This window comes from Marmota flaviventris, chromosome 8 (genome assembly GCF_047511675.1).
Source record: "Marmota flaviventris isolate mMarFla1 chromosome 8, mMarFla1.hap1, whole genome shotgun sequence".
Taxonomy (NCBI): domain Eukaryota; kingdom Metazoa; phylum Chordata; class Mammalia; order Rodentia; family Sciuridae; genus Marmota; species Marmota flaviventris.
The window spans coordinates 74043000-74115088 of record NC_092505.1 but is presented as its reverse complement, the minus strand read 5'-3'; positions in this window follow the sequence as shown (position 1 = coordinate 74115088).

Below are 72089 nucleotides of genomic sequence, written 5' to 3'. Positions count from 1 at the left end.
GTAGTTTGCTAACTTTAAGTCCTTTGGTTATAAATCGAGGAGTGGGATAGCTGGGTCAAATGGGTGATTTCATTCCACTTTTTCTAAGGAATCTACAAATTGCTTTCCATAATGGTTGCACCAATTTGCAATCCCACCAGCAATGTGAGTAAACCTTTTCCCCTTCATCTCTGGATATGTGAATGCTAATTCACAATAAGGTGTGTGGGTAGCTAGGAAAGAATCAAGGTACTTTGAATTAGGCAAAGGGGAGTGGAGGGAGCGGTAATTGGACATTATTACCCTATATGCATATATGAATACACGACCAATGTAATTCCACATCATGTACAACCAGAAGAATGAGAAAGTATACTCCATTTATGTATGGTGTGTCAAAATGCATTCTTCTGTCATGTATAATTAACTAGAACGAATTAAAATAAGAAAATTAAAAGGACCATATAAAAAAATATTACATTGAGTAAATCATGATCTGGGCAACTAATGATATTTCTCTTTGCAAGTTCAGCTATTTTTAGATCATTAGATGAGCACCGGAGAAGAATTCTCAGAATTACTCTTTCCCAATAAACAACACATTTGGCAATTTAAATTAAGATTAAATATGTGAAACACTCATTTTCAGACATTGGAAAACAAGCATCACAAGGCTGTAATGCCAAGTGAAGGACAAAAAAAAAGGAGCTAGGCTTCCCAATGCCCCAGTTTATTGCCTATAGATCATTTTCAGGTTTAGTCCTGGTGGCTGAGTTGAGGATGAGACAGAGTACAGAAAAGGGAGGATGTGCACATACAATGAACACTGAAGAACTAAAGGGGGATACCTTTAAATCCTTGATCAATATTGGTATAGAGGAGATTCTCAATGACTGGAGAAAGAGCCAGTAAGAAGCAACAGGCTGATCACTACTCAGAGTTAATGTGGACTGGAAAAACTTTGTAATTGTACTGGCCACTAGAGACAGACCTTGTAATGTAAGTTCATTGATAGAGTCTTTTATTCAGTGTCTTCTTCCTTGTATCACACTTTGGTACTTGGATATAATTAGTATTAAATTTGTCCAAACCTTAATGCTTGGTTTGAATGGATGAGACTTACCCAAAAGTACTTATCTATGCACCAGAACAAATCTTAGAACTTTTAGAGGAATTCTATAAAATAGGAAGAAATGAAAATTCTAAAATTCACAATAGTCTAACATTTGAACATAAATCAGGAGGTATGTAAAGAACCAGGAAAATATGAACTATATCAGAAAAGAAAAAAAAAGCCAAGCAATGAAAACACACCCAAAATCACATTGATGAAGGAATTTATATATCAAAAAAATGTTAAAACAACTGTTATAAACATGGAAAACATGATGGAAGATATAAATGTAAATAAGAACCTAAAAGGACTAGGAAGGGAAAGCACTTCATAAAAGAACCAAATTGATCCTGGAGAGGTTAAAATGCAATTTAAGGACAGCATTAAAAACAAATTGGACATTGAATAAGGAATCAGGTGAACTTGATATAGTAACAGAAACTATCCCAAATGAAGTACAGAGAGATATGAAACTGAAAAGCAAATGTGATCATAACCCTAGTGCTGTTGAAAAATGTCAAGTTATTGATGTTTATAATAGGAGTCCTAGAAGGAGCAAGGGCAGCAGAAACCAAATATTTAAACGAACAATGGGTCAGCAGAGTATGTGCTTAGAATGTACATATCCCTGGGTACAATACCCGGTCCAAAAAAAAAGGAAAAAGGAGAAAGAAAAGAAAAGGGGAAGATTTAGGGAGAGAGAAAGGAATCAATAGCCAGATTTCTCCAAACTTGATGAAAATAAACAATCCACGGATATAAGTTTCACAGTTTTTTTTTTTTTTTTGGGGGGGTGCAGAAACAAAGCAAACAACCAAACAAACCAGATTTTAGGGCTGGGATTGTGGCTCAGTGGTAGAGCATTTGCCCAGCATGTGGGAGGCCCTGGGTTCTATCCTCAGCACCACAAAAAAAAATAAAATAAAATAAAGATATTGTGTTCAATTACAACCAAAAAACAAATATTAAAAAAAAATTTAAAAGACCATATTTTGACCTATGAAATGTTAAAAACTATTAACAAAGAGAAACACTTGACTGCAAAGATAAGAGAAAGGCACATTATTTTAAGGAAATAAGAATAACTGCAGGAAGTTTGTGTCAGAGACTTTACAAACCATAGTGAATAAACAATAACTATATAGAATGAAAAAAAAGAAATATATACCAACCTAGAATTTTATCAGAAATATTTTACAAAGATGAAAATATCTTACAAAGATGAAAGCAAAATGATGTCCTTCTCATACCAAGAAGAGAGAGAAAACGTAAAACTCAGAAAGAGTTCTTCAGAATGAAGAAAAATGACACCAGAGAGAAATATGGACCTTATACAAAGGAATAGTTTCAGAGATGAACAATATGAGGTAAATATAAAAGAACCTTTGCTCATTTTTAATCTAAAGGATAGTTGACTCTTCAAATAAAAACTGGCAAGTATTGAGGAAATTTGAGCAAAGTTTGAAGTAAATTTTGGGACAATAATAGCACAAAAGAAGGGAATGAGAAAATTCACAAATAGTATCTTACCTACATCACATGTGAAGTAATATTATTTGAACATAGACTATGATATTTTAAAGTTATAGGGTCTAAATTCTCAATCATCAAAAATTAATAAAATAAAGAAGGATAGTTAATAAGCCAAAAATGAACATTAAATGAAACCATGATAGACTCCATTAATCAAAAGGATTTAGAAAGTATTGAAAAAAAAGGACAAAATGGAGCAAAGAGAAAAAAAAATACAGCTAGGTAAGGTACCCTAATATGTTCTCTATAAGAAATCCACTTTAAAGCAAGTGTCTTGACTCACATCTCGACTAGAGTTGTGGAAGAGACACTCATGACATTTTTTTTCTCAAGCGATATTTAGGGGTTTATTTTGAGGTAGTATTATGTTCAATCTTTTTACAAATGAGTGAGTAAAGTCATAAAAAAATTTTTAAGTGGTGTGGTGACACAATGGCAAGCTTCTTAGCTAAGACCACACAAGATGGAATATAAATCAAAAACAGCACATAGAAACCTAGGGTGTAAACTAAAGAAGAACATTATAAAAATAAAAATAAAGGCCTGATTCTAGGTTGGGGACAGAAGAAAACTTGCTTGGCAGAATATTGTGATATGCATTAAAAAATTAATATGTAATCAAGATGTTAAGCTGTTCCAAAAATTTAGACCCTTGAACAGAAATATTATGTTAGTGGAAAATCGTGACATCAAAAAAAGTTTCCAGATTAGATAACAGAGTTTATAAAAGTGTGAATTTCTTAGTTTTGGTAAGTTGTCCATAGTTGCATTAGGTAAAAAGTAGTTTGGAACATGTGGAAACTCTCTACTACCATATTTAAAATTACTTTGTAAGTTTTAGATTATTGTAAAATAATTTGTTAAAATTAATGTTTGAATAAATTAAAATAGCATGTAAATCATTTTGATTAAGGTTTTCACAGTACAGAAACAAATTCTCCTTTGTGAAGAAAAAAGTAAATTGAGAGATAGTTATGATGATTGAGTACTTACCTATATGTATAAAGCCCATGGATTTTCATTAGTTGTTATATTTTCTTTTCATAATAACTACTATATTTGACAAATTCTACTCATAAATTAAATCAATTTATCAGAGCTAATAAGTTAGAAATCTGGAATATAGAAAAGAGTTTTGTTTACTATAAAGACTAAGAAGACTTTCACAACATAGTAGAGTAGGCTCTAGTGTTATACTTTTACTATCTTCTTCACAAGTCTTACATTTTATTTTAATTTTTTTTGTAAATTTTAAGAAGATGTCAAAAATTAGGATTCAGAGGGAGAATAATCAGAATAATAAAGCAGTAAAGAAACAAATTTGGGGGGCTGGGGATGTGGCTTAAGCGGTAGCGCGCTCTCCTAGCATGCATGCTGCCCGGGTTCGATCTTCAGCACCACATACAAAGATGTTTTGTCCGCCGAAAACTTAAAAAAAAAAAAAATATATATATATATATATATATATATATATATATAAAAAATTCTCTCTCTCTAAAAAAAATAAATAAATAAATAGAAACAATTTTGGTTCAAAATTTAAAAAGACATGTTTAAAAGTTTTCTTAAGAAAGGTAAATATATTAATACATGATTACCATTATCAATAAGCAGTTTTACCATTATCACTGCCAAAGTTCTTAATTCTTTAGAGGGATCCATACAGATGCTATGTGAGAGGTCCTATTTCATTGTAAGAGAAAACATGCTTTGGCTTTAGCATTAGATTGTTTAATAATAAATTGAGCTATGTTTTGAAATCTTGCTAGTGCTATTATTCAATTAGATGCAGGATGGCTTTGTCATCGGAGGTAACTCATTCTACAAACAAACAATTCCTGTAAAGACCTGGTTGTATGAAATGCACTGAATATTCAAAAATTAGAAAATATTAATGGATACCCTGGTCATATATTCTGGTACCAATGGAAATTGCTTAGGGATTTTGTTGTCACAATGAAGGATTGAGAAATATAGTGATTCTAATTAAATCCTGGTATTGTGACCTGCTGTAGTACCAATATAAAGTTACTAAGTGGTCGTTTGAAATAATTCTAAGCAGTGACAAAATTTGGTAGTCAAACTTAAGGACTACTATCAGTTCACTTGACCACAATATAGAGAGAGAAAAAGAGAGAGAGAGAGAGAGAGAGAGAAGAAGAAGAAGAAGGAGGAGGAGGAGGAGGAGGAGGAGGAGGAGGAGGAGGAGGAGGAGGAAGAGGAGGAGGGGAGGAATAAAAAAGATGAATAAAATATACTATTAAAAAAATAAACACTTATTATATTCTAATTATTGTACTTGCTGCATTTTTATGTACTTATAGACCCATTTAAGAAAAGGTGAAAATCAAGTACTACATATCAAAGAAATATAGATAGACTGAAACAATCCTACCTTATTATTATACTTAAATTCTATTTCACTTCTGGCAGAAAGTAATACTATGCTTCATTGGTTGAGCCAAAATGGATACAAAATGCAACTATTTTCCTGGGAAAACCGCAAGAAAACCACAGGAAAGCAGCACCATTTAATTCTTTTAACACTGAGTTATTTTCAATGACTCATTCTGTTAGCTTGAGACTATGATCCCTCATATGATAGAGGGATGCAACCCTCTAAGCTTTTATCTGTAATTGACCTTATAGTATAAATAAGGGCTTGAGGACAAGTTTTCTTAAAGGGGAGAAAGACATTATTTCTGTATGGCTGCACCTGAGGATAAAAATGTGAATCCATGGGTGGAAATAATGGACACAAGAGAGGAGAAGACCAGAGGGCAAACTGCTTTAAATATTTGCTTTTACTATCTGTATTCATTATTCTTCAATTGTCTGTGTGACATCATATAAAATTAAGATCATGCATTTTGAGTTAACCTTATTCTTAAGGAATATATGAATACCATCTTCTCTAATTTTTATCTAGAGTGAATAGAATATGTGATTATAGAATGTGTATATAATATACACTGTACCTGTAAAAGGTAACCAAGTAACTAGAAGTTGTATTTTTTAAAATGTAATTCATTCATTTTTTATTTGTCCATCTATCTAATGACAGATATGATTGTGGGCATTTACTGTGTACAACATGTTATTTGAAGTACACATGCATTGTGTAATGACTAAAACTATTTAATTAACAAAAGCATTGCCTTACATAATTGGTTTTTTTGTTTGTTTGTTTTTAAGTCTAGAGACAGTGTCTCACCAAGTTGCTCAGTACCTAATTAAGTTGCTGAGGCTGGTGTTGAACCAGCAATCCTCCTGTCTCAGCTTCCCAGGCCACTGGGATCACAGGGTGCACCACCACACCCAGCTCATAGTTAGCATTTTTGTGGTGAGAACACTTTAGATCCATTCTCTCAGCAGTTTTCAGGAATAAAAAATATTATTAGCTCCAGTCACTATTTTATTGCAGTATTATTCACAACAGCCAAAATATGAAATCATCCAAAGTGTTCATCAGTGGATGATGCCTAAAAGAACGTGTTTTACACACACACACACACTAGAATACTACTCAACTTTAAGGAAATCCTGTAACAACATGGATGAACCTGGAGGACATTATGTTAAGTGAAATTCAGCAGACACAGAAAGACAGATGCCATATGGTATTACTCATATATGGAATTTAGAAAAGTTGATCTTGTCAAGCATGGTGGTACTCATATCTAATCTCAGCCACCCGGAGTCTGGGATAAGAGAATTACAAGAATGACAAGTTTAAGGCCAACCTGGCAGCTTAGTGACATCCTTTCTCAAAAAAAAAAAAAAAAAGAACCGAAGATATACCTCAGTGACAGAGTACTTGCCTATCATGCACAAACCTGTGGCTTCTGTCCCAAGTACCACAAAAAAAAATTAAGGTAAAAATGTTGATCTCACACAAGTAGAGAGGCAAATTGTGGTGACCCCATGCTGGGTGTTTGGAAGGACATTGGAAGAGATGTTAGTCAAAGAGAGGTGCCTTAACTTAGGGTGATTCTTGACTAGTTTTACTTTAATTCGACTAAATAGGGTCAGAATTTCTTTCTAAAACATCTTTCAATTCATTTTAAGTTGATATCTAGTGTTAGTTTTTATTATACTTTTGTTGTTTAGTTTTATGTCTCAAGTTGTCCAGTCTACAGTAGTCAGATTTCTGATCAAACACCAGCCTGGAAGTTCATATGAAAGTATATTTTTTTTAAGATATGACTATCATTTAAATCAGTGGACTCTGAGTAAAGCCAATTGTCATTCATAATGTGAATGGATCTCATTCAGTTGAAGGCCTTATGAAAAATGACTGAAGTCCCAGAGAAACTAGGCATTCTGCCTCTAGGCTGTCTTTGGACTTGAGACTTCAGTCTTAATTTTTCCCTGAGTTTCCAATCAACTGACCTGCCCACTTCAGACTTGCCAACCTCCACCCCATTATACAAATTGGTTTCTCTTTCTCTTGCTGTCATTATGTTTGTGTGAGGGGGAGAGAGAGAAAGAGGGGTGTGTGTGTGTGTGTGTGTGTGTGTGTGTGTGGTGTTTGTCTGTGTGTGTGCGCGCGCGCCTGCGATGCTATTGGTTCTGTTTCTCTGGAGAACCCTAATACTAAAAAGACCTCTTTGGTTTCCTTGTTCCCATTGTATTGTCAGCTGCAAGTGTATTATCACTGGACATACAACAGAGACACAGTGAATCTGAAATATCTGCTGAATCATCATAGGACATCATCTCTGGGTAACTGATTCCTTTGTCCTTTTTAAGAAGAAACAATCACAGTCTTTTTTTACTTCCTTTGAAATACTTATTTCTGTTCTGTATAACATAGTTCCCTGTGAATTTTGTCTAATCCTTAATTTTCATCTCAAGTCACCACATCTTAAGGAAACAATTATTTCATGTTCATCCCTATTACCAGTCTTTGTAGAATATAAATAATTTGTAATTTTAGGTTTAATCTTTTAATCAATAGAAAAGGAAAAATTTTAAAAGATAAAATAAAAAACCTCAAGAGTTTTGGATTCTCAAATATAACTCCCACTACACATAAAATACACACATAGGGTTTTAGCATGATACAGATCTCAAGCTGAACACGATGCAAATAAAAATTTTGAACATGTACATTATTTTCAATCTACTTACTTATGTAAAAATAAAGTAAACATATAAGTAAAAATCAATCTGTACTAAAAGGCCTAAAAGCAAACTAAGCTGACATCACCATCCACACCATTTCCTCGGCACCATTTCCTACACATTTGCATTAGAAACTGTTAGTATATCATTCTAACAAAATTTATGTATGTATACTACCACATATGCATATTGTTTTTGGATTGATGGAAACATAATACTTCACATATCATTTTGCATCTTAATTTTAATTTACTACAAGGTACATAGTGTTTAGCATTGAGATGTTAAGTGACTTGACCAAGGTAACACAGGTCGTGTATGGCAGAAACAGGGTTCAAGAACTTCCATTCCTGGCTATAAAATCTGTGTTCTTAACTCTTCATTACAATGTGTCAAGGATCTTTCTCCCCAGAAAAGAAAATGTAACTTTAGAATATTGGTTTATAAGACCATATGGTTTCATAGATAATTTTAAAATTAATTATTTTTTCACAAGTTATTGAATAAGTAATTAGCATTGTTGTTAGCATCTGTACGGTTTCACAGTAGGAATGAGATGCCAGCTGAGAAGAAGCTTATCATGTTACTTTTTTAACTTTGTTAAATTCTTCTAACTTACTTAAATCTAACTTAGTTTAATCTAACCTAGTTTAATCTGACTTCCAACTTAGTTAAATCAATCATTGGTGTAAACTGTCTCCACATACTGTTAAAATAACTAAGTTGAACAAATTTGTAAAATAGTACTAAAATAACTTTTAAGTTTCTCAAGGAATATAATCAGGAGAGTGGATCAGGGAGCAAACATATGGTGGGTGTTGTTTTCTTCTTGTGATTTCCACAACCACATTTTCCACCAAATATAAAAAAAAAGCCGTTTTAAATCAATCCTGTATCTGAACTATCCTCTCCTTCCAGATGTGGGCTTTAGACCAAAATCAGCAAGAAATTGTGAAAAAAGTTCTCTTAATCATCAGTATTTTCCTCTAGTTGGAGGGTTTAAAAAGATAGCACATGCTATGCATGCCTATTTTTAAAAATATATTGTCAAAAACTTTTAAAATGAGCCCCAAACTTACTCCTGTCATCTCTAACAAAACCTACAATAATATTTATCTTTGTTCAGATAATAAGGATAACAAGACAAATGTTGCCTTAAAATTTACTTGCAGTAAACAAAATAAAACTTTAGTGGAAGTATCATGGGTATAGTCTAAATTTCCAATGCTGACACAGTACTCACAAAGCTAGGAGATTCCCTGGCCTGTCTCTTCCCACATGGAGGGGGCTTTGGGCTCTTTCCAGAGGAGCTTAGGAAACACAACATTTTGCCAATTATTCTTTTCCATGTTTCGCTTAATTCCTGACTACATGATTTAATAAATGAATGCAAGTTATTTTTCAAATTCAAATTTTAAAAGTAGTAATTATGCCTCATATTAAAATCCTCTATAAATTGAACATTCAATGTATTACTCTTTGTCTGCAGCCTCCAATTTTTCTTTCCCTGAACATATATTACTTTTCTAATTAAAAACATGCATCAACTCACAAATATTTCAAAGTGTTTTTTGAAGTGGGAAAATACCAAAGATTAATAAATAATCTTTAGTGGGTGTATTTGTGGAAAGTAAACAACCATTGAATCTCCAAGAAACACAGATGCTAAATTTGATATTAAATTTATTTTTATATATTCCATAGTATAGTTCAAAGATAGAGATAAACCATATTCTTTTATTTTATTTAATTCTTCAGATAATAAAGGCTACTACTCTGGAACATATACCACTTGTCCTTCTAATTCTGCTATAGCTGTGTATAAACATTTCTGCTGATGACAGATTCATATTCATTTTTTAATAGTAATGTTCAAATTTTTTCTTAATGGGTGAAGAAAATTTATTATCCAATTCTTATAGGTGTTCTTGAACTTTCTTAATGTTACACATTTCTTTGAACAGGTAAAATACATATTAATGAAATACTTTCTCTTTCAAAATACTTTATCTCTAAACAGGAAGTATAAGTCTTTCTTTTTTTTTTTTTTTTTTTATAAGTCTTTCAAAGAAATGACATTTTACTGTGACATGCCATGGGACTCTCATAGTGGGTGTAATTTACCAAATTGGTTTGAAGGCATTTCAGTAAAGTACAAGAGTCACCGTCTGCATTATTGATAGATTTATCCAGGTACTTGATAGTCCATTAGGAGAATGATTCATCTGAAAGGAAACAGACCAATACCCACACAAGACTCCAAACACACAACCCATTTGAGAAGCAACCAGATAGCTGTTGCCTACTTAGCATCCGCCTATGACCACATAAGCAACACCTCAGATTCCCACTTGTAACAAGATTATATTTGCCACTTTTAAAATTGCTATATTCTCTTGAAGTGATGAATGTCATCCTGTTATTACATGGCAGCTAGGGAATATGCAATTCAGTTATAGGGACATGGAGTGATGGGACAAAATAAGACTTTGGATAAAAAGAGGAATATTGGAACCAATAAATCAGAACTTTTTGTAATATATTACATGGTATTATTTTGTCTTAAATCACAATATTCTAAAATATTTATGTCTTCCTTTTATCCCATTCCCCCATATGCATTTTCCCAGGATTTTGTTTACATATTATCTCAAATTATCAATTTTATAATATCCCATCTTCACACTACATGATTGTGTGGTTCTACAAACTCACTGTAGGGTATGTGACAAAGTTTGCATTAATTTCCTGTGTTTGTTTATTTGTTGGTTGATTGTTTGGTACTGGAGATTGAGTCCAGGGGCACTTAACCACTGGGCCACATCTTCAGCCCTTTTTTTTTTTTTAAATTTTAAATAGGGTCTCACTAAGTTGTTTAGGGCCTAAGTTGCTGAGGGTGGCTTTGAATTTGTGATCCTCTTACCTCAGCTTCCTGAGTTGCTGAGATTACAAGTGTGTGCCACCATATATTCAGTTCAATGGAGAATGAAATATTTATTCAGTCCAATGGTGCCCCTTGAATTTGTGCAAGTCTCAGTCCTTCACATGATCTCCATGGCAACATGCTTCCTGGAAATGTACCCAGTAGTAACATGACTAGACTTATCAATCTTTCTTTTCATTATCTGCTACTTTGTGTCTATTATTCGTACAATGCAGTTTGCTCATTTCTACCCTCCAGGTTACCTAGTGAGATAAAACCCTATTTATAAGAGTTGAACCTTTACTGCCAATTTAAAGATTACCACATCTGTGAAACCTACTTAATGAGGTTGTTACATCCTCCTCTGTGCTCCCATAGTTATTTGTTCTTATAGGAGGTAAGCATTTCCTCTATATCTTTGTGTGTGTGTGTGTCTGTGTGTAAGTGTAAACTTCCCTGTATGAAAATGAGATAACAGATGTTCCCTGACTTATTGTAGGACTACATCCCAATAAATTTACCATAAGTTGGAAATAATTTGAAAATGCATATAGCCTACCTAGTTGACCAAACATCATAGCTTAGCCACACAGTACACTGTAGAGTATCTGTCAATTACTTTCATAATCAAGTGGCTATCTGGGAGCAGTAACTTGTACTTCTGTCCAGCATCATTAGAGAGCATCATGTCATCTATGGCTATACCAAGAAAAATCAAAATTCAAAATCCAAAGTAACTTTTCTATTGAATATTGATCACTTTTCACCATCATAAAGTTTAAAAATCCTTAAGTCACTGTCTGAAGACAGGTACCTCTATATTTAAAGACAATGATCATGACTTGTTGATTTTGGGACAACTACATTATACTGTTGGACTAGAAACTGCTTGGTGAATTGATTTCAATAAACTGTGAATTTTTATATGATACTTAAAAGTACTTCAAAAACCTCATTACTATTTAGAGTATAAAAGAAATACCCACAACCAACTATTGAAAATTTCAAGTCATTCTGACTTTAGGGAAAAAGTTCAAATACTGTTTCATATATTATTGACGTCACTCTGCCCAGTATCAAATGCAGAATTACCAGACTCATAAACAGGCTCCCTGGAGAAATGTCATCCTATTTTCTGGCTCTGTTACTTCCCCAGTGTTCACAGCAAGGCAAAACTAAACCCATAGCACTTCACTTACATGTTTCTCTTTTTCAGTATTTTTTCCAAAGATTAGTTCTGCCTCTTCTAATAAAAATTAAAACCTGCACACCGGAAATTTAGAGCAGCATCCTAATAACTAAAAAGACAAAAATCCATCTATGAAATACAGACATTGGCCCCCATTTTAAGCAATTTTTTTGCAAAACATATGAATTCCACTTTCTTATTGTACACAAGAATTTTATCATAGTAATGGAAAACAGATCAGGTAACTGACAATCTTAAAAAAAATTTCTTCTGATATGACCAAAATTAGGTCTGAGATAAAATATGATAATAAAAATAACTCAGTGTTCTTTAATTATGAGATATCAAGAAGACCTTAGAAAGTTATATGGGTCTCATTTAGGCAGCCAGTTCCATAAAGTTGACATATGGAGAAATATACACAAGGAAGGAAAAGCCAGTTCTAAGACCATCATATAAAGGTTAAATTTCACAGATATTTATGGGGAACCTGCTAGGCATTACTATAGAACTAGGATTGAAACTGCAGAAAACAGAAGAAATTCCTTCCTTCATGGAGATTTCTGTCAAGTAGAAAAAAAACATTAACCCTGGAGTAATGTGCTTTGGCTTAATTATAAAAGGAGATTTACATTACAGGTAATTTTGTTCCTTCAAAGACAACCACTGTTAAAATTTTTAAATAGAAATTGGCATTCACACATTTACCTCAGAATAAGGAATTGATAGGAATCATTAAGGTACCCATACTTGCTGCCATATCAGAGCTTTATCTGGCCACGTAGTTCAGGCTGCTGATTTAGTTTATGTCTCAACATGTGACAGCATATGATGGAAATGCCAATAGATCCCAATGGACTGTGTACATACTGAAAGCCAATTCCAACAGTTAGAAGATGAACTGGCACAGACCCCTCCCTGTAGACCCTTCAAACTTCTGAACATGGAGTTTTCTAGATGCCCACACCAATCACTCTGTAAACACTAGTTTTCTGTCAAACACTGGTTTTAAATAGTAGGATACTTCCCCAGCCAACACTTACTTGTATAGCAGAACATGCCAGAGTCTCTCAACACTGATTACCAGCCAAACCATATCCACAGAAAAGAGGAATGTTAACCCTTAGCATCTGTTCATTTTCTCCTACACTGAATAAATACTGAAAAGGATGAAAGAGATGGATGACCTTGAGCTTCAAATTTAAAGACACTAACATTAATGCACATAAACACTTGGGTTAAAATTTCACTTTTTTTTAACCAAAAACTTTCTGAAATAACAGCAATCATAGAAAACATTTATTCAAGATATGGTTCTGCATTGGTAAGATCAAAGTTATGAAAAGATTTGTTTTTCAAGACAATGTGACTTCAATTGATTTAACTTTTTTGAAAACGTTGAAAGATTTATTGATATAAGATATAGCAAACAAAAGTGATATTTACTTTTAATAATAATGTATTGTATATTTCAAAATAGCTAAAAGAGGTAATTAAATGTTCCTACCACAAAGAAATGACAGATATTTGAAGAGATGAATGTACTAATTACTGATTCTATCACTTCACAATGTATACATATATTCAATATAACTGCATGCAATTATTACCAGTTAATTAAAAATGAAATGAATTAAAATAAAATTAAATTAAACTGAATTATATTAAAATGTCATGAAAAAATTCTGAAGATCTGGGCACTGTCATGCAGTTTGCATAACTGGTAATCTTATATCTCAGAGTTCTTTATACCTATTTTTAGAACACAGTAAAAACTAGAAAAATAATTACCTTGATGGACCAAGAACTTTTTCTCTCTTTGTTTAAATTTCAAGCTCTTAAAATATTAATATCTATTAGAAATAAAACAAGTCAAAAATTGAAACCTTTAATGGTATAATGGTCATAATTAAAATTTAAGACAAAACAAGTAAACTTTATTTAAAAAGGCTCCTTTGCACAATTTATATAATATATTATTGTTTTAGTAAAAATTCATTATATAAAACTATTAATAAGATATTTTAGCTTGGCTAATTTGTTTCTTTGACCATATTTTCACATTATGGTGTCAATTCTATACTAACAGGACATCTAAACTATGACTAGTCCCTATTCAATAGTGTTCAATTGCTACATGTAATTGTAGCTACCATCTAGGACAGCACAATTTTTACAGGGGAGAGACTATGATCTCTGTCACTGGTTGGTACTTATGCACAGGACAAATTTTTGTGTGTATGGCAAGGCCTAACTATAGTATATTATAATGATGAAAGTCATTTACTGACTAATATATAATTTAGAAGCATGTCATATGATAATGTATCACATCATCCCACTGCATTTGAAAGTGTTGATTCATATCCCAACTGTAAGCAATTGATTCCCTGATTACTGTTAGAGAAGCCAAATATTCATCAACACTAAAAGCTGTTTAGGAAAAAGACATTTTAAAACATCAATACTTCTCAGTATCATTTCCCTTTCATGTAACTTAAAAATAATGGAGGTAACAAACATCAGAGTTTTAGAACTCCAGTTCTCAGGAAGAACTAAAAATGAAGCCAAATAACAAAGGACCAACTAACATTTCCAGAAGTATAGCTGCTTAAGACAGAAGTGTCAACATTTGGGACCCCACTTCTAAAATTCATGATTTTTATTTCTCAAAAATATACAAAATGCATGATTTCTTTGCTTTCTTATCCATGTTATCCAAATGCCCTCAGTCTCTTCCTATGGTTCTAAAGGGTTAGTCATAAATATTTCCTGGATTTTGCTCACATTTGCTTATGCTGGGTTTTGATTACAGCAATTTCTCCTTTAAATTTTCTCATGAGTCACAAAACATGTCTCTCTGGGCTCAAAAATTAGCAGGCAGCCTTTGCCACGCTCTTCCACAAAGTCAGCTTCCCTCTTGCTGTCTTTCTTTCTCAATGGATCTTTGGAAGGTGACTTACCCACATTATTTTTCTTTTCATCATCTACTTGGCAATGAAGTCCTCCATTCACAATGGCTCTGGTAGGTTATATGGTTGAGATGGTATTTTTAGCAATGAAGAGAAAATGGTCTTCCCCCCCTTGTTCTGTTATGCTTTTAACTGGATCCTAAGGTGTTTCTAAATGTGCCTGTTGTCTCATGTGGTTCTTATGAAAATGGACCCTTCAATTTCTGCTGGAATCTTCTCCTAAGTGGGAGATCAAGTGAAATTAGGTCCCCGTGGAGAAGTAGTAAGCACAGACCACCTTGTCTTCAAGCATAACACCTAGCTACACCCTGGCATGCATGGCTTGCTGTATCCTCAGAGACAAGGAACCTGAATTTATAGTAGAAACATAATATTTTGAATAAATTATTTTATATTTTTGTAATTCTGTTATTTTCCCTATAAAAACAATATTTGTTTAAAATCTGAGGATTATTTTAAAGTATTTTAAATATTGCTTTTGCATAGGTGGTTGTGAATGGATTTTTAAATAAAAGCTGCTTTATTATTTGTCTATAAAAGTTACAAGTTCACTGTAAAAGCAAAATTATGAAGAAGGTATAAATGTTCTTGCAATACTTTATGGCAAATTTTCTAATGTGATTTTCATATTCTATTTCTCATAAAGATATTCTAGTACATTTTATATAAAATTTCACTTATTTGTGTATTTTATTTAATGCATACTATCCCCTTGCTTATATGTACCATAAATAACTAATCAGTTCCTATTGTTGAATAATTTGCCCCCCACACACACTGGTTTTCATTAAATCAGAATGTTAGAAACAGATTTTTTTTGGAATTTATTGAAAATTATATTCTTTTTTAGAATTCCTTCAACATAAAACCCTTGTGTAAATTCTCACATATTTTATTAATTTGGTTGTCCTTTTTAAATATACTGTTTAACAAATGTTTAAATTAATAAAGTGATTTTATTGTTCAAATTTGATTTTATTATTCAAAATATCATATTTAGCATATTTTTTAATCTCTTGATATATTAAATAAAGTCTTTTAAAATAGCTATAAAAGAGGAATAGCACCTATGATAAATTAAAAATAATAGAATTGAAGCAATTTTATATATTGTATCCTTTCAAATATTAATACTATTGCTAGATCATCCCTTGATATGGACATAAATCAATATATCAATTTTTGATGACTTCATAGTATTTCATTCCACACATACACCACAATTCTTACTTTACATCCTAATAATTGACAGAAAATATTTACAATTTATAGTCTAACAAATACCATAATAAGCATATTGATTACATGTCTCTATTCTTTTGAGTGACTCTATCCATAGGATATAGATTTAACAATACAATTGTATCAAAGAGATTTTTTTTTTAATTCTAAAGAATATTGCAATTATATCTAAAATACTTATACACTTCCCCAAAACATGACTGTCTATTTTTCTACCTGTGACTATTGAGGAATATTCAAGCTTGTTTGGGTTTTGCCCAGTAATTATCTTTCAAATTGTATCTTATTCTCACTTTGTTTAGTATTTTTGTATACATTCCCTACTGTATTTAAATGGTAATTCTCTATCTTCATAAAAATAATTTCAATAAGCATATTATGAGCCAATATTTACGTTGTTTGCATCTTGCAAGTTTTTATATCACATGTCATACAAAACTAATTTTTTGTGATACGTTTTATACTATCTTTTTATTTTATTTTATTTTTTGTACATGTGAAGTCCAATCACATTGGCACACTTCACAGTTCATTCATTTCCATGGAACATTCTTTCCCGTCACTGAATATCACTGAGTATATGATATGGTAACACTTCAATCTACTCCCTGATGTTTTACACTTGGGTGGTTTCTAGTTTTGTTGTTAGAAGATAAGCTGCTATCAATATCCATCTATTTTCTGGTGCAAGTATATAAATTTTTTATCAAAGAAACATGTATTTAAGAGGAGAATGGCTAGTATGTATTGTTACATGAAGCATATTACCTGCATGTGCAGATGACTTTTCAAATTATCTTGAAAATTATTGTAAAAGAATACAAATTTGCTATAAAAAAATGGATGTGACTATTTCTTAGTATTCAATTTTTGACAATTAAATGTCTTAACTGGTAGGTCACTGTGGTTTTAATTTGCTTTTCTATGATTTCTGAAAAGGGAGATAATTTGTTTTTATTTGTATTAACCTATAACTGCTTCTAAGCACTGCCTGTGTTCATACCTTGTTCAATTGTTTTGGCCTTTTGTAAACTGACTTTTGAAAATTATAAATGCTTATTGTTGATTATATATAGCAAGTTTTATCTTTAATTTAGTTACTAGGTTTTCCACTTCCACAATTTGAGTTTGTAAAAAAAATAGACATTTTAATATGATTAGTTGATCAGTTTTCTTAATGTTTTTGCTTTTGTATATTCTCCTGGTTATTTTTTTTTCCTTATAGAAATTCTTCTGTATCTCAAAAGAAAAACTAGTTTCTCTTTCTTTTAGAAGCTTTGTAATATTACTTCTCACAAAGAACTGTTTATTTCACATGGAGTGTGTGCAATAGAAATCCTATTTCATTTTTCCATATGAGAAAAACAATTGCCTTAGTATGATTGCTGAGTAGATTATTTTCCCCATTGATCTCAGCTCTGTCTTATATTGAGTCTTCATATGTTTGTATGGATTTACTGATAAATTTCCATTCACTCCATTCTTTTGTTTTTTCTATTTGTTCTCTTGACAATATATTATATGGCATTTGCTACTAATATTCCCGTGACAATACCATTCTAGGTTAATTTAGCTTTGTTATAATTTTACATATATTAGGGCAATCCCATCCAACATTTTTCCTCAAAATGTTTTGGCTTTTTCATGACCTTTAATACTTTCATAATTATGTTAGAATCAGTATGCCAATACTCATAAATTTTATTTTGATTGGAATTTTATTTATACTATTGAATTACAAGTCAACTAAGGCAAAGTATGTTCTTTGGTGACATGTTATATTCCCCACATAGATATATATCTTCATTTCTTTTGCTTCTTTGTAACTAACTCATCATTATGTTAGTTGCTATATTTGGATTATTAATTTGTATTTTCATATATTCTGCAATTTTTACATTTTAAGGAAGTTTTTTACATTTTAAGAAAGTTTTTATAACTTTTAAAATGATGACAGCTTTTCCATTTCAATTAATGTATTCTAGATCTGATTAAGTTACTTAATTATTTAAATTGACTTAAAATAAGGTAAACTTAATTATAATGAAATTAAAATTGTGAAACAAAACATTGTCTACATAATTTTTTGTGTTTGAAGATTTTTGTTGCTTAAAATATGATAAATTATCATAAATAATACCTGGGAGCTTTAAGAGAATAACTATTCTTCAGTTGATAAATGTGTCTGCATAGATTCCTTATTTTGTATGTGATATTGTGTTATTCAAATTTTCTGCTTTTTTTTTTCCAATGCTAGGGATGGAACCCATGACCTCATGTATAATGTGCAATTGGTAAGTGCTCTATCGCTGATCAAAAGCCCCAACTCAAATTTTATGTAGTTTATCAGTATTTCCAGCTATAAACTATCACTACTAAAAGAATATGATGAAATCTCCAGCTATAAAATTTTTCCATTTTTTATAGTTCGAAGCAATTTATTTTCATAGATATTTTGAAACTGTTATTAAATTTTTGAATTTCTACATACTCTTGATGCATTGAACTTTTATTATTACAAAATGTTTATTATTCTCTAGTTTTGGCTACTATTTTCCTGATATGTACTTTTTGGCACCATTTATTTCCAAACTTTTCATTTCTTCTTTCTTTTAGTCAGTCTTTAATAATTTTAAAATGACTCTCAGATAATATCTGTCCTGTAACTGGAGGAAGTGTTTTTATGTCTATTTAATTTAACTGATATGTTTTGATTCATTTCTACCATTTACTTTATTATTTCTGTTTACCTAATTTGTTCTATGTTCACTTTGTTGTGACCTCCTCAATTTATTGAAAGTCTATATTTATATCTGCATATACACAAATACTCTATTTTCATTATATATTGTACATGTATAATAAAACACACAGAGACTACCAATAGCACAGTTTTGTGGATTTTGATGCATATTTCCATGATGCTACTGTTTTTTTTTTAGATATCTGAGTACATATTATCTTGTAATTATCATTTACTGATTTGACTTTTGTCACTATAACACTAGATTTTTATGTTTTTGGTCTTCATATAAATGGAATCATATGACATACATTCTTGTGCATTTAACCCTACCACTCAACATAACAATGGAATTAAGTCTTTTTAATTTTAATTATTTTTGTATGTGTAAAGCAGTATATTATTTGCTCTTTTAATTTGCATTTCTCTAATAAATAATGGTCTTGTAGTTAGTCTTTTTTGGTAAAATGTCTGTTCATATTTTTATTGGGGAATATACTATTTATATAATTATAATGAAGTTTTCTATCAAAACTAGTTACTGAGTTTGATAACATCGAATTTATTATTTTATTCATTCATTATTTATGTTTTTGTTGTTATGTGTAAGAAAAATGTTCCTCTGCCAAGGAAATTATGTTTCTCCCTTTTCTCTCATGGATTTGTAATCGTTTCAGGATACTTTGTTCAGAGGACACTATATATGAGATACTGTTTCTGTTCTGGAAATATATGTCCATCTTTTTGCCATTAACACATCGCCATCTCTAATGTAACTATACTTAATCTGAAATCAGGAGCTGTAACTCCTCTGAGTATGGGTTCTGTGGATTCTTTTGTTGTTGTTCTGTTTTCATTTTTGAAAGTGAGTACACTAATTTTTTTTTTTTCACTTTCAATGCAATTTTAGATAAATGTTGTAACCAGAGATATTGGAGATTAGTAGACAATAAATTGATATTTTTAAAGCACTGAAAAAAGGAAGGGGACAGGTGTCATCTCAGGATCCTTTATCCACTGAAAACATCTTTCATAAATTATAGTAAAACAAATATAATTTTGAAGACTTGAACGCTAAAAGAATTTGCTAATAACACATCTATATCACAAGTAATGCAGAGAGAAATCTACCGACAGGAATGGGGAGCACTACTGTTCCCCTGTAAGTGTGATTTTCTTTGGCTACTTTTAAGATTTTCTCATTGTCTTGTTTCCAACAGTTTTTGGTACTCTGCCTATCATTTGTGGTTTTGTTCTTTTTTTTTATCCCTCTATTTGGTTTGCTGAATATCACTCAGCAGGTTATATATCTTTCTTCAAACATATTTTTTCTCTCTCGTTAAATCATAGTGTTTCTATGGCTCCATTTTGAACTTCATTGAGTCTTCTGCATCTCTCCTCTGCTGGTAGGCCATTTCTGGGAAGTTTTCAATCATTATTCTGTTCTAAAATTTCACTTAGCATTATTGCATAAGCTTCCATTTTTATGTGAGGATTCTTTATAAAATTAAGAATATATATTCCTTTAAGTAGTATCTTTATAATAGCTTTAAGTTCTTTTCTGCTAATTCTCCTGATGATTGACAGACTTCTTTAACTCATGCTGAATAAAGTTCAAGCCACTTCACAGGATAACATGGTGTAGCTCAAGCTTCCTGGTGGGTGAATATATTAAAATAGGAACACGATTTAAATAAATTCCTTTACTCCTCATAGTCTTTGGTCTAAAATGCACAATTTTTGTGGTAAAGATTTAGACTGCTGGGGAGCCAGTTTAGGATGTATTGAATCATATCTTAGGAGACCATCCCAAGAAAGATAATTTCCGAAGAAGGGGCCTGGGAAAATGCTCCCAGACATCCAAGAGAATAAAGGAGAATTTTGAACAAATTTCTAAGTTGATAAAATTGCCTGTGTCAAAAAAAAAAAAAGAAAGTGAGATAACAGGGTAAGTTTTAACCATTCAAGAACATGTCCATAAGAAGAAATAGTTTTAAAGTTTGCTGATCGAGAGAAGAAATCAACACTGATAATAGAAATCAAGCAAACCTTTTCTGAACCCTCTCTCCTCTTCCTTTCTCCATTTGAACCGTGGAGAAATTTAAGGAAATGAAATAAGCAGGAAGAGAAATAAAACCCTGGAAAACAACATGGAAAAGACAACAACCAAGCCAGGCCCTTCCACAAAATTATTCTTACTGAAGGAGATTTGGGCTGGGATGGGACATCATGGGAAACAGGGAAGTAAGGGAAAAAAGCATTTTTTTTCTTTATGAGCTCCTCACTTTCTAATTTTAAAATTTTGGATTGTTTTGCTTTGTGTTTGTTTTATTTTAGAGTGTATGATTTTTCTTAATTGAGATTATCTCTGTGTCTAAAAATAAGAGAATATTTTAAATCATTATCAAATAAATAAGATGAACAACTCAAAGTCTTAAAGAGAGCATTCTGGAGCTAGAGAAGAACAAGCCACATAAATTAGGTATGAATAAGGTGAATTATATGTGAATACAATTATTTTCCAATTGCACCCTACATGTACCTCTTGTTTAAATTAATTGGGGTGTTTTGCTCAAAGGAAGGTCTACATTTGCCCTTGCCAGTAGCAATAACAGCCTAGAACCATTTTAAATTAAACTGTTTGGTTTTATTGTTGTATTGCTTATAAAAGCTGCTATGTACTTATGATTCCTCAGACAGTCTTTGTTCTCCCCTTCACAGGTCTATGTGCTATCATCTTGAAGATGGCATTTTCTAAGTTCAGTAATGAAAAATCTTGGCTTTACATAGGGCTGTTGAAACTGATCCCCTGTCTTCCTTAGGCTTCATTTTTACCAACTACATTTAAATTGCAGAGCTAATGTACTAGAAATAAGAAGCTCTATCAGGACAGCTGTTCACCTTAGAACTAGATTTATTTTTATTTTTTATTCTTTCACATATTTTGATATTGATTCTGAGGATTTTTAAAAAACTTTATTATACACTGAATGGTAGAGGGTGTCTTTCTAAAAAATGTTATTCAGTTTTTTTTGATGCTTTACTGTAGAATTAATTTTTGGTATACCTTGTCTCTTACGTTTTAAGTAAGAAGAGCCCTGTCAACTATTTGAGGATAGATATTCTATTTTAAACTCATTACCTACCTTGTCCACTACACTATGTTTGGATTTCTCTCTCTCTCTTTCTATAGTTCCTCAGATATCTGGTTGTACCTGTGAGCTCACTTTCCTTTGGTCTTACTTCAGGAGGGTGAGGCACATGCCCCATAGGTGGTATGTGCTCCTGAGAGTGGCTTGACTCTGTCTCCACTCACTTTCCACTTGCTAGGAGTCCTGTCATCTAGTGACTTTGGATTGGAGACCCAAACACTGTGCTAGTGTGGGTACCTAGTGAATAAAAGGTATTTGTAGATTGAAATGCTTAAGAACTAGCAAATCCACCTCTGTGGATTACAATTTGCCTGTCTCTCCCAAACCTGCTTTAGTCACATGATATCTGGCCACGTGCCCTGGTACAGAGGCAGTGATGTTCCCAGGGCAATGCATGTTCCCCAATCCTGTGGTACCAGATCTGTCTGTGCTGTGAGCTACAGCGCCTTCCTTACTGTGAGCTTTCAACCTCACTCTCTTCCCTAGGACTTTCTCACAATCTTCCCCTTGGTCTTTTAGATTTATCCACTTTTGTCTTAATTTCTGTGGTATTTGAGCTACCAGAAAAAGTGGTAGTGTATATTCTTTTCCATGATATACAAATTTTATGGTGTGTTTGTCATGAAGACTTTTTCAAATTAAATTCATAAATATTTTATTTATGTGGTCACTCATGATTTCAGTAATTTGCTAACACTTGGCTAATAATTATTCCAAATTAATGTTCTTTGTTATTTTAATGGATATAATCAAAAGCAATTTATAATCAAGTATTATGGGTATGTTTTACACAATAAACTAATTATATTACATACATGATCTTGATTCATCTTGGCTAAAATCCTGCAAATTAAGAGAAATTACTTACTTTTCAAATGGAATGAGAGGAGAGAACAGAGGCAAGATGAGTTCAATAACCATTAAATTTCAATTCCTAGTAGGTGGTAATGGTCAGACTACTAAATGCAGGTGAGTTTGCTTCCAAAATCTTGTCTCATATAACCAGTGCAGAAATGAAATCATAACACATACTACCAAAATTTCCTTTGGTACAGTGATATTGCACAGAATGATCTTGGGATTCCTTTAATTCTCTTAATTCTGTATTAATTTTGATATTTGCAACATAACACATACTTGTAATCATAAACAGTCTATCACTTTATCTGATTTCAGAAAAAATTTAGTGATTTATTTAAAATATTCTAAATGGAATTCTAAGCCATTTTATATAATAAAGAATTCTTGTTTGTAGGATGCCTTTGATTAAGATTAGAATTCAATTTTGGAAGTCTAAATTATTTATTATAGTTAAGGACGTCTGTGATCTTCTTTTTTAAAATAATGGAAACCATAAGTGGTAATAAATAATCTCAATGCAAAAATGAGAAAAGAAACCATATTCAATTAATCATAGATGATTTAAAAAAAAAAACTAGAACAAAATCTCTACTAAATTTAATTTAATCCCATTGATTAAGTGTAAATACACTTAAAAGTTTTTCTTCTTCATTTAGTAGCAACTCAAGGAAGCCATTGCAAAAGTTGTTTAATGCGCCTTTAGAGATACAGGATACACTGCAAAAGCAAATCAATGCTGTTACCAGAAATTTCACTGGGGAAGTTCTCGGTTTTAACTGATGTGATTTGTCTTCTGTAACAATGAAGTTACTTTTCCTTGCTAGAGACTTTGGTCAGACATTAAAAATTACTCAAGATATAAGTGGCTGATCAGATTTCTAATTTGGTAAACTCCAGAGTATGCAACTTACGCTAAGGAAAATGCTTGACAGATTTAAAAACAAAAAACACAAAGTTTCTCTGAGAGTTCACTAAAACCTGAGTACTATACAGTATTCATAGTGAACTCTTCCTACCAAGTGGCATACTACAAAAGACAGGGGTACTCCATTGACATCAGAATCTCTGAAATGAAATTATTCTATAAACCTTGATAATTTCTTAGCTCAGGGTGGCATTTCCTTGACATCTGTACAATAAATCAATACTATGCAAATCAGGCATCACAAATCCAAATGCTTATGGGTCCTGATCTGGAACATAAATGAGAAAGCAAACAGGGTCAGGAGAAAGAGGTGGTTGAGCCTATTGTAAATTTCAAAGTGCACTGATTTAAAGGGATTACCACTATTAAGCTCAGTTTGATTGTTATCACACAGAAACCCCAGTCCAGAGTCATCAGACCTTAGGAGTCTTTAAGAAAAGTTGCTAACCTGCAATTGAACATAAAAATTTCCAATCTTGAGAATATCTGTTTAAGAAAGGTCACCCATCTGTAGGTTGCAAAATTTCTATATGACATATGGACATATTTCCAATAACTCTATATCTGAAATATATATTACCATAGAAATTGCAAAAACATCTAAGAAGAGCACAGAGGAAAAAAAATATCTTTTCTAGTAGAGAAAGCATGTACCACTGGATAAGATTGTAATAAAGAAGGGTGAAAACTGACAAGAAATTTGAAACAAAATTTTTGGTAAAAGAATCAGGGTGGCAGATAAAGATGGAATTCTAGTAATTATATTTTGATGGATTTCAGCATTTAAAAAAATCCAAGTTTCTGCTACTTATTTATATAGATAGAGTCTTTTCTCTAGGGCATGTCAGTTCTATTTCTTGATTTTTCTCATTTGCAAAATTAGAAAAATTACTACAACTTCATGGAATTTACAATATTTTTAAAAAATGAAATTCTATTATTGCCCCAAAGAAATAGGTATACTACAAAAGACAGATGTTTTTGGCTCTTGGACTATCTCTTTTTTCCTTGCTTTTATTGGGTGTATGACCTGGATTAAGAAACATAGTTTCTAAGAAGAACTATGACTCTACAATTTTGATTGTGCCCCAAAGTAATAAAGTTTAGGAGAGATGGCAAATTAATATCCATACAGAATCCTAATATCCTATTCTCCTGAGCATCCATTCAAATAAGAAAGGAAGAAGCAAATGTACCACATGGTGGGGACTACTGGCAATTATCTGAGTATGGTATTGGAACTCCAGGAGGCCTCTAAGTAGACCTTTATCTAAAAACACAGACTCTGGGTGTCTCAAAGGAGGTAAATTTCAAACAAATCTCTGAAGGAAAAATGGGTAGTTAATGAGTAGAAGTAGTGGCAGTGATGGGAGAAGGAATATATAGCAATAGGGAAATCACACAATAAGAAAAAACATGGCACAAAGGGATTTGCACATAGTTCTTATATCCAGAACAGGATGTATGTGAGAGGATAGAAAATAATTTTTTTAAAAAAATGGGCAGGGTGCCTCATAAATAACACATTTCATTTTAAAGTATTTGGGCTTTGTCCTAGAGTAGTAAGAACCAACAAAGATTTTAAGAAAGTGTATTTATTTGATATTACATTAATACTTCCTGGTTGCAGGAAGAGTAATGCTGATTGCTTATTCTGTATATGAATGGCCTTCTATCCAGACTCCCAGACTTTAACAAAAGCTACTCGCAAGACTTTCCTATTCTACTTGAAATCTAGTTCAGGAAAATTACAGTGAATTCTAATTTAGAAGGATGAGAAATTTCTTCTGGTCAGGTTTTCAAAAACCTGGTTTGTTCACATATGGGCAGAAAAAAAGTGAGATACAATTCAGCTTTCTGAAAATTAAATCGCATTTATGGTGCCTGGGGATGGTATGGGGAGTGGTAGGTCAAAGAACAGGGTCTATTTACCTCATGTCCCCGATCATGTAGAGTTAGCTGAGTGTATATGTGATGATTATTTTGAGGTCATCAAGCAAGGTAGGAAAGGGTAACTTATTGATATCCAGTGTTACTTATTGTACTCAAGGATATCAAATGTATACAGAAATTCAGGGACTGGGTTTCCTCCAAGAAAAATAAGTAATTAATAAACTTCATCCCTCCTTAGAACATGCTATTAGAAAAATATTCTGTATGTTATTTAAGAGTTTCACATTTATTAAATTTAATTATCAAAATGACCCAAACATAATATGATTTATTTTTTAACTAGCATTTCACAAACAAGGATATGGGAACATTAATGTAAGTAACTTTTTCAAAGTCACAAAGGGACCAAGTAAATGTTCACAGAAGCTAGTCGGCCGCTGGAGGCCACACTCAACTTAGATGATAATGATCACATTAAAATTTCAGAAAAGATAGCTGTATTACAGTCAAGTTTATCAGTTACTTCACTTCTAAGGCTTAGAGTCTTTAAATTCTCCAGAGCAGAAAGAAAGAGAAAAATACTTCATTCAAAAGTGGGTTTTACGTAGGATCACACAGAAAATCCCCTTACTAACATATGTATGGTTTTAGGACTTTGTTTGGCTTGGGGAAGATTCCTCAGCTGAAGCATGGAAGAAGAATCAGTGGAGATGGGCAGTATTAGATACAAGGAGACTGGGTACTGTCAACACATAAAAATGAATGTGTGTTTAAAGAGTTAGTGGTATTGGAAACCAAAGAATAGATTAGAATTAGCATTTTGCAAGTAAAACCAGAAGACCCAGGGACTAACTAAAAAATCAAGTTATAAAGAGACTAAGGAGGACACTACCTAGACTAAGAAAATTATTTATAATTTTGAAGAGTTTATTAAAACATTAAGAACAGGCAATTATTAGGGATTTATGTTACCAGTCGGAGACCCAACTAGAAATATCTAGTGGGAAGTTGTTCAACAGGTCTGGAGTTTGGGAGTTGAATCTAGGGTAGATCTAAAATTCATAGCTAGAAGACTATTTTGAGCATTAGGCACCAAAATGCTGAAAGATTACACAGCAAGAGGAAGTAGCACAAAGAAAAAATAACCTGGGAGCCTTGGGAAATAACAAGACACCACAATAGATGGGAATAAACATTCATAGAGAAAGGAATTAAAGGATGTGTAAGTCTCACAGAGACCAGAGGAGTTTTTAAAACGAGATGTTCTCAACAAAATTTAACTCAGAAAAGAAGTAATTTTTATTTTTTTAACTAATTATGCAAAACAGAAGATTGTTGATGATTATAGCAAGAGCTTTTATAAAGGAGAAGGGAGAATGCATTCACTATATATAAATATGAATTAAGAAAGTGAGACATTAAACTTCTTTTTCAAGAAGTAAATCTACAAAGAAAAGAGTGCTTAAGAAGTCAGCATCTAAGGGCTGGGATTGTGGCTCAGTGGTAGAGCATTGGCCTAGCACCAGGTGAGAACCTGGGTTCAATCTTCAGCACCCCCATAAAAATAGATAGATAAATACAATAAAGATTAAATTTAATAAAAGAAATAAACATCTAGTACAACATGGTCAGGAAAAATTTTTTGGTTAGTTTTTTTGGAAAAAAAAAAATTAAAAGCTTTTTAGAGATAGGGTGCTATAGTTTGTTTTAAAGTGTTCCCTAGAGATTTTATGCATTAAAGGATGGTTACCAACCTGTATTACTGTTGAGATGTGGTTGGACCTTTACAAGGTGGGGCCTAGTGTAAGAAGGTTAGTTTATTGGGGAAATGCCCTTGAAGTTAATATTGGGACATTTTCCCTTTACCCCATCAGCATGAAGTATATAGTGTTGCTCCGACAACTGCTGCCACCAAGATGTGCTGTTTTGCCCTAGAACCAAAAACAATGGACCATGAGTTGAAAAAACTCATCTGAAACCATAAGCCAAAATAAACCTTTCCTCTTTTTAAGCCTATTTGCTCAGATATTTTGCATTACAATGTAAATTTATTAATACATAAGGAAAGAAATCTGCATAAAGTAGTAGTTTAAGGTTAAGAAAATATAATTTATGAAATAGAAAAACAAGGGGGTGAAATATTAATATTACATTTTTCAGAATATTTACAAATTGCTAAAGTTAAAAGGGGAAAACAAATATGAAATAGCAAGAACAACATAAAAAATAAATAGTTAAATAAAATAAAGGTTAATTTTTTTTTTTTAAAGGAAACATCTAGCAGCACATAGTCAAGGGAATTTTTTTGGTTAGTTTTATAGACAAAAATGTTTGTTTTTGTTTTTTGTCTTTATTTGTGAATTTTATTTGTACATTTTAGGAAGAAAAAAAAAACTCTAAGGAACATACATAAAAATGTTAGAAAAAGAAAAAAAAATGTATGAATTAAACTGGAGTTTTGTATTTCCATTTTTCAATGTGCTTTCAGTCAAAAGAATGTGTCAACCAAGATTTCTATTATGTCTTATTCACACATGCACACAAATCACACTAATATACAACTTCATTTCAGTGGGGGAGTATTTAGCTCACCTCAGACTTCAAGAGAAATCAATTCTCCTCCCTGTTCCTCCTCCCACTCTGAGGCCTATATCCTTTAAGTGTTTAAATTCTCAGTCAATAATATTTTTCAAATTGACTACTCTGATATTTAAATATACTGAAGTGAGTTTGCCTATATGCACAACTTTTAAAATGATGACTATTTATTTGCAGTTGAAATATTTGTATTGTATTATGGCTGTAAATCTAACAATAAAAATTGTAGATACATTTAAAAATGTAGGTGTGTATAACAGTAGTGGGTACAGGGCACATGAAGAATATAATACACCATCCACTTCTCAAATGGCTTGCAAACTGCTTTGCAAACATTATACTCAGCATTTGCAGGAAGTTCTTTTCATCCCATTTTGCTTGCAAACGAGTTTATCTGGATAACTCAACCAATGCCAGGTGTAAGTATGGCTGATGGATTTGCATTGATTATTTAAATTGATTTATTTAAAGTGCCTTTCCTAGTGATCAGATGCAGATATTTGCAAGAAGGCTAGCTAAAATGAAAAATCTATTTGAAGCTGTGGAACCAAATGAGGGACCTGCATCTATGACTTTGACCTTATTAGCATGGTGTTCTTGAAAATCACCACTAGCCAGCCTCAGAGGAGATATTGATAAATATGCACATAAATAAAGACTGAGTTACAATACAATGTGTCTTTCTTGTACATTCTGATTTTCTTATGAAGCAATTTACATTTCTTCCTAAAATGTACAAGTCTATTCATTTGTTCAGAATAGCCAAGGAGATACTTTAAAATATCTTATAATTTTCTATTTAATATATAATTGCAAATAAAGTAGCAAATTTAAAATAGAATAGTCTATGTTCTTTGTTTAGGTAAAGTTTTATCTTACTACACAACCACAAACACTGTTTGTAATCAATTATTTTAAGTCATGGATCCATATATTGGTCAGTTTCATATTCTTTCAAGCCCAAACACCATAGGAATAAATGATATCAAGCACTATCACAAGGCAAAACAAATTTCTTCCTTTTTAGTTTTCATATCTCTTTGTTTGTATATATGCTGTATTATAATTATCTGCATGATTTTCATATCATAAATGCATGAAACTCTGTATTATAGATTTATCTTCTTACAATTTCTATTATTAACCAATGTCCACCATACAGTAGGTTTTTAGTGAATACTTTTTTATAAGGCAATAGATGAATTTTCTTCTCTCTATCCTAATTATCCCCATCTTTAATGAGTATCTGCAAGTATTATAGTATATCTTAAATTAACAGAAATTGTTATAAAAATCTATATTCACCTATTAAAAATATTGATGTATGAGCTTTCAATTATACCAACCTTGCACGATTTAGAAACAAATAATTAATTTTAGATAATATTCTGGTGTATTACTTTTTATCATTACTTTGTGCTATACTATCTAGAAATAGATATTCTATCTAATTGTTGCACAAGTTTTGATAAAGTTTTTTTTATGGCTTCCTTTTGAATAAAACAATTTGAAAACTAATCTGAAATAAAAAAAACACTGATTCAGTTCTATATTTTTCCTGTCACTGAGGAATTAAGATGTCTTATTGTGGTTTTATGGGTAAGAATTTTTCTAATCTTCTCTCTCTCTTTCTCTCCATCTATCCATCTCTCTGTTTCTTGCCTTAATATTGTTTTATTAACATCAATTATACAGAAAAATACATAAGTGTTGATATTTCCCAAGCAAATCAGAGTAGGGAAAACAAATGCTCTTGTCTTTCCTTATGGATCAGAGACACTGAAAAGAGAGTGAAAGTTATTTCATATTGGTTAAGAAATTTAAACTACCTTATCCTAAAACCTTCACATCTCCTAAAAAACGTTCACAATAGGGTTCTCTAATTGACCAAGACAAACTGAAATGATTCAACTGTACTCCACAAATGTCAGTAGATCTGATATATCTTTGTTATTTTGGGTGCATATTATCCCTTTGCCTTTGGAAATTAGAAACAGAAATATAAAGTTAAATACACAGTTATGCCCAACTTCTTGCAATACCAATGTTGCCTGGTCTTATGGGGTCCCAGTGATGACCAGGTGAATTCAGGCAATTTTCTAAATGGAAAAATTTGTTGAAGAAGTCAATTTCCTTCACCCCAACCCAGTTAGCTAGGGATGGCTTTTGAGATCAGATTGTGATTGGCTAATTAAATTGCCTTTGAAAGAACAATAAATACACTGCTTTGGCCACATGAATTCACCTGTTTTTGTAGTGAGAGGAATGCTTTTCAATTTAATTTTCAATGTCATTGACCTAGTGAAAAGATCAGAGAAAATTCCTAGAAAGGTTTTCTCTCATCTCTCATTACTAGAGGACAGATTTCCTGAAGCAATGGTAACAGTCATCTGCTCAGGCACACAAGCTGAATCTAGGGCCACAGCAGAAGGCTTAGATAAGAAAGAAGATATGCTATTTTGAAACCCAATTTTGCCTTATGAGGCATGAAATAACAAAACACTCCTCACATTTCTTGGTTAGAGGATATTAAATGTGAAGATGGAAATAGAATAGTTGTTATTTTTGTTGTTATTTACCTTTTTACCTGGATAATGACTAATTGTGATTTGAGTCCTCTACTTAGAATCAAGACAAGGGACCTAGAGTCTGTGATTCTTCACTCTGTAATCCTTTATGTTTGCTTACGTTATTTATGCTCTTTTAAAAATAGATTTTATCATCATGATTATAACCATCAATAAAAATATAGTATATTAAGTATTTATTATGTGCCAAGCTCTGCTACACTGATTCAAATGTACTATCTGACTTAATTCTTCATTTACCATTTTTTTTCCATCTGAAATCTGAGGAAGTTATAGAATATGGAGAAATAGTCATGAATCTAAAATATGATCTTGAATTCAGAACTGTCCGAGATCCTACTCTTTATTTCTGTATAAAATAGTGTGCATGTGTAGACTATATCACAAAAGGAGAAAGGAAATAGTGATTATTTAGCTAGAGCATAATGTCTTCCTAGATAAGAGCTTACCGGCAAGGAAAGAAAGGCACAATAACCAAATCTGTTGCGTTTGTCTTAGTTTTTGTCTGTTTAATGTTCTAGCATCTGTCACTTGCTGGCCAATTCTAAAGAGAAGTTAAAATGATCTGCAATAGTAAGTTTCTTATTACAGAGTTAGATTTCTTTCAACTACAGAAAATAGGACCTTCTAATACTTTACACTATTATAATGTGTATCCATATGTTATTCTAAAGAGCTTTAAAGGATAAAAAGTAATCTGCAAGGGGAAAGTATATAAAGATTGCCAAACAGAACACACGTGCCTTGACTATAGAAGACAGGCTTTCCCAGGATAAGCTTATATTATAGCTAAGTGTTAAATATTCTTGTATATTCCTCCCACTAAGGGAGATTTAAGGCAGTAATTAATTCCTAATTAATTCCTATTCCAGATCACAAAATGTGGTCTATAGCTCCCAGGTAATGACTAGAAAATGCAAAATTTATTTTAGCAGACCAAAAACACTTTGAAAATACACTGTCAACTGCAGGTGAAATTAGGGGGTAGATGCCACTAGTTGTTCAGAGGAGAGTAGGGGTGGGACATGGAGGGAAACCTAGATGACCATCAGTAGGAAATTGTGGGGTTTTTTTAGAGTACAACAAGGACAATTCTTAATAATAATGAAGATGACACTGTTTCTGTGTTTATTTCACAGAGGCAGTAAAAATACCCTTTCTGAAGGGACCATTTGACTGGTGGGGTAGGGAGGTGGGGTGTAATATTCAGAGCTTTATTTCATATTGTCAGAAGATACTAACTCAGAAGTGCCCAAATTTAAAATATGTGCATCAAAATAATTTTTTAAAAATAGTAATAATGAAGAAATCTTTTGGAAACTTTTAAATTTAAAAGAATACTGTGATGCACAAAAGTTAACTCAAAATGGATCAAAGAGCTTGATATCAAATCAGAGACTCTGCGCCAGATAGAAGAAAAAGTTGGCTCTGATCTACATATTGTGGGGTCGGGATCCAAATTCCTTAATAGGATGCCCATAGCCCAAGAGTTAATAACAAGAATAAACAAATGGGACTTACTTAAACTAAAAAGGTTTTTCTCGGCAAGAGAAACAATAAGAGAGGTAAATAGGGAGCCTACATCCTGGGAACAAATTTTTACCCCTCACACTTCATATAGAGCCCTAATATCCAGAGTATACAAAGAACTCAAAAAATTAAACAATAAGATAAGAAATAACCCAATCAACAAATGGGCCAAGGACCTGAACAGACACTTCTCAGAGGAGGACATACAATCAATCAACAAGTACATGAAAAAATGCTCACCATCTCTAGCAGTCAGAGACATGCAAATCAAAACCACCCTAAGATACCATCTCACTCCAGTAAGATTGGCAGCCATTATGAAGTCAAACAACAATAAGTGCTGGCGAAGATGTAGGGAAAAGGGTACACTTGTACATTGCTGGTGGGACTGCAAATTGGTGCAGCCAATTTGGAAAGCAGTATGGAGATTTCTTGGAAAGCTGGGAATGGAACCACCATTTGACCCAGCTATTCCCCTTCTCGGTCTATTCCCTGAGGATCTTAAAAGAGCGTACTATAGGGATACTGCCACATCAATGATCATAGCAGCATAATTCACAATAGCTAGACTGTGGAACCAACCTATATGCCCTTCAATAGATGAATTAATAAAAAAAAAATGTGGCATTTATACACAATGGAGTATTATGCAGCACTAAAAATGACAAAATCATGGAATTTGCAGGGAAATGGATGGCATTAGAGCAGATTATGCTAAGTGAAGCTAGCCAATCCTTAAAAAACAAATGCCAAATGTCTTCTTTGATATAAGGAGAGCAACTAAGAACAGAGCAGGGAGGAAGAGCATGAGGAAAAGATTAACATTAAACAGAGACGAGTGGTGGGAGGGAAAGGGAGAGAGAAGGGAAATTGTATGGAAATGGAAGGAGACCCTCAATGTTACACAAAATTATATATAAGAGGTTGTGTGGGGAAGGGGGGGGGCAAGGGAGAGAATTGAACAACAGCAGATGAGGTAGAGAGGGAAGATGGGAGGGGAGGGGAGGGAGGATAGTAGGGGTTAGGGAAGGTAGCAGAATACAACAGTCACTAATATGGCATTATGTAAAAATGTGAATGTGTAACCGATGTAATTCTGCAATTTGTATTTGGGGTAAAAATGGGAGTTCATAACCCACTTGAATCAAATGTATGAAAGATGATATGTCATGAGCTTTGTAATGTTTTGAACAACCAATAAAAAAATAAATAAAAGAAATAAAAGAATACTGTGCATGTCAATGGGCATATGTATTGATAGTCAAAATTAATTTTAATTATTTTTGAAGTTCTTTTCAAAATAAAGAAAGATAAGTTCAACACAGTATTATATGAATTGAATCAACCCTCAGAAACTGGAGTACCTTGCTTAAAAACGGTATCTGGAATTGAGAAGTCATTTGCTAGTCAAAAGACAAAGCACCTTTCATGTCTTATTATTCAACTGCCTCTACATTTGTGTACACACATATACACACACACTCAAACTCACTCAAACCAGGCACATGTACATACCCACACATGAAGGGATGCAAATGCAATTCCCATTTTTCAGATAAACATCTAAAAATAAAGTCATTATTATGACAAGGTCTACTCTGTTCTATGACCTACATGATTAAGCTAAATATTTTTCTTTGATTAGTTTCAACTATCCCTGTTCCTAAAAGGCAAAATACATAATTGTTTAAATAGAAGTTAGTGCTTCTTTGTTTAGAAGAGTGGAAGAAGACAGATTTTATAACACAATGTACTATTTTTTAGAGTCAAACCTGAAACCCAAGAGGCAGTTAGTAAAGAACTGTTTTAGATAAACTGATGGATTTATAGAAAATGATGCAAAATATTTATCTTTAGTGTTGGATATTTTCATCATTTCTGTTCAATCTTTAACAACACTTTATGTTTCTAAAATCCCAAATGTAGCAAGTAAGGCAACTTTTATTAGTTATGTAAGCCTCAAGAAAAAATATATCATTTTTATAAAAAGAAAGATGACAAAGAAAGTGTAATAGTAAATAAAAAGTAACAAACTAAGAATTTCTTAACTTAGAAGCAGTCCTACATGAATAATGCTTACTAAATTTCCACTTTTCCAATTATGAGCTATACAAAAAAGCAATTTTACTTACTTAAGAATAATTTCAGAAAATAGATCTTAAAAAATTACACTTAGCAAATTCTCATTTTTTTATATAATCATTAAGACAAAAAGAAAAAAAAACTTAAGGTAAAGAAAGAATATTCTCTTAAATCTCTGTGAAACCCTATCTTTCACTGGAAGAAACATTGAGGAAAGTCCAACTATCTTTTAAGAGACTTGAATTTTTAGTTCAGGGAACATGAAGGAACATGAGTTGAATGTGCAGTCTATCAGAAAGGGAGTGTGACTGAGACAATATACAAATACACAATTACATCCATAAATGCTAAAGAACTCCCCATGAAAACCTTGGTTCTGAGTAGATTTCTCTGGGATTATTTGACCCACAAGGAATATCGGAGAGAATTGAGCTTTTCGTATTAATGAAAAGTTCAGACCAAAACCCTACACATCAAATTACAATCACACACACACACACACACACTTACACACACATTGAGAAACGTGACAAATTGTGCCATTAATTAGGTTATTCTTTTTTATTCATTATTCAGAATTATAGAATCTCTTACTCAGAAAAATTATAAAAAAAACTCTCATTTTTTAACTTACTGTGAATTTTCTCTTCCCTCTAAAAAGTGAATTTCTGAACATCCTTCTTTAATCTCTTCAGTTCTTATTGATTTATTTTTAAAAATTTATTTGTTTTGATTAGTTATACATGACAGTAGAATGCATTTATGCACTTTGACATATTATACCTAGATATAATATAATTTCTCATTTTTCTGATTGCACAAGTTGTAGGATCACATTGGTCATGCAGTCATATATAACATAAGGTAACGATGTCTGTTTCATTCTACTATCCTTCCTATCTCCATATTCCATCCACTTCCTTCCCTTTACTTCTCTCTACGTAATCTAAGGTAACTCTTTTTATTTTCCTAATCTGCCACACCCACACCACTTTATTGTGAATTAGCATCCACATATCAGAGAAAACATTTGGTCTTCAGTTTGGGGGGATTAACTTATTTCGCTTAGCATGATATTCTTCAACTTCATCCATTTGCCAGCAAATGCCATAATTGCATTCTTCTTTAAAGCTGAGTAATATTCCATTGAATATATATACCACATTTTCTTTATCCATTCATCTATTGAAGGACACCTAGTTTGGTTCATTGTTTAGCTGTTGTGAATTGATCTGCTATAAACATTAAAGTGGCTGCATCACTGAAGTATGCTCATTTTAAGTCCTTTGGGCATAGATGGAGGAGTAGGATACCTTGGTCAAATGGTGGTTTTATACTGAGTTTTCCAAGGAATCTCCATACTGACTTCCATATTCTTTGCACCAATTTGTAGTCCCACAACCAATGTAGGAGTGTACCTTTTCCCCCACATCTTCACCAACATTTATTGTTGCCTGTATTCTTGATGATTGTAAATCTGACAGGAGTGAGATGAAATCTTAGAGTAGTTTTGATTTTCATTTCTCTTATTGCTAGAGATGTTGAACATTTTGTCATATATTTGTTGATGGATTATATTTCTTCTTTGGAGAAGTGTCTGTTAAGTTTCTTAGTCCATTATTGATTGGGTTATTTACTTATTTATTCATTTTTTTTTTGGTGTTAAGTTCTTTATATATCCTGGAGATTAATGCTTTATCTGAGGTATATGTGGTAAAGATTTTCTCCCAATCTGTAGGCTCTCTAGTCACATTATTATTTTGTTTGTTTGTTGCTGAGAAGAAGCTTTTTAGTTTGAATCCATCCCATTTATTGATTCTTGATTTTACTTTTTGTTCCTTAGGGGTCTTGATAAGGAAGTCAGATCCTAAGCCAACAAGGTGAAGATTTGGGCCAACTCTTTCTTCTAGTATGTGCAGGGTCTCTGTTCTAGTTCCTAAGTCTTTGATCCACTTTGAGTTGAGTTTTGAGCAGGGTGAGAGACGGAGGTTTAATATAATTTTTTTTTTTTTTTTTTTACATATGGATTTCTACTTTTCCCAGCACCACTTGTTGCATTGGCTATATTTTCTCCAGTGAATGTTTTGGGTGCCTTTGTCTGAGATAACTGTATTTGTGTGGGTTTTTATCTGTGTCTTCTATTCTGTATCATTATTGATTTATTTCAAATTATTCTTCATTCGAGTTGTTTTTTTATTAAATTGTCTTAAAAAATAAAATCCACAGGGACAACATGTTACTCTCCTCTCCTTAGAAGAGGAAGCTTCTCCCCTGTGCACCTCTGTCCATGGAACTGAGTTTGGGCAGTAAGAGCTAGAGCTGATAATTTAGTTGTTATTCAAAACCATCCCTGGGCCTAATCTGAGATTCCACTTTCCAACTTTCCTCAAGAAAAATCAGTTTCTCAAAATATTACTTTATACTTTACCATATGTGATAATTGTTAGATGAACAAAAAAAAAGGGTGAAACATTTTGATTATAACCTGTGTTCAAAACTTTTAATAAGAATCCTGTGTTTGTTTATTTGCCACTGTGATCCAAAGACCTGACAAGAACAAGTCAGAGGAAAAGTTTATTTAGGGCTCACAGTTTCAGAGGTCTCAGTCCATAGGCAGCCAACTCCTTTGCTCTGGGCCCAAGATGAGATGGGATATCCCAGTGTAGGAAAGTAGCTCATGACATGGCAACAGAAAGCAGAGAGAGCTCTGCTCACCAGCGACAAAACATACACTCCAAAGACATCCCTAGTAACGCCATGTTCTTGGGACACACCATACCTACCTACAGTAAACACCCAGTTAATCTTTTCAAATAGATTAATTCACTGATTAGGTTAAGACTCTCAAACCTCAATCATTTCACCTCAAATTTCTTGCATTGTTTCACACATGAGCTTTTGGGGGGATATCTCATATCTAAATCACAGTTTATATTTACCTTAAAGACTCCACATCAAATAAAATGAATTTAAAAAATGTAATTATCACAATCTTTTTAGGTTATTTCAAATACTAAACAGATTATGCCTATCATTGAACAATCATGTACGTAATGATTATAAGAACTTTCTGCTTAATAAAGTTTATTTTAACTTATATTTTATAACATATTTTCTATGATATTTTATCTTTTCTAAACACTAGCAAGTGTTCTGTAGCTAATATTCTCATTTTCTGATTATGTAAAATCCACTTACTTAAGTGGATAAATAGATAAAAATGGGTTCTGTGAGGGTTTATTTTATTTTTGTGTGTATGTGTTCTTGTGTTTAGTTTATAATTTTTTATTTAAATTATAATAAAAATGGAAATAAATTAGTTTTTTCCCAATAAAATGTCCATATCCCATCTATATATATGTAACAACATGCTTAAATGCAATCCACTGTCATGAATAACTAATCAAAACAAATTAAAAAATTTAAAAAAGAAAATGACATCCATTTATGATCTTAAGTATAATTATAATAAACTTGTAAAATCCGTTCTGTCTAAAATCTACTGGATTCATCGTGCATAGCTCTAAGCTATTTAACTAATAAAGCAATAACTATACTACTATTAAATTACTTTTATCCATCTATAACAAAGCAATCGGTAAACAAAAATGTTTCCATTTTATAAAATATATATAAATAAATGAATGTCTTAACTTAATGGAGAATGTGGCACTGCCTCTGATGGAAACAAAGATCACTAGAATGGATTATTCATTGACTGAATATTCAAGACTACTCTTTCACTGCTCCATTGACCTGCTGTCTCTAAGGCAACAAGAGCTGCAGCACAGTGTCATGAGCAAGTATCCATTAAGGAAAAAAAATAAAAATTCTTACACAAGAAAGCACATCTGACTCTTACACATGTCCTGAGAGAAGAGATCTCAAATGCTCTTAGAAAATTGCCTTGTTTCCAGTAAATGAAACCACCCTTAAAGTATGTTTACCGAATGCAATAAGGGCACTTGTGCCCACATATGGAAAGTTTCCACCTTTTGAAAAGTGTGTCTAGGGCCTGGTAAAGTACAGATCCAGATGAAGATGTCTCACTTTGATTCTTTCGGAAAGCTGAGATGGAACTTTAATGAAGGTTGCAAGGAAAACCAGTGAAAGCTTTTATTGACAGTTTCTGCTAGCCTGAAGAATATTCATTCTTTCAGTAAATGAATAAAATGACTACAATAAGAATGAATACATATATTTAGTTCTCTTAGCATCATTAAAAGTACATATTCTCAAAATTTCAATTAAGAGAAAAATTTAACGAGCAAACGTTTCACATCTATAAATAAGAAAAGCACAGATAAATGTGTTGCCTACAGAGTAAGCTGCCCCTTACCATAGATATTCTCATTATGGTTTAGTCTTTGAAGGCTTATTATGTTTAATTATAAAGACTCCAAAAAAAGACTGCTACAAATTATGAATTTTACAAAATTTCAGCCACGAAAAAAATTTAATATTATATAAATCAACAATAATATATTTATATAAATCAAGAATAATATATTTTAGCATTATTATGAACCATTCAAGAGTGAGACTAGCTCATGTATCTTCAGACTGTTTTCTTCTTTTTAATAAATATTACATTTTATTTAAGTAAAAATTTTAAATGTAAGCACATCCACAGAATTTCAGCATGTTATCAATTTTTTTTTTTTTTTAAATATGGTGCCGAGAGCGGTGAAGCGCACCTGTAATTCTAGCTACTAAGGAGGCTGAGGCAGGAGTATTGCAAGTTCAAAGCCAGCCTCAGCAAAAGGGAGGCACTAAGAAACTCAGTGAGACCCTGTCTCTAAATAGGGTCAAGGATGTAGCTCAGTGGTTGAGTGCCCCTGAGTTCAATCCCAGAAACCACCCCATCAAAAAAGAGTGAAATAAAGTGGTTATTAAAGAAAGTACTCTCTTTTCAAAAATGTTTACTGAAGTAAAATGCATCAAGGATGTTTTAAAGTTATAGGTAGTAATGAAATACCTAAATGGGACATAAATTGTACATATAGACCTCTTCAAATGTGGGTTTATATATATATATATATATATATATATATATATATATATATATATATATAAACTGCTATACTTCATTGATAAATAGGTAGCCCTCTTAAAGTCTACAAGAGAGATTAACTCATAAGAACATGTTAGAAAAGGTCACATGCAGATGATCTTTCAGAGATTAAAATTCTTGACCCATATAAAAACTAAATCTTTGTGCTTAGTTTTTTTTTTTTAAATACAGCTCTTAATTCTAATCTATTGCACATGATTCCTTTATCAATAACCAAACTAGAATTTGCTGCTGAAATATTTTAGAGGCAGGAAGATTCATGATAATAAACTAATGCAAAATAAACTATTCTATGGCACTTAACTTTGAAGTAGGCTTCTGTATTCCCCATTATTGCTGGAAGAAAACATTTTAATATTGTAATAAAATGATTTTCTTTTTTAATTTAAATGTTTAAGCTTTACAGGGTTGCAAGGTAAACAATGGAGTCTATATGAAAAGGTGATATATACTACCACATGAATAAGATTTTCTAAAAATCTAGATTTGGTGGGGAGTAGAGGTGAGGAATGGAGAGCTCTATACCCTGTACCCACCCCAATCTTTCTGCAGACCTCAAATACTAGAGAAGGGATCTTGAAACTGGTAAATGAGTATGTGACCCTAAAGAGGTGTGCCTTTCCTTAAAGGTATCTGTGGATTAAAAGGATTTAGAATCACATTCCCAAAGAAACTTGGCCAATGACCTAGTGTGATGATATAGAAGGGACAGAGGTACTTGCAGATACAATGTACTATGTAGATCAAAAGGAGTCTCCAGCTTGGGAGGGTGAGGCAGGAAGATTGTGAGTTCAAAGCTAGCTTCAGCAAAGGTGAGGCGCTAACCAACTCAGTGAGACCCTGTCTCTAAATAAAATACAAAATAGGGCCGGGGATGTGGCTCAGTGGTCAAGTGTCCCTGAGTTCAATTCCCAGTAACAAAAAAAGAAAGAAAGAAAGAAAAGAAAAAAGGAGTCTGATAGATTTTTAAAGTCCCAGAGCAAGATAAACCAGAATCTAAATTATTACACCCTCAACAATAGATGGAAAGTTTAAGATGCAAATGAATCTTTGATAGGGTAAAAACAATAAAAGCTGTAGTTCTGAACTCTTCTATTTGTGACCTGAGGCGAGTGCATGTTTGTGTGTTTATATTACTTCAAACCTAGAAAGCTACCAAAAGACAAAAGCTAAAATATTTATTAATAGTAGTATTTTCTTGGTAGGTAATTATGTATTGTTTTTATTTTATACTTGTTTTTGCATTTTCATATATTTCTTTGGTAATAAATATAAGTTTAAAAAAAGCTGAAGAGGTAGCTGCAAAGATTATCTGCTTTTGCTCCTTATTATTATGTATTTATTTAAAATAAATTAACAACTAAAATTAAGAGGAAGGCTGTAATAGTGACTTCAAGACTTATAGGAGAATGAAGCAACTAAGCTTATTTTCTTGTAATAATTTACCAGAGTTTCAATGAGATATCTTTTTATCTGGTTGGAAAAAAGAAGAAAAAAGAAAAAAAAAGATTGGAATAAATTTCTACAGTGTATGTAGGATTTTCTTGATTATAGCCATCAGGAAATGTTTATCAAGTTAATCAGGAAGAAAACATCCAGTTCACCCAATGAAACAATCTGATTTTTGGAGCAATCATTAGAAATTGCCTTTGAATAGAAAGTGACTAATATGCATGGTAATAAAACAACACATATATATATTAATGACAATACTTAAACAAGTTTATAAATTAATACCAGTAAAAAAATACCATTTAGACAAATTTTACCTTCTTCCCCAACTCGATAAATTATTATGTTGTTAGAATTTTTTTTGTGTGTGGTATTATACAAATTTCTCTATCAGTAATGGCCAGGCAGCAAAAAGTCAGTGAATCCATATGCATGTAGTATCAATGAAGCCTGACATAGTTTTTAAAGATAAGGCATCCTTTGTTCCTAACCCTCTTTGATATCAGATTGTGTCTTACATTTCCTACGCATAGAAAACAAATCATTCTTTCTGCCTAAACATTTCATATAAAAATATTTAATATCTGCTATTGGCATTTATTTTCTCTTTTAGATCTATTGTCCTCTTTTAAACTCTACTATATTTTTCAATTATTCCTAAAAATGTCTATGCTCTCTCTGAATAAAGTAGTGAGTATTCCTCTACATTTAAAAGGGAAACATAGAGAATTAAGAAGCACAGAAGTAAAGAGTGGAATGGTAGCTCCAGGGGTCAAGGGAATGGAGTATTTGGGGAGACTGAAATCCAATGACACAAACTCAAGGTTTTATGTGAATAAGTTCTGGAGGATTTAATGTATGGTGTGGTGACTATAATTAATAATAACTTATTTAATACTTGAAATTTTCTAATAGAGTACATCTTAAGTATTCCACCACACACAGTCAAAAAGTACTGATAGACCTGTTAAAAAACTTAATTGTGGCAAACATCTCACAATGTATACATTTATTAGTACATTACATTAGACATCTTGAATATGCACAATTTTTACTTGTCCATTTTACTTCAGTAATACTGAAAAACTAAAAATATTTAAAAATAAATTATAAATATATTTCATTCAGAAAAATAAAGAGGGGAAGTAGACCATGAACATCAGGGAATTGCATCACTATGATTAGGAATGAAATGTTAAAAATGTTAGAAACATCAAAAAATCATACAGAACAAATGTTTACATATGGTCACCACTGAACAATGAGAGCAAAAATCCCGGAACAACTAGAAATCCTTTATCTCAAGTCACATGATTATATATTACCTCTGTATGTAGTCAGGATATAAACTTGAGGGTTCATTTACTATTCAGTGGAAAGAGTTCAAATGGATTGGTAAAGAAAAACAGGGACAGACTAAGTGTAGCAAATAGGAAAACTATGAAATTGAAGGTTTTTACTCTGTGAAAATAATTTTACTTTCTCTACCTCACTCAGAAATAATACAAATCATAAAATACTGTTGAACTTAAAAGATCTCCTTACATTTAATCCATGAAGATAAACATGAATAAAATAAATAGAAACTTAAAGACTATGACTATTAAGTGTTCTGCATTCTAAAATGCATAAACAAGTGTGTTGAGATATTGGCTGAAAGCCTTTCAGATCCATAAATAGCAATCATCATTGTCTTTCATATTTATTACCACTCTGCACTTGGTTCTTTGCAAAATACGCAGAAAGCTTTCCTTAGAATATCCAAAAACCAACCATGAGGGAAAAAGAACCAGAAATATTACCAGAATGCCTATTTTGTGAGGTTCTAGGACCCAGCTTTTCTCACTTCACAGCTTTGTTACAGATGAGCTTTAATTCTATTATCCAACATGTTATATGACTGAACTGACATAACCAAATGCTACTTGAAAATTATTTATCTAATAAACAGAATTTAAGCAGATGAATATATGTAGAAAAATATCAACAAAGAATCTGGTAAGAGCTATTTATGTCAAAGTAGAATGTACACCAAATGGCTGTTTTGTTCCAAGCTAATGTATTGTGATTGAATCATCCCTTGTCAGGTGAAACAGGAAGTTGAGATGAATATACATATATAATTTAGCAAGCATTAGGCCTGTGTAGAATTATTGTAAGGCAAAGTGAGGGGAAGAATAGTAGATTCTAAATCACTGTAATGATAAATCACACTTGTTTTGTTTCAAGAATAACAGTTGAAACTCAACCAGAGATTCTAACACAAATCAATGTAGTGATTTTAATGTCACTCCCTGAGAGCACTCATTCATATTTGAAAATCTTCTGTCCCCGATGAAAACTGCTGTCCATATTCAAACTATTTCTGTAGTTTGAATATATAGAAACATACAGAATAGAAGATCAATGCTAGAATGTAGGATTAAATTCCTTAAAATATTAAGGATATACATTAGGCATTATAGAGCAAATGTTCTTACGACTGGCTATATCCATTGCTAGTGAACAAATGCCTCATTTCACTACATGAAAACAATGTTAGTAGATATAAATTTTACTTTACTGATTGTGATTATTAAGCTTTAGGAAAATTACAGATCATGTCTCTAAATCTCTCAGAGCCTTCATATATGCATGGCCAAACAAAGAAACAAAACAGTGTAAGTACTCAGGTAAATATTGCCAAAAAAAAAAAAAAACCTCTGTATTCTAAGTGTACATGAGTAAAATATATTCTGTATATTTTGCTATACCTGTTAAATTAACACAGTGTAAAACCATAGTTAATATGAGACTGTTATTTTCTCTTATTTTTTAATTTCATAAGCAAAATACTGTGCATCTGATAACTAAGGCACATATTTTAAAGAAAACATATATAAAATTGAACTCCTCATTTTCTACCCAACCTACATCCTTATCTTCTCTCCTTGTTGATCATCATTTTATCTTTCTAGCTGTCACAGTCAAAAAATATATAGGAGTCATTCATCATGTATCTCTTCCTTTGTGTCTTTCATCCAGTCTCTTAAGCAATCTTCTGGTCTCTCATTCCAGCATGTGTGTAGACTCAGGGGCTTCTCAGTACTCTCAATCCTAACTCTAATTCCTCACAGATCTCCCTGCTTCTGCCTTATTCCTTCCAGCCTATTCTCCACAAATAGGGATCCTTTAAAACACAAAATTTCTAATTCCTCTGTTCAAAACTTTCCAGTTGCTACCCTATTTGATTTAACCTGAAAGTAATATTTTTAATATAAATTTTAAGACACCCTCCATGAATCTCATTTGCAACTCTAACTTTATTTTTTCTAATAGATCCTTAAGACTAAATGATTCCCTAATGGTTTCTGCTTTTACACTAACCTGATGTGGTCAATGTAATCATACATGAACCCCATTGTACTACACATTTATTTAAAATTATGAATGTCTTTTTATTTCCCTGAAAATGAAAAAATATCTGAGCTTATCTGTATAATATAGACTACTCATTCCCTTGTCCAAATTCTATAGTCTTTCTTAATTAATGTACATATATGCATTTTTTTCTTTTCATTTTTATTTTGTTCTTGTTCACTATTGTGTCTCTCTCGATTTCTTAGAGTGCTACCTAACACATAGTCAGTGCTTAGTAGACTTTGATGGTGGAAAAAAGATACCACAAAAGACATTTAAATTCAGTAACCACTCATTTTAAGTGGGTTTTATTTTGAAACAGTAAAACCTTAAATCAGCTACAACCAATTTCATATTCATTGTTTTTTCATCATCAGCTTTTATAAGAAGTATTCCATTTTTTTAGTAAGAGAGGAATTTGTGTTAGGAAAATTTATTAATAGAGAATTAATAATTCTTTTTGTCATTCATTTTACATTTAGAGCAACTGATCTTCATAAATACTGGATGTAATTCCATAAGCGTATTCCCAGAGAGTGCAGGTTCTATTTCCGAAATTCTAGGGGACAGTGCTTTGTAATTAGTGATTATCTTGTCCAATTATAGTATCTTTTATAATGGAATATGGTACATAAAAGTGATTTGGTGCAGAACATTGTTGGTCTAGTTTTTACATAGATGAGGATAGCATCCATCCACGTATGTTCTACAGTCCTACGTTCTCATAATGCTATTACATGGCTACAAATAGGGAAAAGTATCTTGTAACATTAGCTACTTCCAGTTCCTTTGTTCATTTTAATAAAAGTAATTATAAAAAAAAATACAATAAAGCCTCTCTTTAACTTCCCTTCCACTCTATGTCAAAAGATCTTTCTTAAGATAACCGGCAAATGTCATCTTTTATAGCAATTTGATGTCAGGAAGCCTTTATTTCTCAGGGGAAAAACATGCACAAAGTTAAATATTATTTATGATAGATAGACAGATCAATGCCATATTTCCTGAATTTTGCAGCCTTTCTCTGGTCCTGCATGAAGAACAGTGACTGGCATTGAAGACATACTTATTTTTCATGAAATGTCCATATTTGTAAATAGCCAAATGCATTAAAGTATAATCATTTGACATTTTTATTTATTAATAAACTCAAAGAAAACTCCACAAAGGATGCATCAAGTTTTATAATTGAGTGAAACCCACAAAATGTCATTTCAATAGTAATATCCACTGAAATCACAGTCCATTAACTTAGGCTCAGTATTCTTACATAGTAGTAGCAGTATTATCATAATGGTGATAATTACCATCGTTATCATCTTTCTAATTAAAGACCCCATTCTTCCTGTTGGCATGCATTTATAAGCTATATGGAGAATGCAGCTGTACAATGTTGTCTTATTCATTCAGAACTGTAACATTTTATTTGAGATTTCAGGAAAAATAGGAGTTATATTTTAAAGGAAGAATAAGATTGTGATTTAGATTTCAGATCAGTATCTCAAAATCAGAGGAAAGAAATTCTGGAGAAATAAAGAAGACTTTCTTTCTGCATGAAAATCTTTGGTAGAATTCTATAATTGTCCCTCTGTCCCACATTCAGGGATACTTGGATGAAAATGTTCAGTTTCCCCAAACCTTAAAATACAATGGAAATGAATCAAAATGGTAGTACTTAAACAGTTAAAATTGATAAATAGGCTTTTGCCTAAAATATATACAATATATATCTTAAGCCAAAGAATAAAAATACAAAATAGCATGTAAAATAAGAGACAATTTGAATTTTAAAAATTATATATGTGACTATGTATATAAAGAATATATTCATGGTTATTTCTAAGTGGTGTGATTGTGACTTTTAAATATAAACATAGCTATAGATTATTCTGAGCACATTTTTCTATACAACTATTTGTGTGTGTGTGTGTGTGTGTGTGTGACAGAGAGATTTTAAAAAACAATTTTTAAAAGAACAAAAGATGCAGAGAACTAAATCCCATTGCTGGCTTTTATCATCCTACTAAGATATAAACTGATTGGTTTAAAGCTAAGATCTTTAAAATTTGACCAACTCATCCCATCAGCCACCACAGTCATGAAGAAAAGGCCTTAGTCTAATACTATATTATGCCTGAAAGGTGATGCCTTTTAAAAAATGCAGTGCTTACTCGCCCTGCTTCTAGAAAGGTTCTGCTGTATCAGAAAGAGAGTGGAAGTGGAATCCCCACAGAAGGGACATGATTTGCTTTCTGAGCTCCTTTTCTGTATAAACCTTACTTCAATAAAATAGATTTTATCATTGAACCTTAATCACATTGCAAACAGAAAATACAGGAAAACATTGCAAACATCAAATAAGTTCTCAATGTTTTGTCCTGGCTTTTTTTTTTTTTTTTGATGTTGTTGTTTGTTTGTTTAATATTTATTTTTTAGATGTAGTGGCCCACAACACCTTTGTTTTATTTATTTATTTTTATGTGGTGCTGAGGATCAAACCTAGGGCCTCACCCGTGCTAAGGAGAGCCCTCTACCCCAGCCCTAGTCCTATTTTTTATAAAAGCAAATGCTTGACTTCAAGTATAGAGAAAGAGAACTTCTGCAGGATTGTGTTGTATTTAGTTTGTATGTGCTCATTCTCATTATTTCAAGTTTTACATTTGTGTTCTCAGTGAAGACTATTTTTTCATTTTAAGACAAATTATTTATACATTTTCCACATTAAATTATTTTATAACTGTGCTGGTAAAAGTTGAATGTGAAATATTTAAAAGTTTGTAAATGTCTCCTGAAATGACTGTTAGTGGAGTATATATCACCACTGAAATTCTTAGACTTTCTGGAACCACAGTTTCATTTCCTGGCAAGACTGACAAAGCTCCTTAATTTTCTGAGCGATAAGTTGCATTCCTTTAGTTATAGTCCAGCATCTTTGAGTCTTTTGGAGAAAAAAAATAAAAGTGCAAAACTTTCTTTTCTATTCCCAAAGGACTGTCTTAGTCACCTAATTAATAAAGAATTCCCCATAGAATTTTCTCTTGAAAGTAGGCTTTTCTAAAACTTCTAAAGCTCACCAGAGATAAAATGCACAGAAAAGAATTTATCCCACCAACAATTATCAAGTATCTGTTGTTAATATTTTATTATATTGACATCAGTTCTTTCTTTTTATTATTTTTCAAAGACAACATATTTGAAATACAATTTAATCTCGTATTCCTGTCAGTCTTACTAAATTCAGTGTATATTATTTCCAATATTGTTTTAGTCTTTTATTTCACATTAATAATCTCAAATTGTAGAATAAAAACAAAGCAAATTACTTTCTTTGGTAAAGTCGTAAGCGCTTGTTTTGTACAATTTTAACTTTATATGAATGAAGTCAATAAAAGACATTTGATATGACTTTTTAAACTAAACAACATGACTCTGAAAGGACATTTGTGTTGATACTCTCACTTCTGTGCCATTCATGCTCTATAACATATTCCATTGTGTGCATTAACTTTCTTTTTATCCTTCTTTTTTTTTTTTATTTATTCAGCCTTTCATCACACTCTTTTTTTCTTTTCTCTTCCTATTTACTTTTTTTTTCTTTTCTCTTTCTATTTACTTACTTAGAACTCTCTTACTTGACAAATGTTGGGCTTCATTTTATTACCAAAACTCTGAAATTCTCTTCTTTGTTATTATCTTTTTGTATATTTGTAATGGTAATTCTATCCACAGCTATAGGGATTTAACCATCAATTCATCTGTTTGTTTTTGATATTTAGTTGTACTGTTATAATTATGCACTTATATATTATATTTATATATAATACATATTTCTATATATGAACTACTAAACTATGCACTGATATATCAGTATATTATTATTTATTTACATGTGCCTATATGATATGGGTGCATATTATATATAAAAATATGTGTGATATATTTTTTTCCTATTTTTCATATACACTTATTTAATATTGGGTTTTTATACTCTTGAAACTTATTTTTTTGATACTAATCACACATTAATAGTCTCTGTCACCTTGAGGTCTGGATAGTACTATTCTTTCCTTCTTAAAAATGGAATAATAGTAATAGTATGAGTAAGAGTGACATCAGTCTAGTTTTATTGAGCACCTGTTCTATGCCAAGTATCATTGTAAGTGCCTTGCATCCCCTTACTCTTTTACTCCTTATGACAATCTGATATGGTAGATCTTCTCATTACTGAATCATATAGACAAAGGAATTAAATCTAAGAAGGTTATACATCTAATAATTAGATGTGAAGTATATCTTCAATGCCCTTACTCTTCTTAACCTCCATGCTACAGTCTCTTTTAACAAATTATATGCATATTTCACTCATTATTTTAATTATTCTTTTCTTGATTATTAAGAATTGGACCCTTGGGGGCTGGGATGTGGCTCAAGCCGTATTGCGCTCGCCTGGCGGGCGTGCGGCCCGGGTTCGATCCTCAGCACCACACACAAACAAAGATGTTGTGTCTGCCGAAAACTAATAAATAAATATTAAAAAATTAAAAAAAAACCAATTGGACCATTAATCAAAGACATTCAGTCATAATAGTGAAAACATTAAACGTGTGTAAATAATATTTTATAAATATATATTTATATAGACACATCTATATGCTCCCTGAAATCATTTGCCGATCCATTAGACTTCAAGTTAAATAAAGCTAAAGGAAACACTGGGTCCTAGAACTGATAAGACTAATTATAAGTTGTTTTTCTATTTAATTTACTTTGTGAAAAATGTATGGAGATACCAGATATAAGATTTGAGAACATAATTTGTCTTAAACTCAGGGTGAAAATATTCATGCATTGCTGAATGTTTCTTGATTCCAAGGCAAAACTGTTTGGAATTATCAAATAGAATTGACCATCATGTTTATATAATGAATTGTTTTGGTTCCATAATACTTTCTACTAATGGCAGCTTTGGGCAGAATCTTAATTGTGATATATTTATGTCATACATAATAATTAACAATTTGCATCAGACTCAAAGAGGATGTCTGGATAATCTTAAATTCCTTTGTTAATAAGATACTCTTTCTTCCTAAATGAATGCAACACAAGTAGAAAAATAAATAAAATATTTCTTGACCCAAGATAAATCAAGGAAAAAGTCCTTGACTCTTTGAATTACAAAATTTCATTCTTGAACACAATCATGGTTATGTTTTCCAAAAACTTTTACAAACAGAATTAAAGCCTGTAAGCCTTTCTATCATTTATTTTTAAGGGAAATAAAAGAGAAGGGAATATGACTCATTTGCTTACGTTTTCATTACTAAAGGAAAATCCTTTGGCTGAGGCGGGCTCAGTTTGGACCTTACTTGACTCCAGGGAGGCTTTCTGGTTTATGGAAGCATTACAAGGCACATGACTCAAAATCTCTTAGAGAGGGAACCATGAAATAAATGCAAGTTCAGCTCCATGAATGCAAAAGTAAAGAGACAGAACACCCTCTTTTATAACTATCTATCATTTAAGGAAACACCTATCTCCTTATATATGAACTCATCTATCCATTATAGTCAGAGTGATTTTCAATTGGATATAATGCTACCAACAGTCTAAAACAAAGAGTTATCAAATGTTTTCTAAGAACTATAAAATCAATATTTTTGGCAATGTGGGCTTACTAACAACTAACATCTCTATGCTCTTGTTACCAGGCAAAAGCAGTTGTAAACAATATTCAAATGAATCCGTGTGACCATCTTTCAATAAAATCATTTTACAATAAATGAATAAATAAATGGCCAGTGGTTTTGCTGAACCCTGAATTAAATCATGCTCAATGTTAGAAACAATATAAGGTATACACTTGTTTTCTAAATCAGGAAGCTAAACTGAAGTTTAAATGACTTGTTCACAGTTGCAATCCTATCTGAAAATTATACAGAAGCTAATCAAGATTACATGGACTGCCACAGGATGAAAGATTCATACCCAACATCCCTGTGAATGATTGAAAATGGAATGGACATTCTTAGTCAATATAATTTTTTCAGTATTCCATTAAAATGACAGATGGGTACCTGGTCATATTAAGACTGTTTATGTTTCTCTGTCCTGAAGCTGAAATATCTTCATTGTCCTTAATAGAAAAAAAAAATATGAAAGCATCATGTCTTCTTTGGGATCCAAAGGAAAGGGACAATTTTCACTGACATCATCAACTTTGGTTCAAAAGAACTCAGAAAGTGCAGGTCTGAATTGCTGTTTTGCCACAAGCATTTTATTGCTCCTTCCCCCATTATAAAAATGGCAAAGTGCTCTGAAAATGAAAATTTTTCCTCAGGGACAAATTCATACAGATTTATTATCTTGCCTCAAAGGGATGGGATTGAGCCATTTTTACAGCCAAAAGTTACTTTTATTTTCAGCATAGAAAGTATTCCTCTGCAGTCTTGCAAAGTACAAAAAGAAAGATCACTCTTTTGAAGACTTCTGCCACTGACACAGCTACCAAGATGTCATCAGTGATATTAACCAAGTACTTCAATAGTTCTCTAGTAATTTCCTGTTAGAAATGTGCATTTGAAATTTTGATGAGACATTACTCTAGAGTCCTGGGACTTACAATCTTTATCCTTACACTACTGAGTCTTGAGTCTTAGACACCTTACACAGTCACTCAAGCTAAGCATTCCAGAGATGGCTCCTGCATACCTGTATAATTTAAATTATATTACCAGAGATTCTCCTGCACAGCCATCATTAATAGACGTTGCTAAAAGAGAAGAAAGCAATTTCCTTGATAATATATAATTTTAAAAAGTCAATTACTAAACAGTGGTTGTAAATAATGCTATGTGTTTTGAAAATATGAAAAACTACACGTCTTCCTAGAATTCACCAGACTATCAAAGGCAGCATCTGAAACTGATGGCATTGATCCTTTCAAGATTTTAATGAAGTCTGTCTCTAATCACTCCCTCTAATTCTATCTAACCCAGTGCTGATTTCATCCTGTTCTGGGAAGACTAGTATCAAAACTGTCTTCAGTTTCCCATGCTAGGTCAGGTAGGGATACTCTTAAGAAAGGGAAATTTGAACAGTTCCCATCAGACAATTACACATCAGCCAACAATACGCAAAATACCTTGCCAACTGCCTATCATATATACATTATCCTTATTAGAATGTTTCTGATTGCCAGAGCTGATTTGATCTTTAAGGGTTTCCTTTAGCAGTCAAGTATGTCTACAAAGAAACTGATTTAAGCACAAGAGTTCCTATATAGAAGATGCCTACTCCCTAGGGTGAAACTCACATGAAAGTCATTAAAGAACATGCTATGGATTTATCAGGCACACATAAATTAAGAGTTTTTGTTAATATTTATCATCTGCCTTACTTGAAAAAGACTATAAGGATGTAGTAGAAACTGGCAGACTTCCAGTGCTCAACCAATTTCCTGTAACTCTGACTATGACTGACAGCTGCTGGATGTCATTCCAACAAATTTGAATAAATTAGTGTCTCAGTTCATTCATATTGCTATAACAAAATAACTGAGACTGGCTAACTTTTAAATAACAGAAATATACTTCTCATGATTTCGGAGGCTGGGAAGTCCAGGATTCTGTGTCTAGTGAGGGCTGCTGTATGCTTCCAACATGGGGTCTTATTGCTGTGTACTCCAGAGGGGATGAAAAGTTCTCACATGGTTTAAAGGACAGAAGGGCAAATAGGGGAAATGTACCCCCTCGAACCTTTTAATCAGGCTCCAGATAATGAGTGCTCCAGTTAATGAGTACCTAATCACTTCCTAAAGATCCCACCACTTAGTACTATTGCCTTAGAGATGTTTTCAGAGGTTCTCAAACATTTGGCTGTATCAAATATTAGTTATCTAGCTGTGATCTAGTTACATAATTTTCAAAACCTACTTGATATCAATTCCAAAAGTAATAGAAAAAGAAAAGCATGGGGTAATAGATCCCAAGTAAGTCCAAAATCCAACAGGATATAAGACATCAAAGTATTAAAACTTGGAAATATTAAAATATTAAAGTCAAATAGTCTCATTTGACTTCATGTTCACCTGCCAGACACTCCATGTGGAGCTTGGGTTCCCAAGTCTTCTGGCAGCCCTTCCTCCATAACTTTGATGGCTAAAGTCTGTGCTAAATCATTTAGGGGTTGGGATTGGCTGCCTGTGACTTTCCAAGGCTAGTATTATGTGTTGGTGACTCTACAGGTCTGAGTTCTTGGGTGAAGCCCTGTCCCTATTTCTTCTATTTCTTCACTATCGCTTCACTTCCCATTGTCCTGATGGGTGTCTTCTGTGGTGGCCTAAACCCTATACTGGATATTGACTGAGGGATGACATTTTGGTAGTCTTGCCCCTGTAGTAGGTCTCTGGCTGAACCTCAAAACTTTCTGAGCCAATCATTGAAACCTAGGTGAAAGAAATCAAGCCCTCACAATTTTTGTTCTCTATACACTTGAATTAACCCCACATGAATACTGGTAAGGCTTACTTATCTCTGATGCTTTCTGGAGCAGAGGCCTGACCTATACTGGCACTCTTGTACCAACAGCTGAAGAGGCCGAAGAAAGATGCATTGGAATGTTGTGGTCAGAGACTTGTGGTGGCTCTGGACAGCAAGCCACAAGGTTTCCTTGGCAATCTCTGCCCTCCAGTTTTCAATAAGATATTCTTCAGTCTAAGACTTGTTCAGAATTGCTTTTATTTCCCATATTTCTATCAAGATTCTGTGTACAATCTCTAAAATAATCTCTAAGACTGAGGCTTGCTCTAGTGCCTTCTCTTCTTCTGAGCCCTTTCAAGAATTGCACTTTGTTCTAAGTTTATACTAGTATAAGCTTTATCTAGTATTCACTTTGAAACCATTCTTAGTTGTACCCGTAACCCAGTTCCAAAGTTGCTTTCACATTTTTCAAGTATTTGTTATAGCAATATCCCCACTTTTCATGACAATTTCTTTTAGTCTTTTTTTTTTTTTTTTTTTTTTTTGCTTTAATAAAGTAGCAACAACTGAGTTATTTGTAAGTAATTGACATTCATTTCTCATAGTTCTGAAATCTTGGAAGCTCAAAATCAAGTTACTGGCATGTCTGATGTCATGTAGGACTGTCAGTCTGCTTCAAAGGTGATACCTTGTTGTTTTGACCTCTGGAAGAATGAATGCTGGATCTACACAAAGCAGAAAACAGAGTGTCAAATGAGATGAACCTTCCGAAGCTTACTTTAAGGGTATTAATCCATTCATGATGGTGGAGCTCTTAGTACTTAAGCCAATAGGTCATACATTTTAAACTAGTGCATTGTATATTAAGTTCCAACATGAATTTTTCAACTAACATTCAAACCTTAATGGAGGCAATGTGACTAGGAGCCTTAGACTCTTTCACCTTCATCAATGGAGGCAGAATATGGTTTGGTCACTAAATTTTTGTGGTCTCCACCCATATTTATTTGTGATACCCATTGAATTTATACCTACTCCCTCTACCTACTCCACAGAGAACAGATAATAATATGTCATCAAGAAATATAGAAAATACTTTACCAAAGAAAACCTTTTTTAAAAATAAAGCTGATAAAGAATGATTATTTATGTTAATGGAATTACATACATATCATTGTTTTGTTCCCAAATTAATTTTAAATTTTAAGTTATTTTTAATTCCAAACTATTCAGAAGGATGAATTCAAACCTGAAATGTAAAGCAAAATTAGAGGAGCTTTCTCTCTCTCTCTCTCTCTCTCTCTCTCTCTCTCTCTCTCTCTCTCTGTCTCTCACACACACACACACACACACACATACGCACACGCACACACACACACAAATTGTCATTTGGATCTATATTGTGACTCTTAGTCACACAAATCCATTTGGAGCACAATTTCATTGAGAACTGGTAAAGACGCCCTTTGCCCTTATTTTCCCTCCTGAAACTGTGAGTAAATGGTCCAAGCTTTTCATCTCTGTTTTCTAATGGAATAGGTTATAGATTTTTGTACTACCAAATCTATTTTCATGCAGACATAGGATTTTAAATATGTCTTTTTATCTGTGATTTCCTGCCACCAAAGGACACTGCCTGTCAATGCTCCTCTATCAGAAACTTGCTGTGGAGGCCTTCTACAGTGATTTTTCACTTGAGCTATCTAAAAAGATGGGTTGGTGCTTTTTTGGGATCCGAGTGTTAATTGTATCCTAATAAAATCATCTAGTTAAATGGTCTGCTTCGTGGTACAGCACCATAAAGAAGAGATTTCTAAAGGAAGTCTGCTAAGTTGATTGTGCTTCTAGATAATTAATTGAAATGAGAAAAACAACGAAAAAATGAGAATTCTGTACTGCTAGCTTTTGGGGCCTTTTGCATAACAAAGTTTCTAAGATTACTTGCAGCAGAGAGAATTTCCCTGCAGCTGAGTGTTGTCATTTTACCCAATTTATCAGCTGTTGCCTTTGTATTTGGCCAATTTCTTTCAATGTTAAGAAGTGGGAGATGAGGATAAAAGATATTAAGACATTCAGAAAAAAACGAATTGGCTTATACTAATTTAAAATACATCTTGTTTTTTAATCTATTAATTTCACATTTTTTCAGCTTATTGTGTTTGTGTGAGTGTTGTATTTTATTTCAGTAGCAAGAGGCCCATTTGTATCAATTTTTTCTGAGATATTTAGCTTTGCATTTATTTTTTGGAAGCAGATGGTCAATGTGGTATTTGTTTTTTGTATAAATGTTAATATATTATCAGTGTCTAAGTCCTACATATCTAATATCCTGATATTGATTTCATTTTTTTCTTCTAGCATTAGTTAAAAAACAATATTACACTTTTCTCTTTCTTAAAATATTTTAAATGGTTTACTATATCAGCTAATTGATTATACCCTAAAGCCAAATCTTTCTCCAATAATAGGGTATACTTTCCCTGTTTTGCTCTGATCTTTCATAGAAGCAAACCTTTCTTTTATAGTATGTATGCATTCTTAAAGATCATAGCTTGTTATTAATAATAATTCAACAATACTTCTTACTCCTCACTGGAAATGCTCATTTATATACACAAAAAATAGCTGTGATTTCATGCCACCAAAGAACACTGCCTGTCAATGCTCTTCTATCAGAAATTTGCTGTGGAGGCCTTCTACATATTATATACCTTCATATTCTTTTTATATATTATATACCTTCATATTCTTTTTTAAGAGAGAGAGAGAGAGAGAGAAAATTTTTTTAATATTTATTTTTCAGTTTTTAGTGGACACAACATCTTTATTTTTTTATTTTATGTGGTGCTGAGGATGGAACCCAGAGCCCTGCACATGCCAGGCGAGCGCATTACTGCTTGAGCCACATCCCCAGACCAACCTTCATATTCTTTTAATACTCAAATTCTAGCACACATATAAAACCATTCCTCATAAGAGGATTATGAGAAAGAAAATCTGGAAGAAATGATACATGATTTTCCCTCTTACTTTGCTTCTCATTCATATCAATGATCCTGATTACATGGTAGATGATAAGTGATTCATCAGGAGATAGGTAGGTGGAAGGATGATAGATGGATCCAACAGAAGATTGATAAAAACATGTGTCAAAATACTCTCAGGTCAAACTATGAGTTTGATATATCCAGATTTAATCTGCCCATTATTTTTTTGAACAAACTTTGCCATTTACTATTAATGAAATTTCCTCCGTAATTTATTATGTAGTGCTGTTAAAATAAACCTCATTATAATCTTCAATTGTTACAATCTTAATTTATTATCTAAATCTACATTAAGCAAATCTTGTATGAGGATTCTTACTAGTGTTAGAACTAAAAGTATAATATAGCTCTAAAGCTACTCGTTTATATAAGGTGAATTTTCAGAAGTCCACATTAATGAATTTCTAGGTAAGATGCTTATGAAGAAGCAAGACTTCACATTCAATCTGTGAACATTGGAGAAGCAGTCAACCTTCTTCAGACTATTTCTTTATCTGCAAAATGCAGATCAGTGTACCTCCTTTTCTGCTTTTATCCATTTAGAAGCTCACATTAGACTTAACACACCAATCAATCTTGAGAACTCATTTGGTTATACAGAGATATAATGCCATCAAGAGGGAAGAACATATTTTGTCTTTTATGGGTCATCATTTTGGCCTATAGTAGATGTTCAGTTAACACAGGAGGAAATATAGTTAGTTTATGGTTACCTAAAACAATAGCCTGAAGTATGGTATAAGAAGTAGTGAGGTAAGAGTTAGTGTATTAGGCTCAGGCTTTTCTAGGTCCTGTTTCTTTGCTTAATTCTTAGAAAATAAGATCGTATAATAAGATGTCTTTCTAAAGAGATAATTTCATTGTGTTATATATTTTGGGCTCAAGAAAGCAAAGAAATAAACTCAAGTTTCTAATTTGAAGCTCTGCACCATGAGCATCCAATAAACAAGAGATGAGGGTGAAAAATATACTACCCATGAGCTGGACGAGATGCAGGGCTTGTGATACAACATCAAATGTCATTGCTTGTAATTGGTTATTATCAAACTTGTGATATAAATAATTATATTTCAGTTATATAAGATGTCAACATTAGGAGAAATATGAAGACTTTCCTACTCTTTTTGTACCTGTTTCATGAGGATAAAAAAATACCAAAATAAAAATGTAAAAGGTAATAAAAAATTAACGTAGCAAATATTTATATAACAGTTGGTTCTTAAGGTTACTTTTCTAAAGGCTATGCATAAGTTAGCTAATTGTAGCATATAAATTCTAATTTTAGCAATCAAAAGCTTCAGATTTCAAAGGTTAAGGTAACTTCCTTTATATTTTACCATTATTAAAATAAAAGGTTTTATAAACCTTTTAAAATAAGTTTTTTTTTCAAAACAGTCTAAGGTATGGAGATATTATTTGTAGTCAATACATGCCAAAATGCATAAAGATAATTCAGACATAGATCTTAAGTTTCATACATATAGATAGAAAGAGATATACATGGATATCCACACACAGCACACACACACACACACACATACACATACATTATTGTTAAGTCACAAAATTTGAAAAGAAATAATTGGCAATTAATGATATAATTATGAGATTTCCAGGTAAAGAAGGAAAGGGCTAGCCATTGAAACCATCAGATTATAAATAAGGATAGAATCCATTTTATCCCTTCTGGGCTTCCAAAAAGAAGCTCAGAACACTCTGGTTATACAGGACTTATTAAACTTAAGAAATGCTTTAGTCTTTCTGCATGGTCCTCCTTGACATTTTTAATGCTAATCTTTTCATTCAACCTCTAATCTTCTTCCCTTGTTAAACATATAGAATAAAGAAAGCCTAAACAAAATTTAAAACATCACCCCTGGCTATTTTCTAGGCTGATCAAATAAGGACTACATTTGGGGCATCAATCCTGTGAACCTCGTGCAAGTTTACAGGACAGTCTGAAGCAAGACTTAATTAGAAGCTGTTTCTTAAAAAATTCTTTTCATTTTAGTGAGATTGGATTATTGAAAACAAAGTTGACATGATACTGAAGCACAACTTGGCATCTAAAAGTATTGAATATTGATTTACCTAAAAAATACTCATTTAAATTACAAAAGTGTTTATAATTAGGAACTAATTATTCAAGCCACTCATTAACATACCACACACTAAAGTAAGCACAGCATTTTTCAATCTTATTCTACAAGACCAGGTCTAAGTGAAATTGTCCTGTATTTCCAGTAGTTCAATTAAAAAACAGACTACTCTCTCTACAGAATTGCAACCTTATTTCCTAATGTCCCCTGGCCCTTCTCCCTTTTCTTTAGTGGTTTAGAGGCCTAAATGGGACCAGGGTACATAACAATGTGTTGTAGACAAGAAGTGGGAATGCAAGCTCTCTGGACACTGAGGTGACACAGTTATTGACATATGCTACCATAGGACATCCATTGTCCTCGTCATCAGGAATTTTCAGTTTTGGTAGCTTTCCTGTCATGTATGCGAAATAGACAAATGATCCAGTTTCCTAGAACAATTATCATGCAGCTCTTTTTTTTTTTTTTTTCTTTTGCCCTATTGCTGAACATGCTTCAAATTGCATTAAGAGTTATAGAGTACTCTTTCTACTTCACAGCCATGAGAAATCTGTTTTGGTTGGTTTGTTTGTTCTAACTTGGAGTATGCTTTTCTCTTGTGCACATTTTTCATGCTAACCTCCTTCTCACATTCTCTATATCATTTTTATCTTCTCATTCAGACACAAAGATTCTACCTAGAAGTTAACTTTTGGGAGTGGGATGTGTTGTACTGGCAATGGAATAGTAAGAATTTCAAACTTTTGACCACTGCTGTTAGCCTTTCTTAATGTTGTTATGAAATCTGTCACTGTGACAAAATACTTTAGATAAATTAACTTAAAAAAGGAGAGGTTTATTTTGGCTCATGATTTCAGAGGTTTCAGTCTATGGTGACTTGACCAACCCCCTCCATAACTCTGGGCCTGAATATTATGGCAGGGCATACGTGGTAAAGCAAAGCTTCTCACCTCACCACTGTCAAGGAACAAAGTGAAAGAAGGGGCAGATGTCTCAATATCCTCTTCCAGACATGCCTCCCATGTTCTAACTTCCTTCCAGCAAGTCCCATCTCCTAGTGTTTTCACTGGGTGGGGGGCGTGGGGGGTGGGTAAAAACTGCCAACAGCACTATCAACTGGGGACCAATCCTTCAACACTTGGCCTCTGGGGGACATTTAAGGTCCAAACCATAACAAGGCCCTGTCATTTATCTTTCCTGAAGAAGAAAAATGTCAAAACACACAGAGAATGTAAACATGCAACTTCCTATTTTAAAATATTATTGAGCCATGTATAGCATTTGCAAACACTTTGAACACTGTCATTCATGTGTAGGTATTACCAAATACAAGATATTTATTTGGAATAAAGTACACATAAAGAAAAGAGCAAGTTGTTACCAGTGTGGTAAGAGGTAAGCACACAGCTGGAGACAGGGATTCTCTTTATCATTAAACCATTTTTCATATGCAGATGCCTGCAGAAGCTCAAACAGATATTAATAATCTCTTCACAGACTTTTCAAGGAGCCATTGCTTTCTTTTCCTTTGAGTTCTGTGTTTAAATCACTCCATATACAACTGGAAGCCTTCTTCTTTCTCACTAATGTCATCCGGAAAATGGAATCAACAGTCTTTCTGCTGGAATTGCCTATGTCTTTTTTCTCCTTTCACAACAATCAACTTTATGATACCATTGGAACAAAAAGTCTCAACGTTTATAAGTTTGGAGATTTGAAATGTCCAGAATAGAACAAAAAGAACGCAGATATAGTTTATGTTTGTAGTTCCTCAGGGTTATTTGTTCAATAAAACAGGCCATTTCTACCCTTTCTTTGCATGCTACATTAATTTATAATCCCAAAGTTAAGAGTTCAGGAAGCTTGAAGATTAGCTGTATCTCTCCCTTAAAGAATATGACTCCCACAACTCTGGAAAGAAAGTTGGTTATAATCCAATCAGTATCACAAAGTGTTTCCTTTTAAGTTTAGAACATGTAAGATTTGTGACTTCAGACTATGAGAAAGAGACAAAAATTGATTGGATACTGTACCAGAAAACAAAGGAAGTAGAAAAGTCTCCTAAGGGGATAAAGAGGGAGGGTTTATTTAAAGAATATTAGGTGAAATTTTGAAAACTATGAAAGTAATAATCAATATCCTTTGGAAGATTTGGTTGACTATTGGTGACTATGAGAAAGAGACAAATAAACTTCTTTCCCATTAATATTCTCTTTCTTCTTAAGAACACATCTGCATTCAGAAGCAAATATTGCTTAGATGCTAATCTTCAAGGTATTATTTTTGTATAAAAAGTGATATTTACCAGGATAAAGGTGAAACAGACTTTTGAAGTATGAATAATAATTTAGTTTACGGCTCAATAGCATGAGTTATTTAAAATTAATTAAAAAGTGAAGAATTTTCATTTCCAACCACCAAGAGACCAGGAACATCACCCCGTTCCACCCTGTATTTCTATAAAATAAAAGCAGTTATACTCTCTAGTACCACTTCCAAGTAGTAATTGCATATCAACTGGAAAAATGCTGTTCCTGACAGATCTTAGCTAGTGGAATGACGGAACACGGGGAAATGCCAGGACAAGAATAAATGAGTCCAAATAAATGAAAAAGCATATTGTAAAACAGGGCAAAAACTGATTGGATATTGTACCAGAAATCAAAGGAAGTAGAAAGGTCTCCTAAGGGGATAAAGAGGGAGTGTTTATTTTAAAGAACATTAGGTAAAGGTTTGCAAACTATGAGAGTTGATCTGTATCAGGACAAATAGTAATTTTGATTTTGAGTAAATACTGAATGTTTTGCAAAAGGTAAATTACATGTCATTATCTATTTTAGAATCATGTTATAATAAGTTATATGTGAAGACAGGGTGAGAAAAAATCATTATATTTCAATAATGGAACAAAATTTGTATTGGTGGATCTTCTATCAAAACAGGGACAATTTGGTGCAAAATCCAGTGTAAAAGAACATTTAAATAACCTTCTAAATTGAATCATCTAATTCCTTCATTTAGTGTTTTTGCCAATAGCATTTGTTATAACTAAGTGATTCAGAAAGATGTATTCATAACTGATTAAGTGAATAATGTAACTATTTTTCCATATCTCAGCATATATCAGGCAGTAGTACATTTTTCAATATGGTTTTAAAATATAAAAAGAAATACTAGGACAGTAGAAATATACAATCAACTCATTGTGAGAATAATTTCACCATCTTATAAATTGATACAAAGAAAAGAGAAAACAAAGACAAGGTATATTTAGTTTTTCAACAATAAGCTAGACTTTAATTAGACATTAAGATACAGAAATTTGCTAAAAAGTGTCATTCCCCAACTAATAGTGAAAACAAGTAAGATAGCATAAAAACTTGTAATTAAGGAACTGAGAGAAAAGAAATGTAAATGAAATCAAATCCATAAAGGTATGCTCTAACTTTTGGGAATCACCTAAAAGAATCTATTATCTTCATGGTGCATGGAATAGGGATGAAGAGAAAACTTCCATTGATAATGGCAAGAGGTATGAATAATCTTGAAAGGACAAGCATAACATTTGAAAATTGTAAACAACATCAGCTTCAAAGATTGTCTACACTGACTTTCAACTCTTCCCCAATAGGTTGTCACCATGCTTTTTTGCAGAAGACCTTAGGCAGAACAAGAGGGTTGAGAGATAGACCACCTGACCAAGGCAGAGATATTCAGGATGGCAGAGGATTAAGAACATGACAAGGGGCTGGGGATGTGGCTAAAGCAGTATCGCGCTTGCCTGGCATGCTTGCGGCCTGGGTTCGATCACCACATACAAACAAAGAGGTTGTGTCTGCTGAAAACTAAACAATAAATATTTTTTTAAAAAAATTCTCTCTCTCTCTCTTTAAAAAAAAAAAAGAACATGGCAAAAAATTCAGGCTTAACTCTGTGAAGTTTTCAGCCTCTCACTGAAGCCTTTTCAGTCTTTATACCTTGGGATATAAGCAAACAGAACTTGAAAACTGTGGACAAATTAAAATAAAAAAAAAAAGAAGAAGAAGTAGGAACATCTTCCTGTTACACTGAGGCCTTTACTGGATGCCCTGCTACAGCCTTTCTGCACTCTCAGCCTGGAAAGGGTATCAGAGCTGAAAAGATCTCCTGAATGACAGACCTCCAAGGAAGGGGAGAACTCCCCAAACCCCACAGACTGCCAACTAGACTGTAGGGCAGAGAGAGGATTTTATCTCTGGATCAGAATTTCCCTCTCAGCAGGACTTAGGATCTGACTCTGGAATCTCTAAGGATCTTTTTCTGCTTCATGGTCCATCAAGCCTTCAAACTTTGGGACAATATCAAATGGTTGAATACACATGTAATTTTACTTACAAAAGGAGTGAGAAAAGGATGAGGTACAGAACAATTGAAAGGCAAAATGGGAGAGAATTGTCTAAAATTGAAGAACATCATCTCACCTGTCTAAGAAATTTCATGAAGCCAAAGCAGAGAGATGCAAAGGAAATCACATCCATGCATAGGACTGGCAGACTACTGAAATCAAGCTTAAAGAAGCACTTTAAAAGCAAATGTGGGGGCTGGGGATGTGGCTCAAGTGGTAGCGAGCTCGCCTGGCATGCATGCGGCCTGGGTTCAATCCTCAGCACCACATACAAACAAAGATGTTGTGTCCGCAGAAATATTAAAAAATGATCTTTCTCTTCTCTCTCTCAAAAAAAAAAAAAACAAAAAGCAAATGTGGGATAAGCATGCCTGTAATCCCAGCAGCTTGTGATTTTGAGGCAGGAGGATCACAAGTTCAAAGCCAGCCTCAGCAAAACAAAATAAGACACTAACTAAGCAATTCAGTAAGACCTGTCTGTAAATAACATACAAAATAAGATTGGAGATGTGGCTCGGTAGTTAAGTACCCCTAAGTTCAGTCCCCGGTACCAAAAAAAAAAAAAAAAAAAAAAGCAGTTGGAGGAAGAGAAGTTCATTCATGCTGTATAGAGCAGTACAAATACTAATTGACTTCTCTTCATAAAAAGTGAAAATTACCAAAAAAAAAAAAAAAAATGAAACATCTCTCATGTTCTAAATGAAAAAGATGAACAATAATAAAAAAAACATCCTACTTGGCATTCTATACTGCAAAAGTATCCTTCAGAAAAATGATCTCCATGGAGTTGCCCTAAAAATAGTACTTAAAGAAGCTTTTTAGGGGTGGGGATATGGCTCGAGCAGTAACGCTCTCGCCTGGCATGCGCGGGGCGCTGGGTTCAATCCTCAGCACCACATATAATAAAATAAAGATGTCCACCTAAAACTGAAAAATAAATATTTTGAAAATTATTTTAAAAAAAGAAGCGTTTAAGACTAAAACAAAATAATTCCAGTCAAAAATGTAAATCTGTCAAAAAGAAAGTAAGAGTACAATAGTTTTGTAAGTACAAAAACCTTTAAAAGTTTATTTTATTTTGTTATACATGTATGCATCAGTTTTCTATTGCTACAATAAAAAATTACTACAAACTTATTAGTGTTAAAATAGCATAAATGTAGGATCTTACATTTCTGCTTTTTTTCCTAAGATAGGAAGTCACTCTATTGCCCAGGCTGCCCTTGAATCCTTGTGCACAAGCAATCAATCTTGCTGCCTCAGTCTCCCAAGATGCTGGTTCCCCAGGCACATGTCACTGTACCTGGGTTACCTTACATTTCTGTAATTATAAGTTCAACACTGACCTTGATGAATTAAATTCAAGGTGCAGGCAGAACTGTGCTCATTTCTGAAGACCATGGAGAATTTGACTCCTTGCTTCTTTCAGTTCTAGAGGTTGCCTGCCTGAGTTGTTTAGCACATGGTCCTCATTCTCCATCTTCAGAACCAGCATCAGTGGGTCAGACCTTCCTTCAAATACACCAGTCTCACCTGTTCTACATCCTTTTTCTGCTTTGAAGGACCCTGTTGATTATATTGAATCTATACAGATAATACAGGATAATTCTCCCTATTTTAGGTCAAATAGTAAGTATCTTATTCCATTTATGCTCCTATAAAAAAGTATCAAAACTGGGAAATTAATAAAGAATGAGATTTCTTTCTCATTGTTCTGGAATCTGGAAAGCCCAAGATCAAGGTGCTGCCAGGGTCAGCATCTGGGAGGGCTGTTCCCTGCTTCAAAGGTGGCACTGTGTTGCTATGTCCTCTGGAAGGACAAATGCTGCATCCTCATATAGTGAGAGGAAGAGAAGCATAAAAAGGACAAGGACTATTCTCTCCACCTTTCATAATTCCATTAGTGAGGGCAGCGCTGTCATGACTTCATTACCTAATGGGGTCTTACATTCCCTAATGCTATTGCATTGAGGATTAAGTTTCAACGTGAATTATTTTGGAGGACGTACAAATATTCAAACCATAGCATTATAGTCTTATTTCCCCACATTCTTAAATTTCTCACATATGAAAGGTATTCATTTTATCCCAGTAGCTCAAAAAAAAACTTTTAACTTATTCCAGCATCATCACAAAAGTCTAAAATCCAGATTCTCATCTAAATATCATCTAAATTAGACTGAAGTTCTTAAGATATTTTATCTTGGGGTAAATTTTCTTCCAACTGAGAGCTATGAAATCAAACAAGTCATAGGAATCTGAAATATGGAGGGGCGGGTATGAGATATGTAGTCTCTTTTCAAAAGGAATAACAGGAAGGAGTAAAGGAATAATAGGTCTCAAGTAAGTCTAAATCCCAACAAGGTGAACAACACTAAATCTTGAGGCTTGAGAGTAATCTTTGATTCCAGCCCCCGATATCTGGACACACTAGAGTAGTAACCGTGCCCCCAAGATGCTGTGCAGCCCTTTTCCCCATACGTTGTTGGGCCCAGACCATTCCACAACTTTCACAGGGTGGAGTCAGGTGTCCACTGCTCTTCTAGGCTGGCACTGCATGCTGGTGGAACTTCAGATCTGGAGACTTGAAGACAAACCTGCTCCCAGTAAGTGCTGCCATGGTGGGGCGTTTCTGAGGTGGTCCCACCCCTGAAGCCACTCTCCATCTGGACTTGGAAGCTCTCTGAAGCGTCCTTTGAAATTTAAGTAAATAAGCTCAAGGATGTTTGAGCTGTTATATCTTTCCTCTTTTCAGGCCTCCTTAGAACAGTTGTTTGTGGTCCAGCCTTTATCTATTGCCCAGTTCCAAAGTTGTTTCCATGATCTTAGGTATTTGTTATAGCAACAATGAGCTTTTCAGTACCAACTTCCCTTTTTGTGTTGCTATAACAAAATGCCACAGACAAAATAATTTCTAAAGAACAGAAATTAATTTCTCATCTGCAAGATGAGAATTCCAAGATTAATAATGCCTCCACAGGTCCTGTACTCTGTGTCTCCTGAGTTAGCACGTTGTGGACTTTGCCAAAATTTGCCTATGTTACCTGGAGGAGTGGACTAAGCCACCTGTGGATGTAGTGGAGCCACTGCTGAGGAAGCAAAGTAACACTGTAGTGGACCACAGGAAACAGACACTTGTAGTGGCCCTGGGCAGGAAGTTCCAAGAACCCAAGGTCCTCAAGGTCCTAACACTCAGCTTGTATAAAAGTACCAGCCTTAAAGACCTGCAAATGCCTTCAGGTTATTCTCCTGCTGTTCTAAAGAATGGTATCTGCCTTCCTTCTGTCCTTACTAATTTCTTAACCAAATATGTGTTTAAGCACATCCTTAGTGTTTTCCATGGAACATGTTTTTGTTCTTTATAATCTAGCCAGGCTGGGAATTTTCCACTTCTTTAGCTTCCCTTTTTAATTATAAATTCCATCTTTATAATTAAATTTCTATTCTTAAATTTTACTATAAGCAGTAAAGAGAAACCATGCAGCACCCTGAATGCTTTGTTTAGAGATTGTTTCCACCAAATATTCAAGTTCTGCCTTCCACAAAGCACTAGAACATAAACACAATTCAGCCAAGTTCTTTGCCATTTTTAAACAAGAATAACCTTTCCTCCTGATTCTAATGATATATTCATTGCCATCTAAGAATTCATCAGAATGGCCTTCACTCTTCACATTTCTACCAATATTCTGATCATGATCACTTAGATAAATTCAAAGATGTTTGAGGCTCTGTTATCTCTCTCCTCTTTTCAGGCCTCATTAGAAGTGTTATTTGTGAACAGCCTTTATCCATTACCCAGTTCCTAAGTTGTTTCCATGATCTTAGGTATTTGTTATAGCAACAACTAACTTTTCAGTACCAACTTCTCTCTTTGTGTTGCTATAACAAAAATATCACAGATAAAATAATTTCTAAAGAACAGAAATTAATTTCTCATCTGGAAGATGAGAATTTCAAAATTATTAAAGTATTAGCAGCAAGTTGAATGTTTAGAATGATTAGAGCTCCTCTGTGCCTCCAAGGTGATGCTTTATTCTATATCCTTAGAAGATGACTTTGTCCTCATGCCAATCACCTCCTGAAGGTGCTCATAATGGTGTTAAGTAACTTGTAACATAGACTTTGGATAGGATACACTTTAAATATTACTGACTAAAGTAAAAGTAATAGACACATAATAATAGCATATTATAGGTTCATTGGATGTGTAGGAACATAATATATGACAGTACTCAGGATTGAATATATATATATATATATATATATATATATATATATATATATATTCAATTTTTAGTTGTAGTTGTCAATACCTTTATTTTATTTATTTATTTTAATGTGGTGCTAAGGATTGAACACAGGGCCTTGCATGCACTAAGCAAGCGCTCTACCACTGAGCCATAAACCCAGCCCAAGAGATATATTTTTAATATTACCTTGTTTATAAATTATTCAAGTTTTTTTTTCAGTACTGGGAATCAAACTCAGCACATCACACAAGCTATGCAAGTGCTGTACCACTGAGCTGCAGAGCTATATCCTAAGCTCAGTAGTCATCAATTTTTGAAGTCAAACTGAGTTAAAATGCATTTTGTAGTCTCTAGAGAAATTGTAAAGGACAAAAATTAAACAATAAGACATGTAATAAAAATTTTCAAATCACTCCTTAAAAAGAATCAACAGAAGAATAAAGAACAAATTGGATGAATAGAAAACAATCCAGTATGTCAAATTTACATTAAATATAAATGGTCTAAGCCACTACGTAGAAGATAGTACTACAGAAAATAAAGACCACTTCTCTCTGCTGTTTATAAGCAATACATTCTAAACATGAAGATAGGGTAGATAAAATGTAAAATGTAACCAAATATCTATTATAAAGACACCAAATATAAGTATTTTTGTTTCTATTTTAATACATAAAGACGTAGACAAGAAGAAAAATAAGCATATTTATGTTTTAAGCTACAATCCTTTTAAAAATGTAATCACGAACACTAAATTATTTTTCAAATTAATATGTAAAAGTCCCTTATTCCCTTTTGGGTATTTTAAAAATCCCAAAATTTGAGTAGGAACAAAAACTTCACTTATTTCACATCCTAAATGAATAATTGTTAATCCAGGGCTGGGGATGTGGCTCAAGCAGTAGCGTGCTTGCCTTGCATGTGTGCGGCCCGGGTTCGATCCTCAGCACCACATACAAACAAATATGTTGTGTCTTCCAGTAACTAAAAAATAAAAAAAAATAAAATAAAATTGTTAATCAATTGTTACAAATGTAAGGATATATCATATAGGCCATCGTATCCTTCAGATAGAATAAGTACTTTAAGAATTGATTTAACTATATTTGTCTTTAAAAGAGATCACTTCAGTAGTATTGATCTTAACTTCTGGTCAGGTTCTGGTTTGCACCATAGAAACAACAACAAAAAAATCTTTTAACACAAATATTCTATGACTTTAATACTTATGATCAATACACTGACAAATTTTTCTACAATTTAAATCTGCAAATGAGATATGAATAAAACAATACTGCATAGAGAATAACATCAAATAAAAATAAGAATATTTTAGTATTAACTAAATCTGTACCACACAAAATACCTATAATGACTTCCTTGGTAAAGATTTATCATATTCTGTGATGAGTATACGGGGAGGGAATGTTTAGGGGATGTGTGTACGTGTGTCTGTGCAGTTGGGGTCAAATCAACAATTACAGATAGAGAGTAGCAGTAGGATTATCTGCTGTTCATTACCAATATTGATTCTTGCTCCTATTATTTGATACCCCCTATTTTATTAACCACATCCATTTGTATAAGACATATAATGAAAGAGTGAGCAAAAAGCATATTATGTACAAATATATTAGTGAGGAATTAGCAATATAGAATTAAATAGAAGTCATAACAGGATCTCATTTAAACCGAATTGAAAAGTATTAAAAATTAATTCTCCAAGTTCATAGGAGTTTACTGATATTTCACAAATTTCAAACTTCTAGGTTTTTGGAAAGAATATAATAACTTATTTGCTGATAAACCAAGACTTACATAAGTATAGCAAAATTTTTCCCCAGAGGCAAATGGTAAGTGAGATTTCTCAGGATACTTGATGTATACCTCTGGAACAACAAGCTTTGATAACTTCTACTACAAAGAAGTGCTATTATCAACTGAAAGAACATCTAATGTTGTATCACACATTCTTTCCTCACCTGATAGCAAGTCTTCAGGCCAAGTGACAACTAGTATTTTTTAAAGAAGTTCATGTGTGTAAATGCAGAAGGAAAATAGAAGAATAATGTCTACACTACAATGTATATGAATGATATAATCTCAGAAAAGTTTTCTCTTCTAATCTCTACTATTTGTGCAGGAATCTTGGGATAATTGATGTTTATTTCTAATTCTTCAAGATAGCATTGGCTTTCCTTTGATGAATGAATCATCTGTACTATTCATGCAAATGTTGGTTAGTTGCAGGCTCATCATCTCACCATTCATCCAATCACATTAACTTTAAAATGGCATTTTTTCAGCAAGCCATTAATCTTCAGTGTTGATGTCCATTAGATTCTATTCTTATTTAAAAATTTACAAAGTTGATTATGATAAAATTTCTAATTCCCCAAAAGATTTCTGGTTCACTTTTCTTCCAGGAACATGTTATCTGAGTTATGCCTTGTATTAGAGACTAAATGTTTGTGTTCTCACCTGAATCCCCCCTACCAAATTCACATGTTGAAATCTTTTTCCCCTATAGCTATGGTATTAGGATGGGAGGCCTTTGGGAATTAATTAGGGTTAGATGAAGTCATCAGGTGGAGAATTCATGAATGGATCATCATCTTTTTGAGACTGTAGAGAGCAGGTTTCTTCTCTTGGCCATGTGAGCTCATGGTGAGAAGATGGCTTTCTGTAAATAGAAAGCATACCCTCACCAGCCACTACCTAAGGCTAGACTTCTCAGCCTCTAGAACTGTGAGATATAAATGCTTCTTGGTGAAGCTTACCAGCATATGCTATTTTGTGGTAGCACCCAAGCAAGGACACTGTAAAAGGCATTACTTTTAATTAGAAGATTTTCAGAACCAGCACATAATTCTCCTTGATTGTCTGAATTTATAGGAAACAGAGCAGCACATTTATATTCCCATAAGATCAAATTATCCCACTAAGCTAAGCTAACCAATGAGGGAAAACTGAAAATGGGGGGAAAATCATGAGAATGGCATAGTATTCTTCATGCATGTGTATGTTTTATTTAATCCATGAAGTTTTATTAAGACAGTACTATGTCATTATTTTCGATACAATAGTGAATAAAACCTTCCTTATTGGAAAAATAGTCTTTTATGAACAAAATATTATAAGAAACCACTGATCTTTCAAGATTATTTGTTATTTCATCACAACCTAAAAATAATGTTAAAAATTCAACTAGTGAATTTTGAATTAATGTAACTCAATACTATCTTCAAATTTTCAGGTCTAGATAGATAACATAGGAGACCAAATTAGAAAAAAATAAATGCAATTTTAAATTCTAACACAAAACAAATATAAGAACAATGTAGAACTAAATGAAAATAAAGAGTAATTTAAAAACAACCTATAAACTTACTATTAGAAATAACTATTCAAACTGGGCCTCGTGGTGCTTGCCTGTAATCCCAGTGACTTTGGAGGCTGAGGCAAGAGGATCACAGTTGCATGCCAGTCTCAGCAAGTTAGGGAGACCCTAAGTAGCTTTGTGAAATACTGTCTCAAAATAACACATTAAAAAGTTTGGGGATGTGGCTCATAGGTTAAATAACCCTGGGTTCAATCCCCAGTACAAAAATAAATTAATTAATTAAATAAAATAAATTCAAAGAAGAAGTTAACATTCAAGTTGTTGTGATATGTCTTTCCCATAGATGAATAGGTAACACATTTAACCAAGAAGTCATTTGGAGAATAAAACTAAAGACAGGAAAATTCACTGCAAAGCTATTTAACAGACCTAAGGCAGAAAATAAGAGTTGAACTAGGATAATGAGAATAGATATTAAAAAGAGTTAAAAGATAGTGAAGAAGCCAAATAAAAATAATTAGATCTTGCAGCTGCAGAAATATAAAGGATGTCCTAACATCTCATAGAAAAACCATACCTTCCATTGAGATAGAAAATAAAAAAGAAGAAACTAGGAAAATAAGTTTATGTCCTTGGCCTAGTCATATTGTTTTTGAGAATTGTTAATATAAGTAGTACTCTTAAGATGCACTTGACAGCTCCTATTCATGCCATATATGTATATCAACGTTTTGTTTTTCAAAGACAAAAATCTGCATTTATTAGTCTAAAATATAAGACAGCATTTTTTAAATGTAAAAGCAATGTGGACTTATTAGCTCATCTGAAATCAAAATATAAAATTGTAAATAGCATTTCATATCGTTAGTTTGAAATGATTATAAACTCATTGAATTTCTCTTTCCTGCCAGATGCTCCATCCTTTGAATATTTTGCACAATTCATAACAACTTTATTTTTTAACTGAAACTTTGTGAAATATATTTTTTCCAGGACTTAGCTAGATTCCTACATGTACCAACTACTTCTACATTAACTTTTTTTTTTTTTTTGGTACTGGAGATTGAACCTAGAGTAACTTAACCACTAAGGCATAGCATCAGTTCTTTTTATTTTTCACTAAAAACTGGCTGTCGTTCTGCCTCAGTCTCAATCCCTGAGTTGCTTGGATTACAAGAGCGTACAACCATGTCCAGCCCTACATTCATTTTGAAACATTTTATTACTAACCCAAAATCCAAGACTCTGTCTTAAAACATATCTGTCTGAATTGAAATATAGCTGTTTCTGAAACATTAATTCTATTAAATTTTCTGTTTACTCATTTGTTTTGTCAACATCAGTGTTCTATAAGTTTTTCACTAATTATAAAAGTTAATTTTATTTTGTTTTCCTTTAGAATCAAACCGACCTTTGAACACTACATTATTTTTAATCAAAATAATAAAAATTCAAGTAGACAAAAATAACATTTTTCTTGGTTTATCAGTATAGTTTACCAATAAATTGATTTATGTTAAGTAAATGCCAAAAAATGGTAAAACATGGGTCATATTTTTCCCCTTAAAATATGCAAGGAACTATTCTTATTATTAGAAACACTATTTTAAATTTTTTGCTTAGGGATTTTTCTATATTTAAAACCTCTTAAATATAAAACTTGTATGGAAATACAAGTTTCCATACATGGCATTGAACAATCATTTGTTCTCCAAAGTATGAAACTTTAGGGTCATTGTGACTCAAACTGAAGAAAATTGAAGATCTGACTAGATCATTGAAAAAAAATCAGCTAGTTAAAATTAACTTTCCACTGAATTCACACAGAACATTCTTTGGCTTAATTTCTTCACAAAGTTAGTAGATCGGACTGCATGTTCAGGCCCCCACTCAAATGTAATATTTGTAGGAGAAGCTTTTGGGAAGTGACATGAATGGGATTACATACTTATAAAGGAGACTCTAGAAAGCTCCATCTTCACTGTAGTCATGTGAGGACACAGTTCCCATGCAAAAAGTAAAAGTGAAAGACAGCTGTCTAGGAACCAGGAAGTGGTCCTCACCCAAACTGAGATGGCCAGGAACTTTGTGTTAGAATTTCCAGACTCTA